This window comes from Haliotis cracherodii, unplaced genomic scaffold (genome assembly GCF_022045235.1).
Source record: "Haliotis cracherodii isolate W230 unplaced genomic scaffold, xgHalCrac1.p SCAF_5, whole genome shotgun sequence".
Classification (NCBI taxonomy): domain Eukaryota; kingdom Metazoa; phylum Mollusca; class Gastropoda; order Lepetellida; family Haliotidae; genus Haliotis; species Haliotis cracherodii.
The window spans coordinates 4,227,221-4,278,639 of NW_027266308.1; the positions used below are offsets into that span (position 1 = coordinate 4,227,221).

The 51,419-nt window shown below is 40.5% G+C and overlaps 2 protein-coding genes across 2 annotated transcripts; one reads left to right on the plus strand and one right to left on the minus strand.

The window, feature by feature from the left end:
* Nucleotides 1–1,159: 1,159 nt before the first annotated feature.
* LOC139444003 (fibrous sheath-interacting protein 1-like) lies at nt 1,160–24,404 on the minus strand. The gene is made up of 13 exons (XM_071224903.1): nt 24,214–24,404; nt 19,576–19,726; nt 17,948–18,137; nt 16,641–16,962; nt 15,598–15,707; nt 14,074–14,184; nt 13,030–13,148; nt 11,924–12,046; nt 10,288–10,470; nt 8,532–8,690; nt 5,955–6,070; nt 4,848–5,041; nt 1,160–3,413 (listed from the first exon to the last, which is right to left on the minus strand). Exons 1-13 carry the CDS (start codon nt 24,222–24,224, stop codon nt 2,929–2,931), a joined length of 2,274 nt encoding a protein of 757 aa, XP_071081004.1. The 5' UTR covers nt 24,225–24,404; the 3' UTR covers nt 1,160–2,928.
* Nucleotides 24,405–24,669: 265 nt separating this feature from the next.
* LOC139442661 (ribosomal oxygenase 1-like) lies at nt 24,670–46,214 on the plus strand. The gene is made up of 18 exons (XM_071223520.1): nt 24,670–25,017; nt 26,927–27,073; nt 28,550–28,772; nt 29,731–29,975; nt 31,777–31,904; nt 32,720–32,819; nt 33,818–33,931; nt 34,400–34,506; nt 35,614–35,721; nt 36,376–36,410; nt 37,120–37,214; nt 39,281–39,364; nt 40,274–40,378; nt 41,005–41,146; nt 42,241–42,364; nt 43,333–43,432; nt 44,847–44,933; nt 45,165–46,214. The coding sequence occupies exons 1-18, from the start codon at nt 24,970–24,972 to the stop codon at nt 45,258–45,260; spliced, it is 2,088 nt and encodes a 695-aa protein (XP_071079621.1). The 5' UTR covers nt 24,670–24,969; the 3' UTR covers nt 45,261–46,214.
* The last annotated feature ends 5,205 nt before the right edge of the window (nt 46,215–51,419 follow it).

Below are 51,419 nucleotides of genomic sequence, written 5' to 3' on the forward strand. Positions count from 1 at the left end.
GCAATTTTTTTACTAGTCCTTATGATACCTTAACTATTGGGCAGTTTGGCAAGGACTATAGGACTAGTGCCAATTTCTAACCCTGCCATCCACTTCATAAAATAAATGTTTGATCATACAGATTGTTGTAATTTATAAGATGTTAATGATGTCGTCATTATAACCATCTCGCCATGAATATAATAATAACCATCATCTCACGGGCAGGGGTGATCCAGCAGTGTTAGGATGTAGAGTTATGTCCCTTAGTAAGTCATATCAGCGCCACCTGGAGGTGGGTTTGAATCCCAGATCTACCCCAACAATACACCCAGCTTGTTCTGTCGGTATTAAGGGTGAAATGATACATCGGTTTCTATGCGACGATGCGATACACAATGTTTCTTACTGTGCTAAAATATATTACTTGTTACTCATTTGACCTCAGAGTTTGTCAAAACTGTGGTTACAGCTAGCTTTTCCTTTTGAACCTGTTCTGAAATACGAGGGCTGGCTGAAAAGTTCTAAGTCTAACTGTGAAAGACCGTACCAAGTCGATGGTTTTCATTTATTTCTTCACATAGTCCCCTTCCAGGTTTACACACTTTTGTCGGTGATGCTACAAGGCCTGGATGTCGGTCAAGAAGAAATTTTCTTCAGCCACCCTAAAAAAGTCATTCACAGCGGTTTTCTTTGGTTGTCAGAACAACCAACTTCTTTAATTCCTTCAAGGATCTGATAGATGAGAGAGAATATTCTTACACTTTTCAGTTGGTATGGTAATATTATTTTAAATGTAGCTGCCATAACATTTATTTTATCATTAAGTATTTTAGTATTGCTATGACATTAGGAAATCATAGGCGGATCCAGAGGGGGTTCCCCACACACAAACACTCTTTTCAAAACCAAATGTAGTATGTTGTAGACAACGCCGCCCCAACTGAGAGAGGATTTTGTTATTGGACCCCTCCCTTTTTAAAATGCTGGATCCGCCCTTGAGGAATGGTTAAGTTTGTTCAAATTTTGAATTTTTGAATTATATGTATTATATTGTATTGTCATTGCCATGATGGGATTCATGTCATCAACACAACGACATCAATCTTGAGTCATGATGAATAAGCCAACGGCCATATACAGAACTATACAAAACAACAGAGAAGCAGTGATAATTTATTTTTGATAACTGTCATTTGATAGATTACATTGTAATCAACATAATTAAAAACAAGGGTATGATTCAATGCATCATCATGTATAACCACCATAAATCTGATATTCAACATTTAATATTAATAATGTGCATATGATCATATTTACAAAACCAAATCCACACCCTCAAGCATGCTTAAAGCGTCTTATTATTACCCGGGGTACCCCCAGTCAATGGACCAGTGTGCACTCGAATTTTATTCTCAGCTCCCTGGGGAGTATACAACCCAAGCTGCCATATGAGGTGCAAGGTTAACAGTCACATTACATTCTCATCCTACCGGGTAACCATTCACTGCTGGGTGAAGAGGGGCATATTTCAAAAAAGTTCATTCTCAGCTCCCTAGGGAGTATACAACCCAATTTGCATTATGAGGCACAAGGTTAACAGTCACATTACAATCTCATCCTACCGGGTAACCATTCAAGGCATGTTTTAAACAAAGTCGCTTGCTGTAGGGCCGGGACGAGTCTAAATTTACTACCCGGGTACCCGACCCAACCCGTAGGTCTCAAGAGGTAGGTACAAACTGTCCGATTGGGAAAAGATTGACCGTAGCTCTGGTAAAATGTGTTTAGATACATGTATGAAACGATCTGGTGTATACACTGAAGTTGACTGAAGTCTTATTTCTATTCAAACATATAAAAGTCAGAAGGAATCAGCGTAGTAGTCAGGAAGAATTGCAAACATTAGTGACTTGTACTTTAAACATAGAGTTTTAGATACTTGTTGTCATAAAACAATTTATCACGTGACTAACCACGGGTCCGGTTAGTCCTGTGGGTACCCGGGTCCTACTCAGTACCCACCCATTTATTAAAAGAATCAAGATATACGACATGGGATAATGAAAGATGGGAGCATATTTAACTAAATTCCCACACAAATCACTCATTTTCTATATTTCCTATTTTGTCATACACATCTTCACAGTCCATGTGCTCATTTGCTGAAATGATGGTGAATTATTTACATACTGATAATGATAGTAATTTGTTAAGACGTGTCATTTTCATATTGACCGGACGGAAACGTGACATTAGACATGAAATCATTTCGATGTGAAACAATATGTTTTTATGTACAACATGAAGAATACTGACAAGCATTTAGCATGAATACTGATGTATGTGAAGTATGTATCATCATCAATATAACAAGATCTGCCTCCTGTATTGTGGTACTGTAGGATCATTGGAAGGATACATGTTTGTAAATGCTGAATGTACTGTTCCAGAATACAAGAACAAAACTGATCCCAGGGCCACCATGTTTGTTGCTTGGGTTTTGTGAGATGTTTGGTGATCATAACATCGATGACACTTCCAGGAAATATATCACAATACACACGGAAATAACAACAGACAAACAACTGATTTTACATTGAGCAATAAGTCCATTTTGAGGAGCAACCACTCTGTCTTGAAGTGCAACCAGTCAGTCAATCTATAAAAAGTCTATGTTAAAACACAACTTCAATATGTTGAAGAGCAACCAGGCATTCCTGAAGGGCAACCAGTCAATCCTGAAGGGCAACCCATCAATCCTGAAGAGCAACTGGTCATTCCTGAAGAGCAAATGGTCAATCCTGAAGTTCAACAAGTCAATGCTGAAGAGAAGCCAGTTTACTATCCAATAATATTTATGACTGTAAGACACACACATACAATCACTGGCTAAAGATTTCCTCTGAAAGAAGTCGGTCCTCTATAACATACACAAATGCTCCATCATGACTGCAGCAGAGGGGTCACCGTCCGACATTTGCTTGAGGAGAGGTCCGTATTTGACCGGCGGTCACTACTTGGTGGTCGAGGTATAATCATTCCCTCAGTGTCTCTGTCCATTACATAATCATCACCGTTCAAATTATTCCTCACAATGTCAATGCTGTCTCTGCTCAGTGGTCGGTCATGGTTTCGACGATAATGCGTTTCATTTTTGGACACCTGATTGTTCAAACCCTGGCTCACAAGATAAGGGCTTTGGCTAATTTCTGGCAAAATGAGCCGCTTTTCTTCAGGTTCAGCAAAATTACTGAACCTTGACATGTCTGAATTCTGTCTCTCCAGCACAGCACTTGATCTAAGTGTGCTCCTCGAGGAGGTTCGAGAAACAGACTCTATATCCAGGTCATTTACATGTCCGTTTTCATAAATATCTGACTCTGCTATTGCTTTCCACGTCTTGGCACGGATTTGTCTTGTCCATGTACCTGGAGGAGATAAGAATTATGTGCAGAACATTTATACATTTCTGTTTGTTTGTTTGTTTATTGTTTAACGATGCACTCAGCAATATTCCAGCTATATGACAACGGGCTGTAAACAATCGAGTCTGGACCAAATAATCCAGTGATTGACATCATGAGCATTGATCCACGCAATTGGGATACGGTGACATGTATCAACCAAGTCAGTGAGCCTGACCACCCAAATCCAGTTAGTCGCCTTTTATGACAAGCATGGGTTGCTGAAAGACCTATTCTACCCCAGATATTCACGGGTCTATTTATACATTAAAATGTACCGAAAAATAAACATCTACAAATAAGACAGACTGACAAAATGGAAGCAGTGCATGTTGGCCTGCTTATTTGATAATGAATCAGCTGTGAGACCAAGAGTTCACGTCCAAACAATGAATCATATTTTGGGTATGTGCAGAATGCCTTCATATACCATGTGACCAACCATGAGATAAGGAACATCATGAGTAAAAAAATCACATTTTGACTTTTCATTATATTTTAAAACTGAAGCATCATCAGAACACAAAAATACAATTCACAAGCTTTAATTCATATTTCTATATGACATCACACATGACAATCTTCACTCATAACACAATTGTATCCTGGCAACGACAAAGTCCTTTTCAGAGCTCCAGATAAGATTTTGGTGTTGTGGGCATTTTACCAATGCATTTTAAAATCATTGGGTATCAGTAATTCTATCTGGGTATTCAAATTTCTGTTACCCACTAGTTTTTACACATGTGGGTTTTTAAGTTAAATATTTAAAAACACTGTTCATCTTGTCCCTGCAAACTGGTGTCGTGTGGGTCGAGAGCTTTATAGGACACGAAAATACCACGATACTTCCATAAGAAAGTGTGATGGAAAATGATCATGATGTTACCGTCATCGTGGAATTTGTCAAGGTTGACGGAATGCCCGTTTATAATTTCAAAATAAGTTGCTGATTTGCTAATCGAATACGCAGGGTTACTTCACAATATTTTGATGATGAGCACATGTGTTATTTTTGTAGCGTATCTGTAATGTTTGTTGCATATTTGATATGCTTGGATTTTATTTTACTGCGTATTTCTGCATTTCTGATGCGGATTTTATGCAGATACGCAGCTTAGCTGGAGCTCTGTCCTTTTTCTCCCGGTGGGTCACAAATATTGTTTCATCCTAACCGAAATGAATTCCACATATACTTGAAGGTCCAGAGCTGGGATGCCAGCATCGCCTTTTCAGAAACCTTACAGGTCAACTTGTGTCGGTCCCCATATGTTCACTTGGGCAAAGTGCAACCCCCATTTCTTAAAACCCTGATATGACCGGCCACTGACTTCACTCGCGACTAGTTATCACCTCCAAACCTCCAGCTACATGACTGGTACAACACTGTCAACATACCTGCTTCCCTGCCACCTTCTCCCCTCTCCTCCATCTCCTCCTCCTCTGTATCCTCCTCTCCATCCTCGTCCTCCTGGAGAGCCTCCAGGTGGGAGCTGAGTGGGAAGTGAGCCTCCGCCAGCAGCCTCTGCAGAACCTCGTCCGTTAAGCGTGGGGGGTTCTGCAGGACGCTCACCACTGATGATACTTCCGACCTGGGCAGCATTGAAAATCATACTATTAATTATTGCATATCTATACACAATATCAATTGACTAAATCATGCTCATGGTGTACATATTTATTAGCCAAAGGATGAGTGTGTATGCACTCAGCAATGTTCCAGCTATATGACGGCGGTCTGTAAATAATTGAGCCTGGACAATCCAGTGATTAATACCATAAGCATTGATCCACGCAATTGGGATACGATGACATGCATCAGCCAAGTCAGCGAGCCTGACCACCCGATTCCGTTCATCACCTCTTACGACAAGCATAGTCGCCTTATACGGCAAGCATGAGTTGCTGAAGACCTATTCTAACCCGGAATCTTCACGGGTCTTATATATCAAGAGGGAAGTGGCAAGAACTAAATCTATTTTTGGTGTCCTGTAAATTTTGAAATGCATTGACTGAATAAATAACCAATAGAATCTTACAGCAATAGCAGGCTTTATCATGTCAGCGATAGTCAGTTATAGCAACTGTCTTCAAATATGGACAATCATCCAATTTCATCCAGGAGATAGGATGCCCTAGCACTACATTTTCTTTGTGGAACGGGTCTGTCTGATAAATGTCATTGTACAATTATGGATCCAAGCTCAAGCTATCACTTACACTGAGAACTGGAGTGAGTGAGTGAGTAAGTATGGTTTAACGCTGCAATAAGCAATATTCCAGCAATATCACAGCAGGCGACACCTATTATGGGGTTCACACATTGTGCCGATGTGGGGAATCAAACCCAGGTCTTCAGCTTGACAAGCGAACACTTTAACCACTAGGCTACACGAACGAGTACTGGAAACGTATTCCACAGCAGCAAAGTAAAAATGTGAAAACTCCAGTAGTGTCTGCTGATGTCTGGATGAGGTTGTTCTTCCAGTGAGCTGTAACACTGACCTTGGTGTTGACTCGTTGACAGACATGTCGTCAGCATACGATGAGCGAGACAAAGACCGAACACACTGGTCTATCAGGCCTTTCAATGCATCATCCGTTAACCTCGGCGTCTCAATCTGGGGAAATAACATGTCAGCATCTAGAACAATGCGGAATCCATCCTCAACCCATTAAAATGATAGAAAGACATACAAAGCTCCAAATACTATATCTTGAACATGCGAACATGAATTAAATGCGAAAAATGCGAGTGCTCTTTGTTCGCATGAATGAAACTTCACATTTATGTCACCAAATGACTATCAACAATAATACGGCCTCACTGCACACTTTAGATAGTGGAAATACCAACTTGAATATAAACACAAACATGGTTTATTGAGCAGCAGTTGTAACAATTATATAACAATGCCATTCAAAGAATAGGAATTACACAATAGGCATCTGGTGAGTTATCACTGCTGGGGTCAAGAGTTCTACCCACACGTGTCAAGCTTGTTGACACCTTCTCCGCATTCCAATCAGTGAACTGTCGTTGGTTCAATTATTTTATTGCCTTTGAACTTCCTTAATGCCAGTCAACCGAGTAAACATGTAAACTGTGTGTTGTTTTAAGGAAAATGGAAGTGCTCTACTTAGTGTCAATAAGTGGTGCTATTTGCTGTTTGATCGAATTCAGGTAGAGATATGCATTATTTAACTGGGGAGGGGGGGCAAGTCGCATTGATATCGAGTCTCATTTTTGGCTAGGGGTCAGCAGTTGTATTAATTTTGAAAAAGCATTAATTTCCAGATTTACAGTTATGCAAGGTCTTTAGGAGTTTCTGCCTTGTTTGGTTTGTTATCAACCATGAGAAAATGATCAGTAACAAAATCACTCCCTTGTATTAACATGATTAAGACAAAAGGCTTTATCATATTCACTTTTCTAATTACTTCCCTATTTGTTTGTTAGTTTAATGCCGCACTCAGCATTATTCCAGCTATATGGTGGCAGTCTGCAGAGTCAAGTCAGGAGTGGACAATCGTGTTATGGACATCATGAGCATCGATCCACGCACTTTGGATACGGCAATCTCATTAAAATCAGATCTTAGTTTTCGCTACCGCTAAACAAAGATCTGAGGAATTCCCATTACGGGTCATGTCAGAAACGACCTTTCACGAATTTTGACCGACCAATGAAATGACTGACAAGAAATCGACATTAGCCAATCAGAAGGCAGCTTTCTTGAGCTTTACGACACTAGTTTCAGACTGGAGACTACGCTTCGAAACATATTTTGACGTATTCCCGATTAAAAAATTAAAACTGATAAGAAGAACATTCTGGAATTTCTTATAGATGGCCTATATTGTATGGGTATTATCATAAAACCCGTAACTGTTGTTCGGAATACCCTCTGTTAAATATTTCGTGGTTGCATGATTAGAAAACACATTCCGACTGTCACTTTCATGATCTGGTAAGCGACGCTCTGATTGGTTGGATGAAAGGTCTTTCTGACGTGACCCTTAATGGGATATCCTCAGATCTTTGTTTAGCTAACTAAGATCTGATTTTAATGAGATTGGGAATACTGTGATAGTCAACCAAACCTCACCACTCAGTACATGTAGTTGCCTCTTACGACAAGCATTGGTTGAAGGGAATCTATTCTAGCCTGGAGACTGTGTAGGCAGACAAGCATGGGTTGCTGGGGACCTATTGGACCTGGAATCGCTACAAGACTACTTACCTGCAAACAGTGATGTGTGTTGTGTTACACACTGGCAGAAGCAATGGCTTGATTATGGTTCTATTCTCAGTAATACCATGAATACATTAGAGACGATACAACCACATAAGGCAGACTCTCAAGAATCTGCTCTGAAAGTATTTCACATATGAAGAGAAGCAAAACATCCCAGGAAAGGAAAAAGAGTGGAATTGATCAATGGACCAAACACAAAGGCACTATTAGCATTGTAAAATTTCTGTTTTCCATTTTCCAATACAGGTGACTCTTGGTAATGGTCAAATGGTAAAATTGGTGAGTGAGTGAGGTTTTACACCGCTTTTAGCAATTTTCCAGCAATATCATGGCGGGGGACAACAGAAATGGGCTTCACACATTCTACCCATATGGGGAACCGAACCTAGGTGTTCGGCGAGACGAAAGAACACTTTAACCACTAGGTTACCCCAACGCCCCTAATTGTCAAGTGACTCAGTAGGCCCAGATAGTGTCTGGTTATTTCTACCTGAATGATTTCAGTTCCCAGCTCCAAATGAAGGAATGGTGTTTACTTAATAAGTCACATGCATGTTGTCCATGAAGGGTGTAACACAAGAGCAAGCTTCTACTAATATTTGTTAAAAATCTACTTGTTGCAAAACAAATAGGTCATGGAAAAAATAGGTCAAGGTCATACATAATAGAAGGTCATTTAAGAGCAACAATGAAAGGTTAATGGAATGTCAAGGTTAGGATTAAAGCTGTAGGTCACAGGCTAAGGTCAGAGGTTAAGGAATGGTTCAAGGTTAAAGGGTAAAGGTCATGGTTAGTTCAAGGTTAACTGCTGGGTACAAAATACCTCCATTTCTTCAGGGTTTTTGAATCTGGCTAGATCTTCTTCTATCCTCTGTAACCTGGCCTGCATTTCTCTCTGTTCTTTGGTTTCTATGAGAGCTCGTTCACCATAGCGCTCTATTTCACCAACAGATCTAATGTCCACACGAGTGAACAATTTGTGCTGTGAAGAAAACTTGCTGAGTGAGCAAAACCTAGCAGTGATCAGTGTCATACCATACACAGGTCATACCGATTTCCCACCACATGTGTTAAACAGTTATACCACATCCATGTACCGAGCTTTGGTTACATGTGTTAAGAGTTGCTGGTCAATACACAGAAAAATATTGGGTTGTTTTATGGACCAGCCATCTGCATATTTGGCAAAGTTATCAGAAATGCTATGTTTGGCTGAAATGAGTTTATCATACCTCCATGTCAGAATGATGAGATCTGATTGGTTCACATGATCTTGATAAAATACGGTGTATCTCGCCTTGGAGGGGAATAAATTCAGCGGGTGAATGAATCTCTTACACCCCGCCACGAGCTGCACATGGATTTTTGAGGGGCAGAATAAATCCCAAATTAATTCCCCCGAGTCAATGGAAGTCATGTGACATAGCGCAAACTAACCTCAGCTCAATCGAACAGCTGTTTGCTATCAATTTTAAATTTGTTTTAATACTTTTACAAGTTCTGGCTTGTGGTGCAAAACCTAATGCAGGATGCATAAAACCCCATGTTCCCCTTGTGAACATAAACATAACTAATATTTCACGATAACCTTGTCAACATATTTTTATAAATCTTTTGCCACTTTCCTTTTCTCATTTTGCCCTAGAACAGGAAAATAAATTGCTTTTTCCTATTTATTCAATATCTTTAAAAAATACATATTCCTTAAGTTATAAGGAACTGCAGTTTCTGCTGGTAACCATGGTAACACTGGCTAACACTTGATGGGGAAAGATGTGAGCCTGTGAATGGTATGTCTTGTGAAATAATAAACATAACAAACTATATAAAAAGCTGATCATGAGAGAGACAGGACAGAAGAATCATTCAAATAAATTAAATAATTCGATAAAATCTATAACATTTAAAGAGTGCTACAGATTCCAACTTTGTTCTCAAAAGTTCCTGTGAAATGTGTTCAAACAAAGGAATTGCTAAGATATTTTCCCTCAGAACTTCTTTCATTATAACTGAACATGTCATCATTTCCCAAAACATTTATTCCCAATTTCTAATAAAAATAAGTTGAAAGGAATATACAAGACACCACGCCAATAAAATGATAATAATCAGAAACAGTTATGTTTAGATAAACAGTTGATCTTTTTTTTAAAACTTTTTTTTTCTCTTGTTTTCATAGCAGCTATCCAAAATTACATGTAAAACATTAGGAATGACTGATGTGTTCTTGAATATCCTTGCTTCGTTGGAAAGAAATAAAATAAAATGGAATCAACACAATGATAGAGAGTTCATAGATTATCAAGACAGTGATAGATCAGCCCTATGTGGAGACTCCTGGCAGCCTGGGTATTTAACGCGGAGATAAACTACATGCAACGTGCATCATCTACATTTATCCGATAAACGCATGTGCAAATTCCGTATGACAAAACGGAAAACCAGAATTCCGTTTTTGTTTCATCAAATTGACAAATCACTTTTTCATTTATTTTTCAAAAGTCTACTTCATGGTCTCTTTGGCGTGCGAGTCTCCACTGACTGGTATGTCAACATAGTGATTCAAAAGTTACATCTACCTGTGGTTGTCTGGCAGTGCTGAAAGGTGTGCCACACACTAACGAGTTGAACTCCTCCTCAGGTAGGAGCCCCTTGAGTTGTCCATCGATCTGGGCCATCGACTTCACCTCCCCATCGTCCCCGCAGTAGCCCTCGCCTGGTCTCAGGGGAAGCATCTGGAATGGGTTGCCTCCACTCAGATCCTGAAGTTGGGAAAAATAAATATCAAAAATACACATACCATATTCGACGTAATAAGCATCCAGGGCGCTCTCAAAATTAGAAATAGGGGGCTCTTATTAGAATATTATTTTGGTGAGAAAAACAGAGTTGAATGACATATTTCGTGGTTTATGCCGACAGCCTGAAGTGTGTATGTACGACAGATATATTTTTCCAGAATTTAATTGCCCATAATTAAGGGTGCATATAACACACGAGTGCGTATTATACACGAATAAATAAGTCTTGTGTACATTAATCAATCAGAAGGGGTGTTAATTGGGATTATTCGTTAGCCAATATGTTAGCAAATGTCGCCGTGGGTGCTTATTAGAGCGGGGCGCTTATTACGTCAAATACAGTAAATGGTATTGCTGAGAGACACCAGGAGATCCATGAAGATCCAGGGTAGAATAGGTCTTTAGCAACCCATGCTTGCCATAAAAGGCGACTATGTTTGTCGTAAGAGGCGACTAATGGGATCAGGTGGTCAGGCTTGCTGACTTGGTTGATGCATGTCATTGTATCCCAATTGCGTGGATAGAAGCTCATGACATCACTGGATTGTCTAGTCCAGATTTGATTATTTACAGACCGCTGTCATATAGCTGGAATATTGCTGTGTGCGCCGTTAAACAACAAACAAACAATCTAGCCTCATGACACACTGCAGGCCATGGCAGAGTCCATTCACTCTTTACTAAGCACATGCATACTCAACCATCTCATAAAGTACGCAATCATAGATATTTATTGATGAATATAAGATAGCTACGCCATAAATCGCAAAGAACAATGAAGAATGAAGCGTAGTGTATTTCATGATAAAACATTGTTCTATCATGATGTCATTTCTGGAGATTCGAACATGCGCTCGAAACTTGATGACGTTGTATATTGGACAACGTTATTTTAGAGAGTGTTCCACATAGATGGAGTAAAGCAGCAGAGATAAATGCGATAGTCAAACAATCGCATCCAGTGATTGCGGGAGAGATATGACAATCGGTATTGGGGGAAAATGTATTGTCCTACATGGCCGAGGTTGAATTCTATTGAGGGAGTCATCATTTTTAAGATACCGGTAAAAGTCGATAATTTTAAAAGCTTGTACATTTCATCATCTTCTTTAAAAAGACTGTAAATAATGTCAGTATCTCACATGAGTAAAACCTGTCGTGGTCCCCTCATGGTCTATTCTCCCTGCAGTGTTTTATTGTACGATAAACATCTCCCACTCGTTTTTTATTTCTTAAGTAGGAGGATACTCGTTGTTGTGTTTGGGTGTTTCTGTTGTTTGTATCTCCAGCAAGTCCTGGGCCCACTTGCACAAAACGATCTTAGCGCTAAGACTATTGTGAGCCTATGTTAAAGTATGGGAGTTACGATCATCTTAGCGCTAAGATTGCTTTGAGCAAGTGGGTCCTGGCTCACCTCTCTCATGCTGTCTATCTCCTCGGGGAGGTCCGGCAGCGAGTCCAGGTCAGTCAGCAGTGCCCCCACTCTCTCCCTCTCCTCCTCCGTCATAGCAATCATCTCGTCAGCATTAGCAGCCAACTGAAACAGGTCAGGCATTAAAGCACAGCTAGGTTCACCACTTGGCAGCCCAGCAAGTTGGATTCAAGCTATTCAAACCCCACTTTGTATGTCTGCAAACTCAAATTTTAAAATGAACATATACATGCAAATTATTCAGCAGATACTTAATACTCTACTTTACACAGTTTGCAACAAGTCACTTATTACAACGTCATACCCATGAAGATCTAGTGAAGAATAGGTCTTTAGCAACCCATGCTTGTCATAAGAGGTAACTAATGGGATCGGGTTGTCAGGCTCGCTGACTTTGTTGATGCATGTCATCGTATCCCAATTGTGTGGGACCCGTGAAGATCCGGGGTAGAATAGGTCTTCGACAATCCATGCTTGCCGTAAAAGGCGACTATGCTTGTCATAAAAGGCGACTAACGGGATCGGGCGGTCAGGCCTGCTGACTTGGTTGATGCATGTCATCGATCCCAATTCCGAGGACCGATGCTCATGATATCAATCACTGGATTGTCTGGTCCAGACTTGATTATTTATATAGCTGGAATATTGCTGAGTGTGGCGTAAAATAACAAACCAATCAACCAACCAGCCAACCCAATTGCATTGATCAATTCTCATGATGTCAATCAGTGAATTGTCTGGTCCAGACTTGATAATTTACAGCCCGCAGTCATACAGCTGGAATACTGCTGAGTGCAGAGTTAAACAACAAACAAACTAATACAATGTCTAAACCTAGCCTAGAATTGGTCCAAGGGCCATGGAGCACAGTTTGAAGCCTTTGATTAGAGTAGCCACATCCTTATGGTGAACTTGTCATCCATGATGTTATATAATTTGACAAATATGTAATGAAAACCATCAGTCCATTTCATCGCATTAAGGATTATTTCTAGTGATTATTGGCTACTTTATAGTCACACAGACAGTATGAATAAACTTATAAACATTCAAGTCATTAATCAATAGTTATCACTCAAATTACATACTTCTTTATTCCTTTTTATAAAATCCTTCCTCTTCTTTTTTCTCTTGCTTTTCTTTCCATCCTGGCCAAGTTGACTAGAGGAATCTCCAGCCACTGACGATGTCTCTGATCCAGCCATGTCTGAAGGAACACCACATTGGATCGTGTACCTTCTGGTAATTGTATTTCAAGCACATCAAAAAAAGTCTCATCAGTAATAGTTTCAGTTTAATTCCCAGGTCTACTCCAGGCTCCTTCAGGTTTGTCAATTTTACAATTATTGTACATTTGTAATACTTATCCTATCTCACACTATGCATTTCTTCCTTCTTCTTTCGATCCTTTATGAAAACATGTTTCAAGAAAGTTTCCAGCTTCTAAAAATCAACAGATTATAGTGCATGACTCCTTTCTTTGGGTGGTAACCAAGGGGATGCTGGGATGTGTTCGGGTGAATTGTTTTTTGGAAGATTGAAACTTAGTCCGAGCATGTTTCCACATAGGATCAAAATGAGAAGGAAGAAATGCATAGTGTGAGATTTAAAGTTTAAAAATTTATACACTAAAGTAATCTGATTCCATCACACTCTACATCACACTCAAACACAACAGCCTCTATAGTTATCATGTTACAACTTTGAAAAAAACTTCTTTATTTATTTGAAAGGTTATAAACTTAGTGATAGAACAATAAACCAGACAAAACTATTCATATCAACGGAGGTCATCGTGCAAAATCAGAAGATAACCTGTGCCATTACACAGAGTACTGAAAACACAATCAACATTTTTACAGATTAAGATTTCTAAAATTCATTAAATTTTCCTGAGAGTCTGATTTGGTATTTTGTCCCTGACCTGTGACTTTGCAATTAGTCACACTGTTACGTTTAATAATAATAAGTAAAACAGTTTTACAAATTAAGATCATTATTTGCCCACCCTGCTCTAAATATTTTACATCTCATTGATACACAATCACAAGAGAACTGTCAATATACTAATATATGTATGATGACAATACCAACGCTAAAAACAGGATATGGTAGTTTCCATTAATTCCCACCTCCATTCGATCTTGCGTTCCTGCTTGCCTTGTCTTTCATTTCCTGAAACTCATTCTCGTTCAGCTGAGTTTGAAACACGGGGGTGGCGGGTTCTGTCTCCACTGGCACACCTGAGACAGAACAATATGTGAAGGAGAAATCATGATTTGCTTGGTTTGTTTGTTTGTTGTTTAACGCTGCTCTCAGCAATATTCCAGCTATATGACAGCGGTCTGTAAATAATCAAGTCTGGACCAGACAATCCAGTGATTGACATCATGAGCATCAATCCAGGCAATAGGGATCGATGACATGCATCAACCAAGTCAGCAAGCCTGACCACCGGATCCCATTAGTAGCCTCTTACGACAAGCATAGTCACCTTTTACGGCAAGCACGGTTTGCTGAAGACCAATTCTACCCCGGATCTTCACAGAAATCATGAGAATCTCTTGGTTCCAGAAGTAGAATAACCAAATCCTGAAGGACGGAGTTTATTCTACAGAATCAACAGATTCGAGTGATTTCTCCAACTTCACACATACTAATTTTTCTTTAATTGTTTAATTTAGCTTTTCCACTGGACAAGAGGTCAGTCACATGACTGTGAAATTGACATTCATAAGTGTATATATGACACAATTTGACGTTCATACGTTTTTCACAAGACCGTGTTCTTGAAATGACATAAACACTGACTGTTGCAAGCTCCGACGTTCATACTACAATGAACTCACACAAAGTGAAAGTCAATTCTTAAATAACTTTGCATAATGATCCATAGTTGCTTTACTTGCACACAACTTCTTATTGCATACAAGCTGACTTACAACTTGCCCTACCTCACCACACCTTCTAAATGGGTAGGACTACACTCTCTGATTTAGTGAGTGAGTTGGATTTAATGCTGCTGTTAACAGTATTCCAGTTATATCGTGGCGTGTCAGCTTAATGTGGGAGGAAAGCCTGAAGTGATGCAGGTCTCAGACGTTTACCACTTTGGTGAAATCCACAAGCATGGGTATGTTGCTGACAAACCTAGAAACATAATCGGGGCGAACCTGGATTCGAACCCACAATCATATGTTTCTAGCATGCCCAAGGGACGCAACTCTGGACAGCAAATCGTGGCGCCTTGGTCGGCGCCGCCTGTGCCACACACTCCGCCCCCCACTCCCTTCCCCCTCTGGATTAGATGTACAGACAAACAAGCATGAAATACTCATATCCCACGCCAATATGACATGTCAGGTTGTGTGCAAGGCGTTCGCCTTCCAGAAACAAGCACTACCACCATTTTCAGTCTAAGTCAAAGTCGTTGCCATGAAACTTTTTTCAAAAATCCCAAACTATTAAAAGGCACCAGTTCACCACTAGACCTATCTATGTACCAAGTTTGGCGAAGATATCTCTCATGGATTTTAAGTTCTGCTCCGGAAATGAAACATGACGGATGGACAGAGGGATGGATAGCACCCATTCCTATATCCCCCTTCGACTTCATGGCTGGGGATAATAAAGACAATGAAGTGAGTGTCTGTTACCTTCATTGTGACTCGGGGGCAGGGCTAGAGCCACAAACCTCTCTGTGTTCACCTTCACATCTTTGTGTTCACGCCCTTCTGGTTTCAAGTTTTGTATTTCTTCTCGGATCCTGCAACAGAAAGCGACTTCACGTACATCAAGTTTATATGTGCATCTGCATTAAATCTTTGTGGTCAAAAAGGTAACCGTATTCAACATAATAAGCGCCCAGGGCGCTCTCAAAATTAGAAATAGGGGGCTCTTATTAGAATATTATTTTGGTGAAAAAGTTGAAAGATAAATTTCGTGGTTTATGCTGACAGCCTGAAATGTTTATATACAACAGATATATTTTTCCAGAATTTAATTGCCCATAATTAAGGGTGCATATAACACATGAGTGAGTATTATATGCAAATAAATAAAGTCTTGTGTACATTGATCAATCGGAAGGGGTGCTTATTGGGATTGTTCACTAGCCAATATATTAGCAAATATTGCCGTGGGCCGTATTAGAGCGGGCGCTTATTACGTCGAATACGGTATCACTAATGGGCACATGGCCAACTTCTGTTAACAACTAGACAGCTGACAAATCTTTAAGTAGAACTATTTCTTATGAAATGAATCTTTGCCTAAAAAGATCTTTCAGATGAAAATTGATGAGGCTAAAAAAGGTGGAAAATGGACTTTAGGTAGAGATCACCCTAACATTTGGTACCGTAAAAATAATAAAAATATTAACACTTTAAAGATTGTATTTTGGTTAAAACATTTATTTTGAGATTTCTTTTAAATACCTTATCCTCAAATCAACCCAGAAAAAATTGTTGAAAAAGAGTTAATATATTGGTCTGGCCTGATCATGTGAGACAAAAACACTGCATTACCAGTAATCTGACCAAAACACATCATCAGTCAGGTAACCAGAACCCAACCATCCTTTCTCCATAACTGACCCAATGAAAAACAATAAACATCAGCAATTATTATAGGAATTCCCTTTCACCCGCGTCAACCTGATTATGACATAAGCCAGGCAATATAAATGTCATGCAAGTACCTTCTCTCCAAGAGGATTCTGTCTCTCTTCACCTCCCTCTCGCGCTTCAGTTTCTTGTTCAGAATCCGATCCAGCTTCCTCATCTTCATCAGTGCTTCCTTTATCTTGGGGTCCAGATTCTCCTCCTCCTCCTCCTCCTCCTCCTTATGGTCCTCCCTCTCCTGGTCTCCCGGCAACCGGCCGCCTTCGATGGCCTTGAGCTTGGCCTTGTACATCTGGAGCTCTTCCTTCATTTCTTCTTTTACTTTATTCTGGATTTCTTCTCTTATTTCCTTCAGGAGGTCTCTCTCTTCCTCACTGTCAATCTCTTCTCCATCATCCTCTGCAGAATCAAACAGGAGTTCGGTGAGTGAGTGGAAGTTGTTTAAGGCCATAATAAATTAACTGCTAAATTATCATGAACTGTTTTTTCAAAAGTGGGGACTTTTTATTTTTTATGTTTTATGTTCTATTAAAGCTGTCAGGTTCAGTATTAGAAATTGGCACTAGTCCTGTAGTCCATGCCAAACTGCCCAATAGTTAAGGTATCCTATAGTCTTGAAGGTAATTTAAGGTACCGACGTTTACTACAATATCTGAAAAACTATCGGACCTACTCCTGTCAAAATTGGTAGGAGATTATTAAACAGTCATCATACATAACTGGATATTCACATAAAGACAATCAGTGCATGAATAAAAAATCTGTCTATTTAGCTATCACTATATTTCATTAAAAACCAGACCTGTTTGACACGGGGGGAACGAGCATTCATTGTAACAGCCATCTGCATAATGCTACCCCTGCGTCACAGGGCCATATGACACAGTTGAACCAATCAACTCAACTCGAAAGGGTGCACGGGAATCACACATGTTGAGACGCCCAATGCTAACACTGTATTCATGTGTGCGTGATTCCCGTGCACTCTTTCGAGTTGAGTTGATTGGTTCAAATGTGTCATTTGGCCCTGTGACGCAGGGGTAGCATTATGCAGATGGCTGTTACAATGAATGCTCGTTCAACCTGTGACGAACAGGTCTGGTTGTTGATGAAATATAGTGATAGATAAACAGACAGATTTTTTATTCATGCACCGATTAGTTTCTATCACTGAGATACCAGAACTATTCAAAAGTTTTATAAAATTGGTATTACATGGGAGTGAGTTTAACAGTTTAGGATTCTATATGTGACCAATATTGCTGCCAAATCGTGGCAGTCTAACTACCCGATCCAACTTACCAACCACTTATAACAGGCAATAGTGTGCTGTGCTATTATCGTTTACAAACATATAAAAAATATTGTCCATGATAAAACTCACCTAGAGGGACAAGTTCCATGGTGCCATGTGCTCTCTTCTGTTCATCGTTCGTATTTACAGTGGCACCATTTTCAGGGGACCTTTCATTGGAGTCAGTGCCTCTCTCATTCACTTCGTCTTCTTCATCAAATGTATATTCAGATTCACTGTCATCTGAGATGTCTTGAAGTTCCAAATCAAAATCCCCATCCTACAGGTAAAAATTAACTATGAAAACACAATGTCATTTAGAAAGCGGTCAATGTAAAAAATGTTTTATTTGGGATAACACTTTCTGAGTAAAGTACAGATTCATGTACTTCTTTGGGGTTGAGTCCCATCCGGGATTCCAACCCACACTTTCAAAAAAAGTATGAGAATCTGTATTTTACTCAGAAAGTGTTATCTTTAATATAACATGTTACATAAAAATTAACTAGTGACAATTGATGTACATCTTATTTATGCAATGTTTGTTTGTTTGTTTGTTTGTTGTTTAACATCGCACTCAGCAATATTCCAGCTATATGTCTGTACAATAATCGAATTTGCACCAGACAATCCAGTGATTGACACAATGAGCATCAGTCAACGCAATTGGGATCGATGACATGCATCAACCAAGTCAGTGAGCCAGACCACCGGATCCCGTTAGTCGCCTCTTACAACAAGCATATTCGCCTTTTACGGCAAACATTGATTGCTGAAAACCTATACTTCCCCAGATCTTCAAGGGTCTATTTATGCATTGATGAACACTAGATTTGGTATTGCTAAAGCAGAAATCTGTAGTCAAATTGCATTATCCTTCAGCATATCTTTAGATGATCAACATGTAAATTGACAATTGGCACTGAAAACATTAGCTGCCTACAACACCAATGACGAACACAGTGAACTCAATCCAATTTGTCAATATTTCATTCATGTAGGTTATTATTACATTATCACTGCACTACTAAAGGTTTGTTTGTTGTTAAATGCCACATTTAGCAATATTCCCCCTGTATGATAGCAGCCTGTAAGTAATCTGGACCAGACAATCCAGTGATAGGTATTATGTCCAACACTGTCTGGATACCATGAGACATTCCGCCAAGTCATTCAGACTACCAGATGCAATTAGTCATTTTGTTCAACATATATATAAGGGGACCAAATTTAACTCAAAATTTAAAGGGGAAAATAAGCAATTTCTTAATATAATCCATATGAAAAAAATATACAAAGAAAAAAAAAGAGCGGCAGTTGTCTAAAGATTACGTAACCAGTAGATCTGGGTTAAAATTGGTCTTCAGCAACCTATGCTTGTTGTAAGAGGCGACTAACAGGATCGGGGGGTCAGACTCGCTGACTTGGTTGATGCATGTCATCGTATCCCAATTGCGTGGATCGATGCTCATGATATCGACCACTGGATTGTCTGGTCCAGACCTGATTATTTACAGACAGCTGGAATATTGTTGAGCATGGCATTAAACAAGAAACCAGTAACCTACAGATCCAAAGACAACCGATTCTGTGAATCTATCAATGGTTCTTTCTTGTGTTCTCTTATTGATTACCTTATGAATGTCAGTTAAATACTAGAATGAGAAATTCATTTTTATTAACTGACAAACACATACGTATGATAAAAATCAACTTACTTCGGACATAGCAGCATCTGTGGACACACCAAGAGATGCAAGTCGTTCAGCGAGGATGTCATAGTCCGGGGACTGACTAGGTGTGTTACCATTCATAATCTCAGATACTTGAGATTCTACTGTATCGTTTCTACCATCCATACCGTTTGTTCTGAAAAATGACCAAAGAAGACAATATAGTCTTGGAGAAATATCGTTGTAAACTGGTTCTGACAAACTTTGTTTAATATATACAGTAAACTATGTTTATAACGAACACACTTATAATGAACTGATGGATATAACAAACTGTTCTTTTGGCCCCTGGGAGAAACTAGGCTTTGACATCGGCTAGTGGACACGCTTGCCTCGGGATGGAACAAATGATAAACATGATGACATGCACATGTATTTGGAACAAATGACAAAGTGTACACATGGTACAATGGTACATATATTGATACTGAAAACAAATGAGATACTGCACAAGGTGACATTTATCAGGAACTAATGACAAATGAACTATTTTATGATCAAGTCATGATATCATAAACATGATGAAAGGCTATCAAAGAAATGACGGAAACTAAATGAGGTACTTTATCTAGGGAACATGATGGAAGGTTGTGAGACTTGTTATGATGAGGGATACAGCTGTATTTTGCATAATGGTCACAATTTACAAGACTTATGATAAGAAAATTGGGGTCAACTGCAGTATTTGGGTCCCCATTTCGGCAGTTTCCATAAGGACATGCACACAGTAGCATGCCAGAATCTATTAGGAGGCATTTCTTAGCAAAGAGGACCCAAAAAAGAGAGCTGGACACGAAAAGTATGGTCTAAAACTTTGCCCTGTGGGGGCGGAGAATTAGGAGATAAACCTACTGTGTTTTAAAATTTGATGTAGTCCCACTGTAGAGTAGATACCTCTTTATTATAATTTTGAACCAAGCGCTTTAGCGTTTTACGTTTTCTTGTGGTGTCTACTTCGTGTTGTTTGTGGGCAGGACATAAATGACATCAGATGTCACATGTCTGATCATGTGACATTCCTTATATGGACTTGTTACTAAAAACGGCACTACGCTCGTAGTACTTTTCACAGCTGGTAAGTCTTTCATTATTTGTCACTTTTCTCAGTAATTTTTATTACTTTATAAGAATGTCTGACAGTAGGATTGTGTATGATGATTTGTATGAATTGTGCAGGGATAAGGGGAGACTTTTGGACTGGTTAGAGGATGTGGGCGTGGTAGGACAGTGGAGGGCCTTGCTGTAAGTGTGAGAATGGTTTGATTAGGAGGAGGAGGGACAGCAGTAGGAGTGAGGGGCATGTGTGGCGGTGTAGTAACAAGAGGTGTCATCGTAAGATTTCAGTGAAGCGTTTTTCCTGTGTTTACAATTCTAATTTGTCCATTCCTGACATTTTGAAAATTACTTTTTATTGGGTTTACAGGAGAGAATTTTGTTAAAGTTCAATTGAAACTTTGTTCTGATCACACTTTGGTTGATTGGTACAATTTTTGCATGGAGGTTTGTTTGGAAATTTTGAAAGGAGAGAATGAGGCCATTGGCATCTTCCCAAGGCAAGAGAGTTTACTGACTATAAAAGTACAGTTTCCACCCTTGCCGAACTAGGCTGGTATTATGGAGTTACATTTTGGTTGGACTAACGAGTCTATGCATAGTCCAATCAAAATGGCACACCGAAATCGAAATTCCGTTTGTAAAATGTCATGAAGATTTCTGTCAATTGCAGGATTTGCAAAGCATGTGCACCGCCAACTCGTTATCAGCAGATATTTTCCAAATCTTTTCATGTTTTTAATCAAGGTGCTCACCTGATTAGATGCATTTCGCGATGTAAGACACAATATAGATCTTGATTATCGATCAGATCGTCCTGACTGGGCGCCACTATTTTGTGTGAAGCAAACGCAAATCATATGACAGTTGAATCTGATTGGTCCATAGGGGAGGCTTAGAAGGGACATAACTCGTAACAGCCACTGGTGGCGCTACCATCGAGCCCAGTAAAACCAGCCTAGTTCAGCAAGGGTGAAAACTGGACTTTTAAAGTCAGTTAACTCTCTTGCCTCGGGAAGATGGGCTACTGGGGGCCTGAGGGAAAAGAAGAAATAGTCCAAATTTGGGGAAAGGAAGTTTCACACGGAGAGGCATGTGAGAAGAGTGTTTGGGTGTATGGAGGGATTGAAAAAGATTCTGCTGTTGAGAAACAAAATTGCGAAACATTGATCCCAATTATTAAAAGATGGATTAAACCGGGATCAATCATTCATTCAGACTGTTGGAGGGCTTATGACTGTTTGAAATCATTGGTGGGGATGGGGTACATTCATAAGAAAGTTAACCACAGCATAGGATTTGTAAATTCAGAAACAGTACAAAACAAAATAGAATCAACATGGAGAGCAGTGAAGGCATCTTTGCCCACATATGGAACGAATAAAGGAATGTATAATAGTTATGTTGAGTACATTATCAAAAAAAATTATTATAGTTGTTCAGTTTATCCTTTATTCAGTTTCTTATAGGGGAACTAATCTCTGGCGTCTTCTTGGCTGTCTGACACTGCCTGCTAGGGCTCACAAGCTGCCGTGAGTCGCCAACGCAACTGAGCGTGGCAAGAGACTGGGCTACCGTCTGCAAGGACAGCTACACAAACTTGGAGGCAATATTTGTTTTAAGCATTTTTGAACACCGATTGGTTACACGTGATCTATGAAGATTTTGACTAAGGCATGTTAATTAATTTCTTTAGCCTTAACAAAAGGACAAAAAGAACGGCGGAAGCTCATCAGATGTCGTTATTTGGAGTTACCCCTGATGGTTATAGTTTAATACTAATAAAAAGAAACCCTGCAGTGAAAACATTTTTGGATCTCGGATTGCGTGGATAATACGATTACTACTCCCTTGTTGCAATCCATGTTGTCTAGTATAACCCTACACTTGTGTATTTGTCGTCATACACTTGATGCTCAGTTAATTAATTTATTACAGGTATAATAAATTAGTGGTAGCACCACTCAGATTACCTAATAAAGGTTCCCATTTGGCATTTCCTGTGTCTGGGGTAATTATTCAATCTAAATCCAGGTTAGAGGTGAGGTGAAATGTGTGTTATGTAATATACATGTGGCAGCCCAGCATAATAATACAGATTGACATATTTTTCAGTCAATTTGTAAAAAAACGGAACATTTAGGCATATAATAAATTTCCTAAATGAAAATTTTACACATTTTGCCTGTAAAAATAAACACATGATAAAAATAAGCAATGCTCAGGTGAAATATTTACTTTGAGTTGCAAGGCCAAATAGTGTAAATGAAAACCACACAATTACCAAGCAAGTGACTTATCAAAACTTCGTTAGCATTACTGATGCTACCCATAAAGATACTTACATTTCCTTATTATTTCCAAAATTGTATTTCATTATGTTGATCAGTGTGACCATACACCCTTATACTATCAGTGTGACAAATGGGCTTACGAACGGTGCAGCACAGGTTGCGAACTAGTCTAGTCCCAAGGAATTGCTTTAGATCAGTGCCTCTTTAAGTTCATCAGCTGTGTGTACTGTCCAAATTATATAAAATCCCCCCCCCAAAATTGTTCAGGCCCAGAAGGATCAGCAGATCTCTTTGATGAATATGAACCTGAATTCAACGGCTCAAGGGATCTCTTTGATTGCTTAAGGAAATATTCTATGAATATTCATCTGCATTAATGAATGAACTTACTGTAGTGCTATTTATTTGAGCAAATCCAACCACCTTTACCTGTTTTTTACTTAAAAATTTCAAAATGCCCCTTTACCACCCCGTCTTCTCCTTCACAATTTTTAACTTTTTAACTTCCATTTTTTGACAGCGTTTGGTTGAAAAAATGGTGGCCTTCAAATCCACTTGCTTCAACCATAAATAACGAAGTGGACATAAGTGGAATGTTTTTCATTTGACAACTTCCGTGAAAATGTTTGTTCCGGTTTGGAGACCCATACGATACTGCAGTCGACCCGAAAATTGACAAAATAGCTGGTTGAATAAACTTAAAATTACTGAAAAACAGTAGTTTTGCAAGACTTCTATTGTACGGATGAAAGAACTCCGAAAAATATTTTTGACATGTTCCAAATGTATTAAAATATAAATTGAAACCACACGTTGATACATATTCAGCATCTGTGAAAATGGTTTCAGCATTTGCTCTTACTTCTTCCTTTGCCATTTTGACGACTGCAAAGTTCGGGGCCCTATTCTCTGGGTGCAGGAGAAATGGTCTTTTGCAATAATGGAGCCAAACAATTTGGATAAAATGGACGAAACATTATGAAGAAACAAAACTGATGCCATTGTCTCTATAATGACGAAATCCTGCACGTTATAGTGAGTGAGGTAATGCTTTACGTTACATCGGCAATATTTCAGCCATATAGTGACGATCTGCACGTTATAAGCCCTATCTGTCAGTCTAAGGTATTTCTCTCCATTTTACTAGTTTGGTCATTTGAATCAAATTTAATGCTATCTTTCATTTTTGTTCATTAAGAATATTTTTAAAGTACTTGTTTTCATCATATAATGTTGAAAATTTCAAACGTCAAAAGTCAATGGGGACATTGTTTACCTAATTTCCATAGCAATGGCACATCTACCAGTAGAAATCTGCACGTTGTTTGACTTAGATTCGTGTCCTGCTTCACAAGAATGACAATGTACCGTTGTTGTTCCTCTTCGTATAATATTTCATTAATTAGAACTTGATCATCATGAATCTGTGAGTATATCCAGAACGTAAACTATGTTGTTATAGTTTGGAAGACGGCCATTTTGGAATTCTCAGGTTATTTAAAAACTTGGAATGCACCGACAACTCGAAACATCATCGATTGTATGGGGGGTCGTCCTTAAATTCTGAACGGCTTTTTATAGTAATATCAAATATATGCGCTTTATAACATTAGAGTGGTTTGATAACTAGGATAAAGTTAATAACAGGTAAAGGGCAATGCATATTTCATTTACGAGTTCAATATTTACTGCTTTACATCTTCCGGTTAAAGTGTTTCCGGGTCAAGGGACACGTTCATCCATGTGGTGTCTGAGGTCAACTTACGCACCTGTTGACAATTTTAACGGTAGATTGCTAGCAAAAGTAGCAAACAATAGAAGCCAAACATTATTTTTTTCTAAGACAGATTTTTTGCATTCCGCGGAAGGTGAAAGCTGTGATAAATTCGAAAACCGTCGAGGAGCAGTGAGTCAACTTTGCTGAGCGAGGCGAGGTAAAAAAATATTTGAAATTTCCCTCGCCGATGGCGATGACTGAAAATCGATAACGGCGGTGTAACAGTTCTCCCACGGAAGACATAAAACATAAACCATGAAGAAAGTGTCTGCATTTTCCATGTTTCATGCCAAAGGAAAAAAGGTAAGATTTCTGCATTTTATAACAAAAATCGCGATCTTGTAATTTTCCATGGCCACTGATGACAATTGACATGTTTACATCTAAACTTGTGTGTGTATGTATTGTACATGTTTTGGATCATGAGGGAAATGAAGAATTTAATTTCCAAACAAAGAATATCAAATTCTGCAGTTAACAATGAATTGGGAAGCATTGAAATCTGACACTGTCAAGATGTTGCATTAAAGGAACTTGATTTCTGTAAATACATTCTTGAGTACCCTATTTTCGAACAGCCATATTGATAGTGATTTATCACATCATACTGTGAGGTGTGACGTAATCCAAGCTTCCAACTTGACTGTGCACATGTCCAACATTGTGTTCATGTGAAGTACTGCATGTATACTTCTTAGAACAGTCCAGTCTCATTAAAATCAGACCTTAGTTCTCGCTAAAGCTGAAAAAGATCTCAGGACATCCCATTAGAGGTCACGTCAGAACGACCTATCGTCTGACCAATCAGAGCGTCGCTTACCAGATTATGAAAGTGACAGTCAGAATTATTTATGTGATTTCTACTCATGCATCCTCAGAAATTAACATGGTGTATTCCGAATGATAGTTACGGGTTTGACGACTGAATCCATACAATCTAGACTATCTATTAGCCATTACAGAATGTTCTTTTGCCCAGGTTTCAAATTTGTAATCGAGAATCTGTCAAAATATGTTTAGTCGCCAATTTGAAATTAGTGCCGTAACGCACGAGAAAGCTACCATCTGATAGGTCATTCCATTGGTCGGTCAAAGTTCGCACAAGGTCGTTCTGACATGACCCGTAATGGGATGTCCTCAGATCTTTGTTTAGCGGTAGCGAGAACTAAGATCTGATTTTAATGAGATTGAGAACAGTCCAACATCCTTCAGAATTTTGGTGCCCATGTCATGATGAAAAGGAAGAATAAAATAGTGTGAACACTTTAACTTGACAAATATTCATATTTTGTTAATCGGTTTCAAACTTTCAATTATCATTGTAGTTTTAATGCCAACCTGCAAGAATCATGTTAAGAACTGTGCGCCAAAACATATTTGCATGTTCATTCGTGGAAACCCTGCTAAAGAACCAAACCAATCTGGTGTTCGAAAATAGTCCTGTTCGCACATGATGTCATTAAACACTGTTTAATTAACCTTCATGGATGAGAGATAAATTGCCATTCATAATTGAGCAGGTTTAGCAGCTGTTTAGGCTAGGTATACTAAATGTGTACCAATTTTGTACATGGCAATGTTTCTTTATTTAAACCTGCAGCATACATGGCTAATGTAGTTGCAGACTCTGCCAAAAATGTTTGAACCTACCAGTCTGAAATTAGCTCTTGGCTTCGTTTGTAGTGTTATCACATGGTATTTTATTCACATGTTATTCAAATGTTATTACTAGAACAAAAAGAAATTTACTAGACTGTGGACTAGTTAATGAGGTTGCAGACTAGTTGTATCGATGTTTATCAAATTACACCTGCCACTATGATACGGGATACGCCCACCTTTCGATGATTTGGTTTACTCTGTGGAAATTATTACCGATGTAGTGAGCACCCAATTAGAAATAGGGGGCCCTTATTAGAATTGAATCAGAGTTGAAAGATAAATTTCGTGGTTTATGCTGACAGCCTGAAATGTTTATGTACGACTATATATATTTTTCCAGAAGGGGTGCTAATTGGGATTGTTCACAAGCCAATATATTAACAAATATCATTGTGGGCGCTTATTAGATCGGGCCGCTTATTACGTCAAATACGGTACATTATTTGGTGTAGTTTGGTGTCCACGTGACCAGACATTAGGAGAGCATCACATGTTAAACATAAGGTCTACGGCTTGTGTGCTCTTGTGCTAAGCATGGTCACTGTTGTAGACGAAGAGTGTGTTGGAGGATGTGGAGCCAAGCCCTGTGGTGAATGGTGACGAGGACAGGAAGATGTCACTGAGAAGAGCCGCCAGCACACCCGTCTCCCTCGACGACCAGAAGAAGGACAGTGCCACCAAGGGAAAAAAGTTCCTGGTATGTCAGCTCGTTTCAATTCCTTGTCATGAACTTTGGTAATCAGTAACCTTTTATGTAAAGAAATGTTTACATCATTACCATGGAATTTGTATTGTATAACTAAGAATTAGTCATTTGTATTGTTAGAATTCATGGTATATATTTGAATGTATATGCAGAGCTCCAGATAGCTTTTTGAGCAATTGAGTTTTTACTCAGGGTTTCTATTTTAATTGGGTTATTACATTTTTCATTGGGTAACCAATATTTTTTCACTCATCTATTCATCATTCCATTGGGTTTTCCCCCAAAATTAGTGAACATTTTATGATTTTAAAAAAATGAAATACTGTTTTAAATAGCTCGTAATTGTGTTTAGGAAATTAGCTCCGTTGTACGTATGCTGAAAAAGCTGCATTGGGTATTTACATGTGCTGTTTTTATACATTTGGGTTTTTCATTTAATGCAAGCGTTTCTGTACGAAAGTTAGTTGAAAGTATTTTGAATATTTTGGGGGATATTTTACGCAAATACGCTGCTTATCCGTAGCTCTGTATCTGTCATCATATCTGTTGGTTTTATATGCTATGTTGTACAAGCTGTTTATCTGATAATTGTCTACAGTACAAACAATGTGATGTAATGCTGAAACTGTGGATCTTAGGACATCCCAATTAATGATTAAGTGATTAAGGGTCACTTCAGAATGACCTTTCATCAGACCAATCAGAGCATCGCTTACCAGATCAGGAAAGTGACAGACAGAATGTGTTTTCTAATCATGCAACCTCAAAATATTTAACGCATGGTTATCTGAATGACAGTTACATGCTTTACGACTAAATCTATACAATCTAGGCCATCTATTAGCCATTCCAGAGTGTTCGGTTTTCAAGTTTTTATTTGAGCATTTGTCAAAATATGTTTCAGACATAGTCGCCAGTTTGAAACTAGTGCCTTAAAACACAAGAAAGCTTCCTTCTGATTGGCTAATCTGTTTCATTTTTGACAAGTCTACATATCTAGATAAACATATGTCATATAATTGTTAACTTTCATTGAGAAAATATCCTGACTCATGAAAAACGTTTTCCATTTGCATAGTTATCCTTTGTTTACATTGGTTGTACGGCTCCACATGCTGTCATCGCAGCCATACGGAGAGCTAGCGATACTGTCACTTTGATGTGTAAATGTGTATTGTCATGCAACTCACTGTCGCAGTTGTAGTAGCAGATTTATATAATTCTGCAAAACAACATGACTAGCACCCCTAAATACTTGCATTAGTCTGTTCTATTCTGATTTCTGAAAAAGCGTGTTTGTTTACCAACAAGAGAAAAGTCTGGTCACGTGATATGCAGATTAGTCTGTGACAGTGGTGTTATGCTAAGTTACCACTGCGCCGGAGTGTGTCATGTGTGGGTGATTCACTGTCCTGCTTACCATGCTTAGGGTTGATCATAATGGATGAACTTCAATTCACTTTCCAGAAAGTCCTGAAGGGTGGAAGTTTGAGGGGCAGTATCAGGTCTGCTGGCAAGAGAAGACCCTCCATTCTCCGGGACCAACTGAACGACAGCCCATACGTGGCCAACAACGATGGCTGTGAACTGACGGCGATGAAACACAGCATGCCCGTCGCATCAAGCGGGAGCACTCTCAGCATCGACAGCATTGGCAGCATCAGCAGCAGGACAAAGAAGTCTTCACCTGGTGAGACACCCCATCTTCCCGAGGCAAGGAAGTTAACTGACTGTAAAAGTCCTGTTTTTACCCTTGCTGAAGTAGGTCATTGATGCCTAGTTTGACAAAAGTGGGTAGAACTCTTGACCCCAGCAGTGATAACTCACCGGATGCCTATTGTGTAATTCCTTTTCTTTAAATGGCATTATTATATACTTGTTACAACTGCTGCTCAATAAACTGTGTTTGTGTATATATTCAAGTTGGTATTTCTGCTATCCAAAGTGTGGAGATTGTTGAAAGTCATTCCATAGACATAAATGTGAAGTTTCATTTATGCGAACAAGACCACGCACATTTTTTGCATTTAATTCACGCTTGCATTAATTTCAAGATTTACAGTATTTTCAATGCAATAATGTAAAACTAACTAAAAAAAACCCTTTGATATTGGACCCGTGAAGATCCTGGGTAGAATAAGTCTTCAGCAATCCATGCTTGCCGTAACAGGCGACTATGCTTGTCGTTAGAGGTAACAAACAGGATCGGATGGTCAGGCTCGCTGACTTGGTTGATGCATGTCATCGATTCCAATTGCGTGAATCGAATCACTGGATTGTGTGGTCCAGACTCGATTATTTACAGACCGTCGTCATATAGCTGGAATATTGCTGAATGTGGCGTTAAACAACAAACAAACCCTATGATATTGGTCCTGTTTTCAGGAAAATGCATTCCCTCTCCACCCAGCCATAACATGAATTGGGAATTTATGTAATTCCAATTTGGGGGTGTTGACTGACATTTGGGGCAGACTTGAGGCTAAATATCAGCCTGTGATCAGGTCTAGGTAAATACCAGAGATTACTTAATAAATGTCACTTTGATATAAAATAGCGTTAACTCACTGTTGATCATTCATTCGATGGCATCTGTGTTACGGATTATTCTTTCATTCGTAATTTCAACCCTGTCTGTTTTGTTTCAGAGAAAACATCAGCTGGTAAATGTAAGACCAGCAGCAAGGGACAGTTGCCAAAGCCTGTGATTACCTCACCTGTCAAAGGGGTCAGCCTGCCCCCGAAACCCCCCAAACAGAACACACAGGCCAAGCAGGCAACAAAACGTAAAATGAGTTCCCCAGAACATGTGGAGAAAAAGAAAAAGAGAATGGAGAGCAGTCATCTGGATTCTGCCGACACATCACAAATCTCAGGAGTGACTGCTTTGCCAGTGAGACATTTTTATCGTTTTCTGCTAAATCTGTGTCACTCTTTGGCTGAAACATTGCTGATGTGATGTTAATTTAAACTCAGTCTCTCTTATATCCTCTGTCTACAAGGTTCGCATTTCGCTAAAACTACGCTAATCCCTGGATCCATTCCAGTGTTTCTTGTCTTCGCAAATTACCCGCCCTTGATTTTTTTATTAACATATTACCTAATCAAACAGCGACATATGGGTAAGGAAGGTAACTTGTATTACCTAGAAACCAAAGACAAAGCCATTTTTAATAGACCAGAGGCGTGTTCAGGAGGGAGTGGCTAACAGAGCACGCATGTACTCGCGTTCGAGCCAGCGAGGTAGTTCGCGAGTACTCGCGTCCCGTTCAGAAAGGCGTGATATTGCCTCACTGTACTCTCGCACACTCACTCGCCCTCCTGAACACACCTCTGAAGACATCCTTTCCATCAAAAAGATTTTGGGGGGCTTTCTTTTGAATGTCAGTCAGTGTTTCAATGTTGAAATTTGTGATCAATGGGATTGGCCAACCTAACGTTGAGGCTGGTTTGTGGTTTGTAATTCACATTCTGGTTAGTAAGTTAGACCTTGTAGTGTAGCCAATCAAATTGGCAAATTGGAAATCAAGGGCGGGTAATTTGAGATTGCGTCTACACTGGAGTTAATCAACCCATATATATATATATATATATATATATTTGGTCTTTGTAATGTAGTTAATTATAACATGTAGAATGATTAGTAAACAACCTAGCTGACATCATATTACAACCAGATTATGTTATTCTGAGCCATAATTCGAAAACCTTTCAATGTTTTTCAATCAAACTTGGCATATGCATTACTCATCAGCTGAACTGGTGCCTATTACTATTTTGAATTTTATCCAAGTTTAATTTTTTACGTTTCCATGGAAACAATTTCGACTTAGTCTAAAAAAAGTGCAGGGTTTGTTTCCAACCATAACTTGAAAACCTTTCGACATTTTTCACCGAGACTTGGCATATGCAGTGCTGATCAGCTTAGCTTGTGCCTTTTGCTGTCGTCAAATCTAATTTTTATTTTGTTACATTTCCTTCTCAAACGGTTCTTAAACAATTCAAGGCTTCGTTTCCGAGCCATAACTCTCAGACTAATAAATATTTTTGCATGAAACTGTACATGTTCAATGGTCATATACTCACTTATTACCTTTTCATATTTTTCAATAATTTTTGAGTAAAACCTTGTTTTATTTGATAAGTGTCGTTAGGCAACGTGAGGTCATTATCAAATTACATTGTCCCTCACCTTGCCTGATATTTTATGAGTCTATCAATTTGAACTATATTCCAGAATGTATAATTAAACAAATGAAACTGGTGACTTTTAAAGGTAGACACAGGGATTTACCTTGATTTACAAAAGTAGGCCTCCAGGGGACCCCCAATAATTAATTGTAAGGGTCCCTTCAGACAATATGGGGGTCTGTAAACATGGTAAAGCAAAGAAATGGTGTACTGTACTTTTTGATAATTACTTTAGAGCCTAGAATGAATCAATGATCATGTGGACAGTGGTCATGATTGATGGATGAAATAACAGACACCCATGCAACAGACACTGCTCTTAGTTGAATTGCTGTAAGTACAATGAATATGACTGAGCATCACTGTTTCCTTTCTCTACATTTGTGCGGACTGTAAGCACATTTGTGCGTTGCGTAAAACCCTGGTAGACAATCCTTGACCTTTGGACTTGGTGCTTTGTATTCCTGTTTGGCCCGTCTGATGTAGATAGTCTTCCCCTGCAGGAGGCAGACGGCACCGAGGACGAGGAGCCTGCAGCACGGCGCCTGCCATATATGTACGACAGTGGCGAGCAGGCCAAGAAAACATTCGAATGTCTCATCCATCCCCTCACCACAGACAGGTTCTTTAGGTGAGATTTTTCCTCGACTTGAAGCAGAACATATCTCCAGTACTCCAGTGTAGCCTGGTGTCCGTGTAGCCCCTGAGTGGATGGTGTGGTTCTCCCTTTCAGAAAGGGACATGCTTGTTCTGCTGTGCCATCATACACAATCTGTGTGATCCTTAACTTTCTGGTTGGTAGGTCACCATGATTGTTTAGAGATAAAGAAAATGGATGATGGTTGTGACCTTATTGATTAAAAGCCAACAGTGGAAAAAGTTTGTCACATGGTTGTGCAGAGTTGCGTCCCTTGGGCACGCCAGAACCCTATGATTGTGGGTTCAAATCCCGGTTCGCCCTGATTATATTTCTAGGTTTGTCAGAACCATACCCGTGCTCGTGGGTTTCACCGAAGTGGTAAACGTCTGAGACCTGTATCACTTTGGACTTTCCACCCACATTAAGCTGACATGCCGCGATATAACTGGAATACTGTTGAAAGCAGCGTTAAACACAACTCACTCACTTGTCTGTCACAAACTTGGTTATAAAGCTGAAATGATGCTTAAACAACATCTGTCACTATTTAGATGAAAGTTTGCTGATGCAAGGTTAAAATCTTAGCCCACCTAACTCACTTCAGCAACAATCATTCACTCACTTACTCAGGTTTTGGCCGTGATAGACAGATGTCATTCTGTCTTGTTTCTTGCAGAGCTTACATGTTGTAACCAAATGTTTCACGCATGCTTTGTTTACTGTTCCCAGAAAACATCAACACAAAAGATTGCATACCTTCCTACTCTTGTATCATATCCTTCATACTGTTCTATCATGTCCTGCAGTGAGTTGTGGGAGAGGAAGCCGTTGCTGGTGAAGCGCCACATTCCACATTATAATGACGGCTGGTTCACCACGTCCGAACTTGACAGGATACTACGTGAGGTCAGTCAGTTTGTCTGGTAACAGTGCAATTTTTTAAAGAAATTCCTGTGAATTTAAACAAGCAGACAACTTAGAATTTGCCACACTTTACATGGGGGCATAATTCTTCCATTTTGCTCAAAAGCAACTTCAGACTGAACAAATCAAATGATTATCCTGAAAAAAGACATGAACACAGCATGTTTTAAGTGTTTTGCATGAACATGATTAAGATGACAAATATTTTCATCACTTTCATGGCTTGAGTGGAGAGTTTGTTCTTTTAAGTTGTTGTTCATCGGCCTGAGGCAAGGTAGTTAACTGACTGTAAAAGTCCAGTTTCCACCCCATCAAAACTAGGCTGGAATTTCCAGGCTTGATCGTAGCGCCACTATCGGTTATAAAGAGTTATGTCCCTTCTAAGCCCCTCCTACTGACCAATCAGATTCCACCTCTCATATCACTTGCATTTGCTTCAAACAAAATGGTGTCGCCCAGTTAAGACAATCTGATCGATGATCAAGATCTATATTGTAATAAAACAGGTCTTAATTTGTGAAGAGTATCAGATCACCTTCAATATCAACATGAAAAGGCTAGGAAAATATCTGTCGATGCGGTACTCATGCTTTGCAAATTCGACCGAAATCTGCACATTGAAATTCATGTTGTTTACATCTGGATGTCGATTTTGTTATCCGATTTTGATTGGACTAGTCAATCAAGTCAGCCGAAATATAGCTCCATAATTCCATCCTAGTTCGCCAAGGGTGGAAACTTGACTTTTCAGTCAGTTGACGCCCTTGCCTCGTAAAGATGGATGTTGTTAAGGATGTAGCATCAGTGTCCTGTGAGAAATGAAGAGATTGGCCAAGATTACTGGCTCATGTTGCACATGCATGGTAGTATGGGATGTATAGACGGGGAACCAGGAGACAACTTTGAGGGCACACACTTGAATTTGTCAGTCCTGTTAATATTCTTATCAAGATCTAATTAAACTTTTTTCTCTTCTGCAGGAAAATATCCAGTTTGGTGTGAATCTAGATGTGACCACTTTTGAGAAAGGGGTACGAGAAACACACAACATTGCTGGACGAGCGTACGCCCCGGTTGTGTGGGACTACTACCAGGTGAGTGATGCTCTCATATTGTTTGTTTGTTTGTTTGTTTGTTTGTTTGTTTGTTTGTTTGTTTGTTTGTTTGACGCCACACACCAATATTCCAGCTGTATGACGGCGGTCTGTAAATAATCCAATTTTTACCAAACAATCCAGTGATTGACATCATGAACATCCATCCACGCAGTTGGGATACAATTACATGCATCAACCAAGTCAGCAAGTCTGACCACCTGATCCCGTTAGACCATGTATCTATATCATCATGACCATGTATGTTTGAATTGTCATTTGGAGGTGATACAGTGTTTGTGATAACTAACCAGCTGTTGTGTTGCAGAGGGGTGGTCGGTTATCCTAGTGGTTAAAGTGTTAGCTTGTGACGCCGAAGAACCGGGTTCAATCCCCAACATGGGTAGAATTTGTGAAGCCCATTTTGTGTTGTAACCCACTGTGATATTGCTATTGCTTGTATTGCAGAATGGCTGCTCGGTGAGGTTGCTAAATCCCCAGTCCTATTCCCGGAATGTATGGAAACTCCTGGCCATATTGCAGGAGTACTTCGGCTGCTGTGTGGGGGCTAACGTGTGAGTATTGATTCAGTCAAGTGTTAGATGAGAGAGCTGGTGTGTCGGACTTGTCTTCACCCTGATCTATGGCTACGAGGGGCGGTCGGGTAGCCCAGTGGTTAAAGCATTCGCTCGTCACGCCGAAGACCCGGGTTCGATTCCCCACATGGGTACAATGTGTGAAGCCCTTTTCTGGTGTCCCCCGCCATGATATTGCTGGAATATTGCTAAAAGTGGCGTAAAACCAAACTCACTCACTCACTCACTCACTCACTCACTCAAAACAACCACCCACCCACCCAAAACAACCACCCACCCAAAACAACCACCCACCCACTCACTCACTTAGCACTAAGGTTGTCATAGAGCTCCAGATTAGCTGCGTATCTGCGTAAAATACGCATCAGAAATGCAGATATACGCAGTAAAATTAAAATCCAAGTGTATCAAATACGCAACGAACATTACAGATAAGCTACAAAAATAAAACTTTTTGATCATCAAAATATTGTGAAGTAACCCTGCGTATTCGATTAGCAAATCAGCAAGATATTTTGAAAATATAAACAGGCATTCCCCCAACCTTGCCAAACTCCACGATGACAGTTACATCACAATCATTTGCCATCACACTTTCTTGTGGAAGTATCGTGGTATTTTTTATTTTAAAGCTCTCTAACCCACACGACACCAGTTTGCAGGGACTAGATGAATAGTGTTTTGAAATATTTAACTTAAATACCCACTTGTGTAAAAACTAGTTGGTAACAGAAATTTGAATACCCAGAGAGAATTACTGATACCCAATGATTTTAAAATGCATGGGTAAAATACCCACAACACCAAAAGCTTATCGTGAGCTCTGTGGTCATCACTCCCATACCTTAACACACACTGACGACAGTCATGCTGCTTAGGTTGTGTTGTTCAACGGTACACATGTACATTTTGTCTTCAGCCGGCACTGTTTCTATGGTAACCATATTGTACACAGGCTGAACTCTGGGCGATGTCACTGTTAGACTAGTTCCGGCAAGGACTTCTTGACTACAAGGGAGATTGGAGAACACATTCACATCTTGATCGTTTTTTGGCATTAATAAAAAACTACTTGCTTTGATGCAGGTATCTGACCCCCCCAGGGACACAGGGCTTTGCTCCTCACTACGATGATATAGAAGCCTTTATACTGCAGCTGGAGGGGAAGAAACACTGGCGGCTCTACAGTCCCAGGTAACCACGGTAACTCAGGTGGTAATGTAACTCAGAGGCTAGAAACACTCGCAACTCACCAGTTCCAGGTTACCATGGTAACTCAGATAGTAGAAATACTGGCAGCTACAGTCCCAGGTAACCATGGTAACTCAGGTGTTAGAAACACTGGTGGCTAAAGTTCCAGGTAACCATGGTAACTCAGATGGTAGAAATACTAGCAGCTACAGTCCCAGGTAACCATGGTAACTAAGATGGGAGAAATACTGGCGACGGTGCTTGTTTGCTAAGACTGAAATGTTGGGAAATTATTGGTGAATGTCCTAAATTATTGTTGGAAATACTGGCGATTCACCAGTCCCAGGTAACCATGGCAACTTAGGTGGTAGGCGATTCACCAGTCCCAGGCAATCATGGCTACTCAGATGGTAGAAACACTTGCGACTCACCAGTTCCAGGTAACCATGGTTACACAGCTGGCGAATACTGATGACTCACGAGTCATGGTAACTCAGCTGTTAGACACTGTCTACAGTAACTCATGGTAGAAACCAGTGTCTGTAAGGTCCTCTTCATATGAAGAATCTATTCATGAAATCAGTAGGTAACTTCAGTTATCGTCATGGTAATAGTTCCTAACAAGTAGCATTAAGTTTATTAAATTTTCACTTTCAGAAACAAGTCAGAAGTGCTGCCAAGGCTTTCAAGTTGTAAGTTATAGTATCTACTCAAGCTGGTTTTAAGTAGAATTTTAATTAAGTGCAAAATGATAATACAATCTCATTGTCTTTTGTTTGTGGTTTGTTTGTTGTTTAATGCCGCACTGCAGCTATATGGCGGCAGTCTGTAAGTACTTGAGTCTGGCCCAGCCATCCAGTGATTGACATGATGAGCATCAATCCATGCAATTGGGATACGATGACATGCAACAACCAAGTCTGGGTGAGAGGGTGCTGTATTCCTTGTTGTATTAGTTGTCTAAGATGACAATAAGATTGTCACAATGACTGCCGTGTCTTTCAGTGTATCAGATGAGAATGAGAAACAGCTTCCTGAGACCTTATGTCTTGTTCACATGTCTCATAATTTGTTCATTTCTGAGCTGGGTCCACAAACGTTCCTAGTGCTGTGTCAATTGTTACCCCTATACTTTAACATAGACTTATGATGGTCTTAGGATTAAAATGACCTTAACTCCATACTTCAACATAGACTTACGGTGGTCGTAGAACTGAGATGACCTTAACTCCATACTTGAACATAGACTTAAGATGGTCGTAGAACTAAGATGATCTTAACTCCATATTTTAACATAGACTTACAATGGTCATATTATTAAGATGATCTTTAGATGGTCGTTTTGTGCAAATGGACTCTGAACATGATGTCCTGTACTGATGCTGTGTCTGCTGCTTGCAGTCAATCTGAAGGAGGAGGATGTAGGGGAGCCCATCCTGGACGTGTTGCTGGAGGCAGGGGACATGCTGTACTTCCCCAGGGGCACCATACACCAGGTGAGTCAGGGGCACCATACACCAGGTGAGTCAGGGGCTTCATACACCAAGTGAGTCAGGGGCACCATAGACCAGGTGAGTCAGGGGCACCATACACAAGGTGGGTCAGGGGCACCGTACACCAGGTGAGTCAGGGGCACCATACACCAGGTGAGTCAGGGGCACCATACACCAGGTGAGTCAGGGGCACCATACACCAGGTGAGTCAGGGGCACCATACACCAGGTGAGTCAGGGGCACCATACACCAGGTGAGTCAGGGGCTTCATACACCAGGTGAGTCAGGGGCACCATAGACCAGGTGAGTCAGGGGCACCATACACAAGGTGGGTCAGGGGCACCATACACCAGGTGAGTCAGGGGCACCATACACCAGGTGAGTCAGGGGCACCATACACCAGGTGAGTCAGGGGCACCATACACCAGGTGGGTCAGGGGCTTCATACACCAGGTGAGTCAGGGGCACCATACACCAGGTGAGTCAGGGGCACCATACACCAGGTGAGTCAGGGGCACCATACACCAGGTGAGTCAGGGGCACCATACACCAGGTGAGTCAGGGGCTTCATACACCAGGTGGGTCAGGGGCACCATAGACCAGGTGAGTCAGGGGCACCATACACCAGGTGAGTCAGGGGCACCATACACCAGGTGAGTCAGGGGCACCGTACACCAGGTGAGTCAGGGGCACCATACACCAGGTGAGTCAGGGGCACCATACACCAGGTGAGTCAGGGGCACCATACACCAGGTGAGTCAGGGGCACCATACACCAGGTGGGTCAGGGGCACCATACACCAGGTGAGTCAGGGGCACCATACACCAGGTGAGTCAGGGGCACCATACACCAGGTGAGTCAGGGGCACCATACACCAGGTGAGTCAGGGGCTTCATACACCAGGTGAGTCAGGGGCACCATACACCAGGTGAGTCAGGGGCTTCATACACCAGGTGGGTCAGGGGCACCATACACCAGGTGAGTCAGGGGCTTCATACACCAGGTGAGACAGGGGCACCATACACCAGGTGAGTCAGGGGCACCATACACCAGGTGAGTCAGGGGCACCATACACCAGGTGAGTCAGGGGCTTCATACACCAGGTGAGTCAGGGGCACCATACACCAGGTGAGTCAGGGGCACCATACACCAGGTGAGTCAGGGGCTTCATACACCAGGTGAGACAGGGGCACCATACACCAGGTGAGTCAGGGGCACCATACACCAGGTGAGTCAGGGGCACCATACACCAGGTGAGTCAGGGGCTTCATACACCAGGTGAGTCAGGGGCACCATACACCAGGTGAGTCAGGGGCACCATACACCAGGTGAGTCAGGGGCACCATACACCAGGTGAGTCAGGGGCACCATACACCAGGTGAGTCAGGGGCACCATACACCAGGTGGGTCAGGGGCTTCATACACCAGGTGAGTCAGGGGCACCATACACCAGGTGAGTCAGGGGCTTCATACACCAGGTGGGTCAGGGGCACCATACACCAGGTGAGTCAGGGGCTTCATACACCAGGTGAGACAGGGGCACCATACACAAGGTGAGTCAGGGGCACCATACACCAGGTGAGTCAGGGGCACCATACACCAGGTGAGTCAGGGGCACCATACACCAGGTGAGTCAGGGGCACCATACACCAGGTTGCCAGTCAAACAGTTAGATTAACTAGAATAATTATAGGGTCCTATTCCAATCCAAGATGATTTTTAAGTAAACTAATCCAATCCAAGCCTAGACATGTTTAATGGTACTGTGTGAGAAGTCTGTATATTGCCATTTACTAATCCAATTAGGTAAACCTTACTTTTGTGGTTAACCTAGGGGGGAATTGGCAGGGGGAGGCCTGATACATGACTACAGTAATGTGAAAGAATTGGCTGGTCCTTAACTTCTTTTGAGTAGTAAATAAGTGACATACTATTCAAAACCGCATTACACCCAAATCTCACACCCTTTAGGCAATTCCTTTGTTTTTCAATGTAGAAAACCAACATCCTCCTCAAGTAGGATGTGACTAGGTTAATGCTGTTGTGATGTGACCTTCACCTTGTTTCAGGGCCGCACCACGGACGACGAGCACTCCCTTCATATCACTGTGTCAAGCTACCAGAAGAACACGTGGGGGGACCTCATGGAGAAGGTTTGTGTGACTTTTGGGTGGGGGGATTGCTGTAGTATATGCACTCTTCAGAAAGACACAGCTGCAGATTGTGTGTTCAGTACTGGGACAGTGAAATCCTCTTGTGGATGTGTGTCATCACCCGGACAAAAACAGTTCTGATAAGCCAATAATGTTTTGTTTGTTTGTGTGTTTTTTTACGCTGCACTCAGCAATATTCCAGAGATGGTGGTCTGTAAATAATCGAGTCTGGACGAGACAATCCAGTGATTGACATCATGAGCATCGATCTACACAACTGGGATACAATGACATGCATGAATCAAGTCAGCAAGCCTGACCACCCAATTCTGTTAGTCGCCTCTTATGACAAGCACAATCATCTGTTAAGCCAATAATTAGTAATTTGGTGTTCACAATGGTTACCCCAGACGGTGGACTGTTAGCTCTGTAATAACAGGATTTCACTAACTAATACTAAGAATTGAAAACACTTTGCTCAGCAGTCTATTCAAGACTGATGTACGAGGCCCTGTCATGAATTCCATGTCTTTGATTGCAACCGCCTCCGTGGTCTAGTGGTAGAGCATCCGCCCGGAGAGCGGAAGGTCCGCGGTTTGATTCCCAGACGCGTTAAAACCACAAGAAGTTAAAAGATGGTACTTGTTGTTACCCTGTCTGGCGCTCGGCATTAAGGGGCTAAAACAAGGACTGGTCGGCTCGGAGTCAGTATACTGTGTCTGAGTGGGATATTCATGTTAAACTGTGACATGGTATCTCAGTGAGCTAGCACTATAAATCTGCATCAGTCTGGACTAGTACAAGCAGCCACACAAACACACACATGTACAAGCACGTCGCTATATAAGTGCAATAATCTTGGACGCGACATTAAACCCCATTTCACCACCATCACCATTTTTGATGCAGCTGATGCCACAGGCACTCCAGATGGCGATAGAAGATAATGTAGAGTTTAGGAAGGGACTGCCAAGGGAATACCTCAGCTATATGGGCGTGGCCAACTCTGATAAGGTGAGTAATTATCTGTTGATGAGTTATTAAACCACCCCTCAAACTCAGAGTGTATGTGAAACATACAGTGTTCGAAATTCAGGGTGAACATCGTTGGTTCTTGTCATGGGATAATAAAAAATATCAGGGATCCCAAGATACTTTCGCTTGTCAGATACCAGAACTGTTGGCTCGTTTCATAAAATTAGTATTACAAGGGAGCGAGTTAAGTATATGTTTTTTTACTTGCCATTTATAACTTCTTCTTTTCTAATTTCACTGTTGTGTGTGAATAGGCAGGCATCTATGCAATCAACAGCATAATCTGATTGAGTTTTTAAAGAAGTTAATGACACGTATTATTTAATACCATACAACTGCCTTCCTTAGGAATTCCGTGGTCCGTACCACTAAGCATATCATAGTGCTTAAGTTATCGTAAATCCCATACTTTAACATAGACTAACGACTGTCGTAGCCCTACAATCGCCTTGTGGAAAAGGTCCCTGCACAACAAAGTTTACAATCACGTCTCAATACCCTATGACGTAATGTTCACGGGTTGAAATTTCAGGTTGTTAAATGTGTTTCGCAGTAGTATTCTTGGCACAATATCAATGATGTGATGATTATTGCCTCGTCACCAGGAGAGTCCCGAGCGGAAGGACTTCCTGAAGAAGATGGAGCAGCTGATGATGTCCATGTTCAAGTACGCCCCCATCGACGCCTCCTGCGATCAGATGGGGAAGAAGGCCATCCATGACGCCCTGCCCCCTCTGCTGTCAGAAGGTTTGCTAATCCATGTAGAGATTCCAAAACCAAATATTTCCCCACCAACCATCAGACAAGTGACATGGGGATAACAACTGCTTCATAGTGTGGATTGTAAAGGATCATCACCATTGGAGACCATATCTCAGATTTGAGACGGCACCATTTGACAAAGCAATTGTTATGCTAAGACGATCGTAACTACGACACTTTAACATTGACTTACAACAGTTAGATAACTTAGAATGCTATGTAGAACAGGGACCATGGCCAATTGTTGGACTTTTTCCTGTAGCCAATTCTAACAATGGTTATCTCTTCTGGGTTCAGTGTTTTTCAAGAGCCTGTAAAATTTTGTTCTTTTGTTTTGTTGTTTAACTCCGCACTCAGCTATATGACGGCGGTGTGTAAATAATCGAGTCTGGACCAAACAACCCAGTGACATTAGCATCGATCCACGCAATTGGGATCGATGACATGCATCAACCAAGTCAGGGAGCCTGACCACTCGATCCCGTTATCGCCTCTTACGGCAAGCAAAGTCACTTTTTACAGCAAGCATGGGTTGCTGAAGACCAATTTTTTGTTTGTTTTGTTGTTGTTGTTGTTAAAGTCGTACGCAGCAATATTCCAGCTATATGACAACGGTGTGTAAATAATCAAGTCTGGACCCCGACCGTCACAGGTTGAGCCTGTAATAAGGCTAGTCTTGCCTACCATTACAGTGGTGCTATAACACTTGTAGCACTACAAGCCCAAAGCTATCCTACCACACAGACTTTACTGGCCCATGAGACACATTATCTCAGTCGGACTAATGGTTGAAGCTTTTGTGAAACTACTTACTTGTAAACACCTGAGACTTTGCTTGATTAAATCCTGACAACTTGTCACCATGTTGTGGTGCGAACATTCTGATAATCTTGTATGTGTATAGAAACAATATTGGTACGTTGGTCTCTGATCAAAATGAAAATGTTTATGGTGGTATGAATACTCTGTGATGCATACGACTCCTGCTTATTGCTGCATGTGTACATGTATAGAGGAAAAAAATAATTTTAAAAAATACTTTAAAAAAATGTTGTGACACAAATCTGTTCTGTTGCTAGAGGAGAAGGCGTGCAGCATCCATGGGACGGGGGAGCGATGGGACAAAGGGCAGCAGCGTGTCGTGTGTACGGTGGAGCTCGACCCCGATACACACATCAAGATCATCCGCAGAGGCGTCATCAGGTCAGGCTTCATTCACAGATGTAAAAAAATTACAGCAGATTTAAGGGGGCCCGGGTGGCCCAGTCGTCTAAGGTCGCGCGATTCGCTGTGCAGAGTTGCGTCCCTTGGGCACACCAGAAACATATGATTGTGGGTTCGAATCCCGGTTTCGCCCCGATTATGTTTCTAGGTTTGTCAGCACCTTACCCGTGCTCGTGGGTTTCACCGAAGTGGTAAACGTCTGAGATCTGCATAACTTTGGGCTTTCCTCCCACATTAAGCTGACAAGCCGTGATAAAATGGAATACTGTTAAAAGCGGCTTTAAACCCAACTCACTCACTACAGCAGATTTCCAGATGGAGAAATTCCGGGTGTTTTTTCAAGACTAGGACCAATTGACTTGTGTGAGCCTTATGTCACTCATCTGTAGCTGTCCTGCTTGAACAAAACAAAAATGTTGACTATGTTTACTTTTTCTGTTAGTTCTATTCTGTTCCAAGTGGTTCAATGGGGACTACCATCATTGAATATTTACTTCTCCTCATAATCTGGTAAACTTCAGCATCGTTTCTGTCATTTGGTAAGCAGTAGATGCATTAAGGAGTAATACAGGATAAGTATACAAATGTAAAAAATATTTAGATTTTACTAAACTTTACTGTTTCAAAGGCAGACAGTTTGATTTTCACCAGATCTCTGAAAGTAACAGGTATTCATTCATGAAGCTGCACCCACAAAGACCAGGTTGTCAACCTGTGCCTTTTGCTATTTAGGGATTTTTAGAATTTATATATATTTTTTCCATTTCCATGCCAACAAGTTGACTTATTTAACTCTGTTCATTTTGGTGTGTACCTGACATAGAAATACAAAGTTTTGAATCCCAGTTCCTTGGTATTGTTGTGATCTGTCAAAAGATTTGTTCTTTTGAATTTGTGGGGGCGGGGGGACTTTGTCATCTTCTGATGACTCTTGTTTTAAATTGTAGACTGGTGACGGAAGAGGACCAGGTTCGAATCTACCACTGCCTTGAGAACAGCCGTGTTTACCATGGCAACGAACCACAGTTCATAGAGATACTTGCAGAGGTAATGTAAATGAAGTTGAATATGGGCAGTACTTGGATGGTTGAATGTTGGCAGTACTTGGATGGTTGAATATTTGCAGAATTGGATGGTTGAATGTGGGCAGTACTAGAATGGTTGAATGTGGGCAGTACTTTGATGGTTGAATGTGGGCAGTACTTTGATGGTTGAATGTTGGCAGTACTAGAATGGTTGAATGTGGGCAGTACTTTGATGGTTCAATGTTGGCAGTACTAGAATGGTTGAATGTGGGCAGTACTTGGATGGTTGAATGTTGGCATAACTTAGATGGTTGAATGTTGGCAGTACTTGGATGGTTGAATGTGGGCAGTACTTGGATTGTTGAATGTTGGCAGAACTTAGATGGTTGAATGTTGGCAGTACTTGGATGGTTGAATGTGGGCAGTACTTGGATGGTTGAATGTGGGCAGTTCTAGAATGGTTGAATCTGGACAGTACTTAGATGGTTGAATGTGGACAGTACTTGGATGATTGAATATTGGCAGTACTTGGATGGTTGAATGTTGGCAGTACTTGGATGGTTGATTGTGGGCAGTACTTGGATGGTTGAATGTTGGCAGAACTTAGATAGTTGAATGTTGGCAGTACTTGGATGGCTGAATGTTGGCAGTTTTAGAATGGTTGAATGTGGACAGTACTTAGATGGTTGAATGTGGACAGTACTTGGATGATTGAATATTGGCAGTACTTGGATGGTTGAATGTTGGCTTTACTTGGATGGTTGAATGTGGGCAGTACTTGGATGGTTGAATGTTGGCAGTACTTGGATGGTTGAATGTGGACAGTACTTGGATGGTTGAATGTTGGCAGAACCTAGATGGTTGAATGTGGGCAGTACTTGGATGGTTGGATGTGGGCGGTACTTGGATGGTTAAATGTTGGCAGTACTTGGATGGTTGAATGTTGGCAGAACTTAGATAGTTGAATGTTGGCAGTACTTGGATGGCTGAATGTTGGCAGTTTTAGAATGGTTGAATGTGGACAGTACTTAGATGGTTGAATGTGGACAGTACTTGGATGATTGAATATTGGCAGTACTTGGATGGTTGAATGTTGGCTTTACTTGGATGGTTGAATGTGGGCAGTACTTGGATGGTTGAATGTTGGCAGTACTTGGATGGTTGAATGTGGACAGTACTTGGATGGTTGAATGTTGGCAGAACTTAGATGGTTGAATGTGGGCAGTACTTGGATGGTTGGATGTGGGCGGTACTTGGATGGTTGAATGTTGGCAGTACTTGGATGGTTGAATGTGGGCAGTACTTGGATGGTTGAATGTGGGTAGTACTTAGATGGTTGAATGTTGGCAGTACTTGGATGGTTGGTAGTGAGTACTGTAAAATTAATGATAACCATTTTGTATCCATATTTTTATGATATTTTCTTCCATTGTTAGGCTGCTCCAGCAGTGGAATACCTCATCCATGCGTATCCTGAATATATCTCCATCGACAGTCTACCGCTCGACAATCTGCAGGACCGGGTAAGTTTATATATAAACGTTGTGTGACGTAACTCTACTGTGTGAGCCTTGCTTCAGGTTCAAACTCATCAAACAGTTTATTACTTTGTTTCAGCTGGTCCTTGTTGGCTGGTTGATGTTTCTATCAATATCCACATGCACAGCCGCTGTCCTCTTTCAGGACATGTCACGTACCAACCGCTTCAGGAGGCATCTCTGTCGTTACTTACATTAGTCTGTGTTAACTTCCAGATTGATATCGCCCGGGACCTGTACGAGAGAGGACTTCTGATCACTGGCGACCCACTGGAGCCTCTGTATGAGGAGAGTGAAGGGGAGCAGAGCTAGCAGCAGCAGCAGCAACAGCACCAGCACCATCAGCAGCAACAGCACCAGCACCAGCAGCAGCACCACTGCCAGCAGCAGCATTGAGAGGATGAATCATATGCTGAACATGGGATGCAGTGATTCATTGGCATGCAGTGATTCATTGGGATGCAGTAATTCATTGGGATGCAGTGATTCACTGGGATGCAGTGATTCATTGGCATGCAATGATTCATTGGGATGCAATGATTCATTGGGATGCCATCTTATTTTACCTGACAGTTCGATATGCAATAAGTTATGATCTGTTTGAATGATTTTTAGATTTAATTTCATTAAAATTTTATTTTAATTATCTGTTATGAAGATATACAAAGGGCGTCAAAAGGTCCAAACCCTAAATCCATGTTTGTAACTGCCATATGAATACTGTTTAATATTAATCAATAGCCAGCAAGGCTCTGTTCTCAGCTGACAATGTATCAAGACATGTATCATATACTGAGGGAAACAAATAAGGTAACACATGAAAGTACACATTCCTTTATTCTCTTCCAGGTTTCTTCGCATGCTTTGAGTTGGTGAAAATCTGGAAATAAATAAAGGAACAATGCGATGAAGCGGTGTTCCCTTATTTGTTTCCATCAGTATATATCATATGTGTGGTGTGTGTACATTGTGTAGCCAGTCCGCTACTGTGTCCTTCCGTTACATGGTGACATGCCCTGTCCAGGACTAAACTACTCTGTGTTGTATTGGTATTGCATCTGACCAAGACAACATGGGTCTAGAAGTGTTTGCCAAATGGCTGACAATATATAGGCACATGAGCAGTCATTCAAATCAGATCTTACTTCTCGCTACTGATAAACAAAGATGTGAGGACAACCCATTACAGGTCATGTCAGCACGACCTTTCACTGACCAATCAGAGTGCAGCTTATTAGATCGAGCAAGTGACAGTTGGAATGTGTTTTGTAACCATGCAACCTCGAAAAATTGACACAGTTACGGGCTTTATCAATGAATCCATACAATCTAGGCCATGTATTAGCCATTCTAGAATGTTCTTTTGTTCAGTTTTCAAATTTTTAATCGAGAATTTGTCAAAATATGTTTCGATGCGTAGTCGCCAGTTTGAAACAAAGGCATGAGAAGGCTGCCTTCTTAGAAGACTGGCTAATATCGACTTTTTGTTCGTCATTCCATTGGTTGGGCAAAGTTCGCGACATTTCGGTCTCATGCAACCCGTAATGGTTTGTCCTCAGATCTTTGTTTAGCAGCAGGGAGAACTAATATCTTATTTTAATGAGATTGGCGCTTAAGTAAATCATTTCTGTAGGTATGAAACACTTTCAATTTTTCTTGTTGATTTAAGTGGCACTGGGGTAGTTAAGTGGTTCAATGGCATAAAACTCACTGGTCGACTTTAACGTTATTGTAGCATTAGAATTTTTTATATTTTGCTTGCTAAGGGCTTGTGCAGTTGTGAAATAGGGTAAACCGTAAAGATTAGATCATAATTTTGACAGCTTCCGTGTTAACCAAGTCGTTGTTACCTGATGTTTGTAAAGACAGGTAACTATTCGTATCTACAGCCACTTGTGGCTTGTCAAGGCAGGTAACTCTTCCTGTCTCCTGGCACACATGGCTTTTCAAGGCAGGTAACTCTTCCTGTCTCCTGGCACATGTGGCGAGGGAAGGTTTATGTAAAGGTCCTACTCTGCATGCAGTTATTTCAGTGTGATAGTACCTGGCTGTAATTTCTTCTTCTATTTCATAAATTGAAGCTGTCAAGACAATTTGAACACCCGGTGAATCAATTCATCCTATTAGTTTGATTTGTCGTGTGTTGACCACTAGTCCGATAGTCTATGACTAGACAATATTTCAGAAGAATGCTTGTTTCCTGCCAAAATCAGGTTGTGTTTCACACACCAGTAGTCCTTAAGCTGTGGAGTAATCAGACTTTTAGTAGGTTGAATCAGTAAATATGTCAGTAAAAATATACTGGGCAGGTGACATTGGATGAATGCAGCAAAGAAAGCTGCTGTAGCATGCTAACCAAAGAAAACCAGAAGGCCCCTGAGCTAGGGAATATGAACAAGCCTTAACTAGAAACAGCCACACAAATTACCATCAAAGACACAATCCCCATGAAATTACATCGTAATGGTAAGAACATGGATCATGGTTACAAACTGCATGATTGACTGTGTCAGTTTCTTTTGAAAATTTGCCCGATTCTTGTCATTGCAATGCAAACTTTATTGGGATTGTGTGTCTGTGAGTATTTGTGTGGCTATTTCTATTTAAAGTGTGTGCATATTCCATAGTTTGGGAGCGTTCTGCTGGTTTTCTTTGGTATGCCTGTGTACGCACGGCCATGGTGAGTTCACTCATTGACCTCTCCTTTCATCATGGTGACCGTGGTAGTGGTACCATTTATAGGTTCTGATAGAAATACAACATTTTACAGATTCGTTTTGCATTGCTTTTTTATGTGGTTGGTTGTATGATCATGATTATGTAAATATGTTTGTGTTGTATATGTTTATCTGACTCTGTGATGGAGAAAGTGTCAGGACTGCTTGAATCTGATATACTGTGAGTTTTAACTCTTCTTTTACAGCAGGTACTGATGCAAGATGCTTTCTAATTAAGTAGAGCTTTCATGGCCTATTTGCTTCGTTAATATTTCATTACCAGTGCTGGGGTGGCCAGTGGCCTAGTGGTTAGAGTGTTCGCTCTATGTTCAATTCCCGTCATGGGTACAATGTGTGAAGCCCATTTCTGGTGCCCCTGCCGTGATATTGCTGGAATATTGCTAAAAGCAGCGTTAAACCACACTCACTCATTACCAGTGGCATATTTTAAGGATGAAAACTCAAATATTGACACCATATCAATACGTGGGCAGACAATTCTATACGCTCTCATGATTAACTGTAACGTGGGGTAGCCTAGTGGTTATAGCATTTCCTCATCGCACTGAAGACCCATGGTTCGATTCCCTACATGGGTACAATGTGTGAAGCCCATTTCTGGTGCCCCTGTCGTGATATTGCTGGAATATTGCTAAAAGGGGCGTAAAACCATACTCGCTCACTCAAACACTTTCTTCAAAACATCGTTAAACTTTTGTTTTCTTATCGGGCATACCATCTACGTAAACGGGAATACATCTTTTCGTGTTGGCAGCAAATGGATCTCCTCCCAATCCTACATTGTCATTGGCTAAAAATAACACACTTAATTCCGTTATGTTTACGTTAGTTCGGCACCAAATTCCGAATGTACAACACAAGGTCCTTGGATGATGGGGCGCTAATATCATACTGGTACATCAATTCTACAAACAAGCAGTACTGGACTTTTTGGTTTAAAAAAAATATGTCTGGTATTCATCAGTTCTGATAATTACAAGAACTGTGATGATATGATTGAAAACTTGTCTGGAGCACTTCATTCTATTTGTGTTTTCTTGCTTTGTGGGCTGGGGCTTGTTGGCATGTTGGCATGTTGGCTTTTTATCAGTATTATTTTTACCTGTGAGAACGAAAGAGAAGATGGAGGCAGTTGCCACAGCTTCATCCGTGCTTTCAGGAATGTGGTCATATGTAACGGCATGCACGGACGTCTTTCACACTGTCGTGAAGGGTGTCCAATGTTGGATGTATATTGTGCTCTAATGACTAGTGCATGTGTTTCTAGGGGTGAAATGATACATCTGTGTACTGGTGCATCGTAGGTTTTCATGTGACGATACGATACATGATATATTTTTAATTTTATCGATACAAGACGATGCACTTGCTGAAATAAATTAATTACTACTCGTGTAATGACCCTTGACCCAGCATTTGTGCTTCAAATATTGCCAAATGTGTTGTAATTAGCTTTTCAAGGTCACTACTAAAAAGAGCCACTACGAACATGTGTCTGCAGCTAGCTTGGAAGCTGCTCTGAAATATTTATCGTCAAAAAGTTTCCATGTGATTTGAAATAAATATGTGTATCGCGATACATATACTATCGTGACCTATGTATCATGATACGTATCGTATCGTGACCTTGCTGTATCGTGACCTTGCTGTATCATTTCACCCCTATGTGTTTTCTGGAGTAAAAACATTCCATCAAGATTCAGTGTCAAGGACAAATATTCAGTCATGTAGATGTGTTCAATGACCTGTTAAGACATTTGGAGCCCACATTCGGCCCAGTCTTGAACAGTCTAAAGATGTTCTCGTTGTCTCTTGTAAAATAGGTTCAACCACATTTATGTCTATTTCAGCCCATGTTACCATGGTTACAGATGAGGTTTTCATCAAGTGTTAAAGTAAATTTGCTAGATGAAATGACTGGTTCTTGTTGCATCATAGCGGTGCACTGTGTTATGTGAATATTGCATGCACGTTTTCCTGCCAATTTTCAACTATTTGCATTTAGCAAGTAATAAATGTGTTGTTTGACTGACGTCGTCAAGCATAACTGCTCAATATCTGATATGGTAACACTGGAAGTGTTTTGGTGGTATTTGTGCAGTCCATATAATATATTTCCCAGATATAAGCATCTTTATATATTTAGGTGTATATCCTACAAGGCGGTCTCCATTGGGATGAGATTTGTGATTCCTTCATGCCTTAAAGTTGAGGAAGAAAAGCAGTTTGGTCATGGAGAAGCCTTGTGTTTGGACACCTGACCGGTACAATGTAAGATGTAGCCAATGAACGATCCCAGTGGGACAATATAACAAACTAAGTGTGCTTGGGAGAGACAAACATATTAACGAATGGTCCCTGGACAGAAAGAATTACTAATTAATGGTCTATGGGACAATGGAACATTAGCTATTGGTCTTCAGGACAGATTATTGGCCTGGAATACTGCTTTTCAGGTTCACCAAATATTGATTAGGTGATTGGAGGAAGATGAATTTAATTCTAACTTCATTAGGAAATGTAATCATGTTTATAATGTGAAAAACAGTTCAAGACTTACATTGATAACTTTATTTCTTGTACATATCTTTATTGCATACTGCCATTTCTAAGTCTGTACATGCCTTGCTTTATAGCTGTTTTCATGATGGACTATTGCCACTATTATTTTACTATCTAGTCGCTTGGTATTACCGTATTCAATGTAATTAGTGACCAACCTGCACATAAATGTATAAAATATGACAGTAAGATAAATAAAAAGTTAACTATGACATGTTTAATTAACTCCTTCTTCACTCATGAGATTCACTATGCAGAGTTGCGTCCCTTGGGTACACCAGAAACCTGTGACCGACGATTCGAATCCTGGTTCATCCTATTTTTGTTTCTTGGTGCTTATGGGCTTCACCAAAGTGGTAAACATCTGAGACCTGCATCACTTCCCATATCGAGCTGACATGCTGTGATTTAACTGGAATAATGTTCAAAGCAGCATTAAACCCAATTCACTCACTCACTCAGTCACTCACTCACTCACTCTTGAGGTCCCCACCATTGACAGTAAAGTGTTTTATAACATCCATTCACATGTAAGCTGGGGTTGTGTGTTTTTCCAGGTGAAAAATTGGTTTGCCTTTGCATGTGTTTGTGACAGGTGCCATGAACACCTTGTATCATCACAAACACTTTGTATCATCACATTTGATTCTTAAACACATGCTTATGATGTAGTCGGAATTGTACATGCTGCCTCTGCAGCTCTTGAGCATCTTGTGGCATTCACTCACCAACCACCTGCAGAGCTCATTCACCTTACATTCACACTCATACCTGTGAAGAACCGGGGTAGAATAGGTCTTCAGCAACCCATGCTTGCCGTTAAAGGCGACTATGCTTGTCCTAAGAGGTGACTAGTGGGATCAGGTGGTCAGGCTTGCTGACTTGGTTGTACATGTCATCGTATCCCAATTTTGATTATCAGTGCTCATGATATCAATCACTGGATTGTCTGGTCCAGACTCGATTATTTATAGACCGCCGTAATATAACTTGAATGTGGCGGAGTGAGGCGTTATAAAACGACGACAACAACACTTACTCACTCACCATGCATTTAGATATCCTGAGGAATTGTAATAAAAAGTGAGTGCTAATTGTGTTGAATACGGTAATATTCTTGTACAGTGTTTTTATGTGAACTGTTAATAACATTTATTTTGCATCTGTGTGA

Coding starts and splice junctions, on each gene's coding strand:
- LOC139444003 (XM_071224903.1), bottom strand. Junction 15,708..16,640: donor AGAATCCTCTTGGAGAGAAG/GTACTTGCATGA, acceptor TTTCTGTTGCAG/GATCCGAGAAGAAATACAAA. Junction 5,042..5,954: donor GTCAACGAGTCAACACCAAG/GTCAGTGTTACA, acceptor AATGCTGCCCAG/GTCGGAAGTATCATCAGTGG.
- LOC139442661 (XM_071223520.1), top strand. CDS start 24,970: ATGAAGAAAGTGTCTGCATTTTCCATGTTTCATGCCAAAGGAAAAAAG. Junction 39,365..40,273: donor GGGGGGACCTCATGGAGAAG/GTTTGTGTGACT, acceptor TTTTTGATGCAG/CTGATGCCACAGGCACTCCA. Junction 43,433..44,846: donor TCATAGAGATACTTGCAGAG/GTAATGTAAATG, acceptor TTCCATTGTTAG/GCTGCTCCAGCAGTGGAATA.